The sequence below is a fragment of the Propithecus coquereli genome, unplaced genomic scaffold, assembly GCF_000956105.1.
Source record: "Propithecus coquereli isolate 6110/MARCELLA unplaced genomic scaffold, Pcoq_1.0 Scaffold355, whole genome shotgun sequence".
Lineage (NCBI taxonomy): Eukaryota > Metazoa > Chordata > Mammalia > Primates > Indriidae > Propithecus > Propithecus coquereli.
The window spans coordinates 2,020,655-2,092,743 of NW_012149230.1; positions in this window are offsets into that span (position 1 = coordinate 2,020,655).

The following is a 72,089-nucleotide window of genomic DNA, read 5'->3' on the forward strand; positions in this document are numbered from 1 at the left end:
CATACAACATCGCTTTATACGGTGGCAACCTGCAATTTGTTAAGGGAAAGTCTTGCCGTAAAGGGATCTGACATTCCTTTGAGACTGGAGAAAGAATAAAATCTCATCAATGCTTTTGGGTAGGATATTGATTTTCGTTCCATTTCTCCCTGGCAGATAAAGAGAACCAAGTTAGGAGTGTTAATGGAGTGGAAGGCAGAATGTTAAATACAGGTGGTTCTGCACCATTAACCTGGAGGAACTGTCAAGACTCTTCATTTTCTTACTGGTGTGGTCCGAATATTCACTTAAATAAGAGGGAGCTGGAACTGACAGCCCTACAATTTCATAAGGAAGGAAGACTGCCGTTGCATATTTTTATTTGTAAATGGTTTTATTTCTCTTACATATTCAGACAAAGGAAAGCATGGCTCCTTGTAGAATCAGGGTTCTGCCAGGGACTTCTTAAACTGCTAGGAATATAAGGGTGGTTGATGTATAGCCTTTAAACAAATCAGTGCAAGCTCTTTTATATAGAAAGTTATGTAAAAGAAGGGAATGGGGTAGAGACATTTTTATTCAAATGGAAAAATAACCAAAATCACAAAGAAATATATTTTAAGTAGCTTAGTCTGCCTTTTGTCTCTTCCTGTTGTGATCAAGGAAGGGAAAGGAAGAAGAAAATCCTATGAAAGGGCCCAGGACCTGTCTATTCCATCCCACTCTGCTTCCTTCTCTCCACCACCAGAGAAAAAGAAAAAGCAAGACTTTGTGATCCCCAGAGGATGTGCATTTCACAGTTATGAGTCCATAAGCCGCAGTCTGCAGAATGTAGAGTTTGTTTCTATTATTTTGATCTGTGTCTGCTCTGATCTGCTACCCGCTGCCTACAAATAGTTCAGTCCATTCTGAGCTTCCAATCCAGTGATTCCTAACGCAATCTGTTGAAAGCTCTTCATCCGAGTTTCTTTCCCTCGTCCCTGCTGTTGCTGATTATAAAGCAACAACCTCAGCCAGGTGTCAGAGTCTGGGAGGAGAGATGTCCTGTTAGAAGGCCTCTTCTAAGTCTTCCATCTTGTGGGTTTTCTCCCCACGTGGCACAGGAGGGGCCCATGGGTGGCGCTGGGGGGTGGCCACTCAGCGGCAGCGTAGGGATTTGGTGTGGATGCTCTTTCGCAGATGCAGCTGCCCAGCCTCACAGCTGGCAGACGGCCCGGTATTTCCCTTTGATGTGTTTCCTTTCATTTTACCAGGAGGCTTCTAGGGGCTGGTCAGGGCAACCACTCAGCTGCCTTTTGCTTCTCACTCCCTCTCATAGCATTTCCAGGCCCACGGAAAAGTCTCAGGTCCATTCAGACTCTCTCATACTTTAAGATACCATCTACTTTTTTCATGTATTTATTTATTTTTTTGTCCCCAGGGCTGCCATTTTCAAATGACAGCTGGGAGCCAGCGGCCTCCCCTTCCTCATATAGACGTCCCCAAAACTTGACGTGGGTCTCTCTTCTCCCCCGCCCCGACTTGCATCAAGCTCTGTCTTGCTTACAGCTATTTTCTCTTTGCTTTTCCAGCCTCTAATTTTTTCTTTTTTAAACTTGGTGCTATTTGGTTCTCATCTCTCTGTTCCCTAAAGATTTTAGTATTACAGTCAAGAATAGGTATTTTTTGACCCAGAAATTCACTTTTGACATCTTTGCTGTTGGCAAAGTTTATTTGCCAGGTGGGTTGGGGGGAAGCCAGCAGAGAGGTGGATGGGGGGTTGGGGATTGTTCAGTGAATACTTCCCATGTCCAGGGACTTCCCTGTGACGTTGTAACACATTAATTTTTATAGAAAAGAATAATTGATGGGATTGTGTGGCATCTAGTTTCTGTCTTGACATCTACTTAACAAGATAAGATACATAGTATTTCTGAGGGACACCCACAAATACAGTCCCACTGTAGCTGTCCTGTTGCCCTGTAGGGCGCACAGAGACCAACTGCCACCTTCCTTGCCACTACCCCTTCCAACCCGTTGTGTTCGTGTATTTTTCTCTGCCTCAGGATGAAACCCCAGAAAGTTCCCAGAGGTTTTCTGGTTACTTTCTTTGCGCGGCAGTGATAATACGACCCAGGCCGGCCTGATGTCAGAACTCTGGGCTTTACTCACTTCACAGGTTCTCCCCTCCCCTGCTGGAGCGTGGCCCGGGCGGCTTCTCCCTCGTGTCCTCTCCATCCCTGCTGTCCCAGTCACTGGCTGAGCGGGCAGCGGCAGCTCCGAGCAGAGCGCAGTCTCCAGTGGGTGGTGCTGCTTTGCCCAGCACTGGTGCACTGTGGCTGTGTCACAGTGAGCATTTTGGCATCTTTCTATTGTATGTATTTTCGGGTTTTATGGAGACCCCACCGCCCCCCATGCCGAGCTCTGCTGCTCACAGTTCCACTGACCGGGTGGTCATTTACCAGCCATGCGTGACCCCCTCGTCTCCCGGCTTTTGCTGGTCCTCCCCTCCACTGGGGTCACCCTGTTCCTCTAGGTTTCCTAGGTGGGGTCCATGTCAAAATAACTCACGGCCGAGGCCCTGCCAGAAGGTCCTGCCAGAAGGTTCTTTCCTCACGTGCCGCAGTTGCAGAGCACTCCCGGCGCAGCGCTGCTCGCTGTCCTGGCCGCACCCGGGCCCCTCCCGCTCATTCTTTCTCAGGTGCGAGATCGGTGCCGGTCCCTGCATCCCTAAATTCTATGGGAAAAAGTCAAGTGTCTGAGTTATTCTCCTGCAGAATGTGGATAAAGGGGTAGGAGGAACACTGCACTGCTTTCCCCCGTGGACAGGAGAAAAAACATTGTCTTTTCTAAAGAAATCTTTATACTCTAATTTTTCTCCTTAGCCAATCTCTGAGCCTCCCATTACTAACCTCGAGGAGGGTAGTGGGGTAATTTAGGCATAATGGGGTAATTTGGGGCCACTGCTTGTGTAGATGGTCTAGCACCTCACTGTAAAATGGGGGAGGGTTCCTGCTCTCCTTGCCTTGGGGTCTCTGCTAAAGCTGAGATAACAGGGAAAATCCTACTTGCCCGTTAGACTGTTGTAAGAAGCTGTTGCTTACACAGCCTCCTGCAAGACGGTGGTTCCAAGTCTCACTCCACAGAGCCAAGAGCCCCTCAGTGACACACCCTCATATGGGCCCTTCTTCTGCCCCCGCCACCCTCCCCCTTGTCCTCATGCCTGCTCCCGGTGTCCTGCTTCCTACTTCAGTAGGGTACATGAGCCTTTGCTTTGAGCTATGCTTGCCGGGGAAGCTGGGCAAACACAACCAGTAAGTGCAAAACTCCGCTGGATGCGGTGCAGAAAGGAAACGTGGTTCTTCTCAAACTCACTCTGCCTCTGTACGTACTTAGGTGGTTAACTACGGCCGAGAAAAGGCCCCAGAGTTGGAAAGTGATCTTAGGGCGTCCAGCGTACTTCCTTCTGCAGTGTTTCCTCTACGGGGTCACTGAGCCCCTCTTTGCTCACAATTTGGGTCACAACAAGAAGTTGAGGAAATAAGGGCTCTTCTTGGAAAGAGCCAGAACTCTGGACTTAAAAACATTGTGATCTCAGGGATGGGGTCTCCTTTCTTTAATCTCTCAAGTTAGCTCCCAGCATACAACGGGCTGAGTCCTTCGGGAGACCAGAGAAAGGGCCACGGGAGGCTAATCACTCTTGTCTTTTTCTCTTTGTCTTCCCAGGCCAGTGAGGTCAGCTGTGCGTGCACCTTTTTAAAACTCCTGACTCTTTATTCTATTCTGCAGGTCACTCTTCAACTCTGCACAAAGCAGGAGTCACGAAGGACATAGGAAAGAAGCCTTCCATGTTCGAGGTTACCAAATTTGACGCCGACGCAGGTATGAAAGCACCCACACCTTCTCCCACACGCGCGCGCACACTTATCCGCATTCTTGGGAACATTTTCTCTTATTAAAAGTAGCCGAAACTCCCTGGGGAAATTAACTGTTGTTATAAAGGGAAAAAATGTTATTGGCCTTGGCCTGGAGATAAGAATCGGCGACAGGAGATCTGATAGTGTTGGGAGGAGCGCTTTTCCCTCGGGAGCGGTTAAGCCCGGCCGCCCTGGCATCCTGCCCAGACGCGCTGTCTCCCGGTGCCGCGCGCTGGGATTCTGCTCGGAGCCTGGGTGCTCGCTCTCAGCAGCGGACACGATGTTTTGATTAAGGCCAAACAAGAAGACTGAATGATTATCTAAGGAATTTGGGACTGTCTCCAGTACCACAGTGGGATACTGACCCCCACAAAGGTTCTCTCATTCCTCGATTTGTTTCAAGTCAGCATCTCGTTAGCGATGAGCGCAGAGTCAAGGAGTGTCAGGCCCAGGGAATCGCTCCGACCTGAGGGGCATCGCGCAATAGGGGGCGCTGGCAAGTCTGCGGCTCACACACCCCGTGTGTCTCCTAAGGCGCGGAGGGAGAAGAAACACAAACGGATGAAGGAACATCAGTGGAAGCACCGGGCAGCACACGGGACTGGTGGGGAGAAATGCGGGATGTTCTTGCTCTGCCACTAACTCGTGGAATGACTTCAGGTGCCTGGCCTCAGACCCTCTGGGCCTAAGGTTACTTATCTGAGAAGTGAGCTGAGCACGATCCGGGGACGTATACTCAGTTGTTAGCAGCGCAAGTAGGTAACTCGAAGGAGAAGGTGCCCCGGTGTGGGTAGACGTGAGTGCCTCAGGGCATTGGTGTGGGTGGTTCTGCACAAGCCTGTCCCCTGTGTGCTTCTGAGCCCGCTCCGGCCCCACCCCATGGAGGAAGGGCAGCGGGCAGTCGGCTTCAGCCTGCAGCCACCCGGAGCGAGTGCGGCCTCAGCGAGATCTGGCGTTTCCACTTTCAAATTAGAATCCCAGATTTTTATCTGAAATCTCTCAATTTTAGAAAGCTGGCTTAAATTACTCAAAAACAAACAGAAAATATTACTCAAAAAAAAAAAAAAAACACCAACAACTAAAACCTGTCTGTAGGTTATATCTAATGTTTGGATTCCCACTTTACGGACTCTAACTAGGTTGATCTTTCTAAAGCATCTTCCTACAGAACAAGATGCTAGTAGATGAAATAGGCATAAGTAAGCAAATTAAAATGGAAAAAGGAGTCTGTAGTCAAATAAATTTTGGCCACACTGGGTTAAACAATGTTACAGAAATATCTTCACCGTAAGGCTTCTTGAAACTTTTACTACTGTAATACTGCACTTGCAATGTGGCAGCCAGTAGCGATGTGGCTACGCAGCACTTGAAACGCGGCTAGTCTGCACTGAGATGTGCCGCAGGTGTGACAGTGTACAAGTGCCGTGGTTCGTTTTATGTGTCAGCTTGACCGGATGAGATTAACGTTTGCTTCCGTAGACTGAGCAAGGCAGATCGCCCTCCCTAACGGGGGTGGGTCCCATCTGATCTATTGAAGGCCTGGGTAGAACAAAGGCTGAGTGAGAAAGAATTTTCTTTCTGTGCCCAAGTGCTGTCAAGGTGGGACATTGATCTTCTGCCTTGGGACTTGGACTCAGGCTAGGACAATATGCTAATATTTCTGAAACACTGGGTTTAATAAAATATTTCATTAAACTTAACTTAAAAATGTGGCTCCTCAAAAATTTTAAATTAGTAATGGAACTCACATAATTTTGTTGGACAGTACTGGTCTCATATATCCTGTGATCATCCAAAAGCTGAATAGCATATGAACATTTACAAAATTTATTTGATTTCAGATTCTTTTTATTTAGGAAGAAGCTCATGAAATTGGTGTTCTGTGAATATACTGCAGGAAAGTGACCCAGCTCTAAGACGTGACTTTATGATGTTATGAGAGATGGAGGGACACCCGGCTGGATCTCACCTGGGCCTTTGATTCCCACCAGTGGTCCACATGGCCGACTCCCAGTGAGACAGTGCTCGAGGTACCTCAGTACAGTTCTTTTTTTTTTTTTTTTTTTGAGACAGAGTCTCACTCTTTTGCCCGGGCTAGAGTGCCGTGGCGTCATCCTAGCTCACAGCAACCTCAAACTCCTGGGCTCAAGCGATCCTCCTGCTTCAGCCTCCCAAGTAGCTGGGACTACAGGCATGCGCCACCATGCCCGGCTAATTTTATATATATATATATATATTTAGTTGTCCAGATAATTTCTTTCTATTTTTAGTAGAGACAGGGTCTTGCTCTTGCTCAGGCTGGTTTCGAATTCTTGAGCTCAAACAATCCGCCCTCCTCGGCCTCCCAGAGTGCTAGGATTACAGGCGTGAGTCACCGTGCCCGGCCCTCAGTACAGTTCTTGACCAGTGTTCGGACCTTCTCACCTATTCCAAATTTCTTCGTCTATTTCTCCCTCCCTAATAAAAAAAATTAATCACATTTACTGATGATTAATAGATATACTATAAAATGCATCCAGTTTGATGAGCTTTGACAAATGAATGCATCTGCACAACCATAATCCAGACACAGAATATTTACATTACCCTAAAAAGTTCTCCTGAGCCCCTTCCCAGTCAATCCCCACCCTTCAACACCCAGCTTGTGCAGCCACCCATCTGCTCTCAATCTTCTCTTTCTCAATAACTCTCTCTCCCTCCCTCTCTTTCTCTCCCCCTTGTACTCCCACCATTTGGATCTAATACAGTCATTCTATCTCTCTAGACCCCTCCCTTAGGTCTGTTGATCTCAATCTTGAGTCTGTGTCTAGCCACTCTAAGTAATCATCCCAGTAGCCTTGCTGCCTCAGTTTCCTGCAACTCTACCTAGTATCTGTCTGTCTAATTAGGTTTTCTTTTGAGTCAGGACCAATTCCTTCCAAAGGGAGTCACACAGGTATGGGAAAAACCAACCAGGTAGTGTAAAACCAGGTAATACACCTTATGGCATGTGAGCAAATGGTGTTTCCAGAGCCTACAATCCTACCCACTGTGTAGGATTGAACTCCAATTCAATCTGTAGTTCCATTTCCACTGGATAATTGGGATGGGTGAGCTAGGCTCTGCCATAGAGACTGAGGCAGATGAGAGGTGCTTGGGCCATGAAAAAGTGAGGAAAGGAGCCAGGCAGAAGGAAGTTGAGGGAATGGCACAGAGGCTCTTCATAGGGTATGTGCTAGAATTCCCTTTGGAGCTTTGAAAAAGTAACAGATGCTCAGACTAAGCTTCAGGGTCTAACTCATTCGCTTAACATTTTTAAAAAATTTCCAGAACTGATTTTAATGTACAACCAGTCTTAGGATCCCCAAGGTTAGTGGAATTGACCCAATTCACTATCTTGGTGGTTGTCTGAGTGAATGTGTCCAGGAGAATTGTCCACAGGGATCTGCTTGGATTTAGAAATTGGGCCAGAGCTTGGCTTGTAAGTCCCCAGGCTCCCTGTAGAGACAGCTGGCAGAACGGCAGCCATTGCAGGACAGGTTTGAGCGGTGAGTTCAGGCAGAAATCAGACCAGGACAACGTCTATCCAACGGCATCTAAGCACTGTAGTGCCCCCAAACTGATCCCGACAAAATCACTCAATTTCCTCCCGTCTTGTCCAAGGACTAGTAATGAGAAGACCATGTCTCAGATAGCCCTAGGGTAGAGGGCGAGAATACCCCATGCAACATTGCTGATGCAAAAAGAAGAGCAGGCTCACAAGGAAAGGGCAGGTAGTTCAGAACAGCTCTAGCATACGGTGTGGAGGGGCGGCGGGCGGCCCGGCTAGATGGGGGAGCAGCTGGGGAAGATCTTGCGCGCCAGGTCAGCGGGCTCACATTCTCCCCTGGAGAAGAGGTAAGTCCTTTACCAACTCTGAACCTGCGACGTAAGGGTGTGACTTGACGGTGTGAGAGCCTCTCTGACAGCCCTGTGGGACTGTGCACGGGGCGGCAGGACCAGCATCGGGGGCCAGGAAGGAGGCCATCGGCACAGTCTAGTCCTCTTTCTGGTCGTTGATATCCATTTTCCTGCCCCAAGAGTCTGCTGAGAATAGTCCTCACACCTCAGGACTGTCGGGGCCCCCACCGAGAGGACACGGTGTGCTAGGGTGTGGCAGCCCAGGGTCTTGGGTTTTCTGGATGTGGTGCTGAAGGTGGAATACCTCTCAGCAGGGTGCTCGTTTCAGGATTTTACAAAGACCCTTTAGAATAAAATGCCTGCCTTTCTAGCGAGGCTCATTTCCCGCAGTGCGTCACGTGGGCAGCCGTCCATGCACCCTGATGGCACTGCTGCTGACCCCGGCTGTCTTTCTTGCCTCTGGCCATATTAATTCCAGGGCTAATTTGAATCACATAAGAAAATTATGTGATTTTTTAAAAATTAGCTTTGATTTATCATAAAAGTGATATATCCTCATTACAGAAAAACTTCACCTTCTCGTGACCCCATTTACGGGGCTCGGGCATTGACCTGATTCACCTCCCTTGGCCCCACCTGTCAGTTGCCTGTTTGTAAACCCCAAGTTCCACTCAGGGGTTGAGATCCGCCCTACGTTCTGGGGGAATTTACAAAAGGGCATTTTCTACACTTGCTTCTGTAAGTTATGGAACATTGGTAAATATCCGTTTGTTACCTTATAGTCGCACCTCGTAAAGCTGCCCTGGGATCCAGATCTGGCCTCGGAAAACTTGCAGTGAAAATGATTCGTTCAAGTGAGCTCGGGCTACGAGACAGGCCTCTGGCTCTTCCTTGAGCTGGTTTTGTGTGTAAGAGAGGCAGGTCCTGCACAGAGGTGTCCCTTCCTCTCAAAGATGACCTGCCGTTGGCAATGACACTGCCACTTTCTCCACCTCTCTTCATGAGATGCAAGAAATCCCCTCATTTCTCTGAAGTCAGTCATTTGTTTCCTGGAGGAAGCACCTGCGGGCAGAACTGAGAACTACAAACACGGCTTCATCTGTGCTGCTACACTCTACGGAGGAGGCATACCAGCTATCATTTATTATTCTGATTTACGCGAATGTAGAAACATCTTTGCACATGAACCTGCATTGATGGGATCGATGGATGCGCAGGCTCAGTGGCGAGCTGGGTGCTTTTCCTCAGGTTCAGAGAGCTGCCCCTGCAGACGTGGAGAGACACCTGGCCCATCTCCTTTGCTCTATGGAGGAGGAGCAGAGGGGACACTGGCTTACCTGTTTCCCTTCATGCTGCTGTTCTCAGCTCAGACAGGGCTTTGGCAAAAACCGGGCACGGCTCCTTGAAGGGCAACAGAGGCCCGGCTACGGGTAGAGGCTATTGGCCTTCAGAGGGGACTCCATGACACCCAACGATAGTCTTTGCAGCTCTGTCTGCACCACTCTGTAGAGGCTCTGAACATCCTCTCAACTTTGTACTTGGCTGAAGCCTTTGGACCCTAACCCTGGAGGCTCTCACATACTGACTCTTGGCTCCCTGGACTTAGATTTGGCCACACTTCTATGGACTCCTCATTCCTAACTTCTGCTCACTTCTGCGTCTGTTTTACTTTACTCTCCTAGAGATTTGGTGACTTCTCCGCATGTCTTATCTCATCTCGAACTGCATCCTCATGACCGGTGCTTTAGAGCAATTATTGTCAAACTTTTCCTTTAAGCCGTGACATAATCCATATTTATAATAAAATGTCCACAGATTCCCTCTCTGGGACCAGATACAGATATAAAAGCCTCCTGGACTTTGGTGTGCCACAGAATAAAAATGCCCTCGGATGCTCCTTAGAGTCACCTGTATACTCCCCAGATTCAGAATTAGGAGGCTCAAGAATAGGTCCAAGAATCTGCCTTTTGAGCATCCCTGGTGAATCTGATGCAAGAGTTAAGTATTTTATGAATCAAAAAAAGAAACAAAAAATCCCACGTGATCTAATTCAGCTGGTCCAGGCCACATTTTGAGAAATGTTGTCATATTATCTTGAAAAATTATAGTTTAAAAAAATACTCCTTTAGAGGATGGTTGGTTAAGGAACATTGATCTCCGTCCTAAAAGAATGTAGAATCTAATAAAAGACGTTGTGAGATAGAAATAACCACTTTCTTATTGAGACCCTTATACAGCTACATTCTGCATTTATTCTGCCTTTACTCTATTGCTTGGAATAGTTTTGCTGGGGGGTTGAGAAGGCTCCCGGGAGAGAAGTCACTGAGGACATGGGGAGTTGAGTACACAAGTTTGACCCAATTATTTTGAGATCTGTTGCACAGAATGGTGACTCTAGTTAATATTGATTGTAATGTGTATTTCACAGTTATTAAGACAGCAGATTTTAAATGTTCGTACCACAAAAGATGATAAGTATGTGAAGTGATGGACATGCTAATTAGCTGGATTTAATTATTCCATAATATATACAAGTGTCAATACATCCCCTGGTACCCCATTAATATATGCAATTATTATTTGTCAATTAAAAATAAAATTAAAACAATAAAATTAAAAAACAAAACAAAACAATAAAAACCAAGGGCTCACCAGGAGGGAAGATGCCATACCCCCAGTGTTTGCCACAATGCCTGACATGTAAAGGGCATTCAACAAATATTTATTTTGAATGGATGAAAGAACAAAGAAGTTAATGAATGAGTGAATGAATTCCACAGGCTCCCTACGACAACCCCTCACCCTAACTTGGCTCTATGCTCCCTCTATTGCAGGGAGAAGGTAGAATGCAAATAAAATCTGGAAGGTGTTTTCACTAAAACATCCTAAGACTTGGGGGTACAATGGCATTATTTCGCCATTAATGTAATGAAGGAGGTGAGAAGCGTTTTTCTTTCTTGGGCTGGGAGTGCAGAGCAGCTTTGATGTCCGGAGGGTCTGTGTTTCTTTGAATCATAAATGTGAACCCACCTGTATGAGCAGGTGTGATGCTCAGGTAGGGAGATGCAAGCACATTGCTCAGCAGCAGGTGGCCTACAGTGGGCAAAGGGGCAAGGTGCCTTGGTGACCCTGACAGGCAGGGACAGGCTTAGCTATGTATATCACCAAAGAGTTTCTTCAGGGCAGAAGAAAAGGGATGGCAGTTCCTGAGAAGCAGGTTCACTATGCACTGGTTCCCAACCTGTCTGAGTCTGGTGAGAAAGAATCTTCACGCACAAGTTGTATGAAGTGGGTTTGTCACTCACAGACAGGCAGCAAAGGATCCACGTTGAGCAGGGACCCCAAGGGTCGGGACAGCTGCCTGGGGAGGAGAAGTCTTGTCCTGCCCCACTTGCACCGCAGGAGGGCCTGGAACAGAGCCCAGGCTGCTCCGGCCAGTCCCTCCCTATCCCAGGATGTTGCATTCCCAGCACATTTTACAGTTATTCTGGACAGTGAGAAAATGGAGAGAGCAGGATCAGTCTAGGGCCACATGGAGAACTAGCCACGCTTCTTAAACTTTAGTGTATACCGGAGATTCGTTAAAATGAAGATTTCGATTCATAGGTCTGGGGTGGAGACAGAGATTCTGCATTTCTAAGAAGCTCTCAAGTGATGCGAATGCTGCCAGCCCTTGAACCACACTCTGAGAACCCAGGATCTAGAGAAATTGTAACCAAGGTGATGATAACTACCAATGAAGTAAAGGTTCTCACTGTTAATGAGGCTCCGTGACTGTGCCCATGCTGGTATTATTTTGGGGAAATCTAGATGATATTTATAAATGAAAAATAAATTCAGAGCCAGGAGAATTTATCAAAGCAGGTGTAACATTCTATCAAAGGTCCTGATGGGCAGAATTCATTTGAGAGAGAAGTATCGGGGGTGGGGGGTAGTTTTCTGAAGATCTTAGGAAAACCTCTGAGGGAATGTTCTTTCCTAGAAGGTGGAAATTGTAAAAAGAATAAAGGGAGTGACATTTAGCTATATTTCTCATCCTCAGTCCTTTTATTTGTTAGAATAAGCAATGTTCAGCTGAGAGGACATGTGTTGGTAGTGATAGGAGCTTAGAGTGGTGGATATTTGGTACTAGAGAGAAAAGGTAAGTGTGTATGTGACTGTTCAGATGATCTCCAAGGGCCTTGCCCCATTTTAAACTCTACAATTCATTGATTTGCTAAAGGATAAGTTTACAATTGGAACTCTAAATTGAAAATATTTGATGAAATATTTCATATTGAAAGAGAAAAGGCTTTTTTTTTGGTTTAAAGAATAAATGAGTCAGGTAATGCTTTGTAAATATTTACTGATTTAATCAAAGAAATATAAGTGATTTCTAAACTTAAATGTTGCTATAACAATAATACAAAATCACAGGCCAAATTTGTAAACATGCAATGGCATCATATTCCATTTTAAAAAAAAGGTGAGTACTGAGTACCGGAAGAAAGACCAGGGAAGCGTATATAATGAAAAAAAAAACCAAAACACATATATGTGTATCATATTTTACTTTCAAATTTTCACTAAGTGAAAGACAAGTGCTAGGTATAGACCCTGCCAGTGGGATTTAGGAAAACTCATCGTCTTCTTCCCCTGAAACAGTGAGTTAGAGAATGCATCCACCACATGACTGATTATGTCACATTTCAACAGGGAGGTTTTATTAGCGCTAAAAATTACTGGCAGCTACCTGATGAAAGCTATGGAAAATCAGTTCGAGAGTTTGATACCCTGGGCTTATCATGCATGCCCCGAAGTTAAAGTGATTGTGACAAGATCAGGGCCACAGAAGTTGCAAGGTTTTCCAGTGAGATAAAAAGGGGAGCCAACCCCTTATTTATCAAAGAGAGTATTTAACTTTACCCACTGGCGTATGTCAGTTAGTTATTGAAGATATCTTAAAAGCACGGAGCATTTAAAGTACAGTGAAATGAGGCATGGCACTTGCACCTATTGTACCTAAAAGGTAGGAGAGTATGAGTGATGTGCTAGAAATGTGAAGTGGCTTCTTCTAGAAAGTTTCGATGGGTTTAGATGAAAGAAGTTCAAGAGGGCTTGGTAAGTGACAGAAATCAGGGGTGCTAGACCCCATGAACACCCCTCACCTGGAGGTGGGATCAGGACACGAGGCAGGCAAACACCTCCCTTGGAATCTCTTATGTCTCTGCAGACTGAGCTCCCGGACGACTGTGCTGAGGGTCGTGTCGGCTACTGAGCAGAAAGCATGCTGGGCCGAGGCCCTGGGACAGGAGGAAGGGCAGATCTAGGGGAGGCAGTGTGGGAGATCCAGGGCACAGCTGCCAACACCCTACAAACGCTCAGCAGTGGCTGCCGATACTCCTTTGTTTCAAGTCAATTTCTCCTCTGAGGTTGTCTGTGTGGGAGTCACCCTGTAAATTAACCAGAGGAAATCAGAAGCCATTTTATTTGAGGCCAGGGGTCAAGCTGCTGCCACGTTCTTGAGTGTGGTGACAATGGAGGGTCTTCTCACCATTGTAGCAGGATGTCATCCCAAAACAGTGAAAAGGAAGCCGAGCTACCCGAGGTTTGGCCCCAGCAGAAACCAAGGAGCCACATTGCCACTGCGAGGGAACATCCCAGGTGTTGGATTATTGAAGTGGCTCAAGATTGGAGCTCAGATCCCAGACCCTGACATTAACAGCACCCCAGCAGACAGTGTGAAGAACACCTTGTTTTGTAATATGTACTTCTTGATGTGTCTCCCATCATTTAAGGGAAACTAAATGCAAACCGACATAGGGCCTATGAAGTGATGCTCTAAGATAAAGGAAGAAAAGAGAAGAAAATATCGTTTTAAAAAGATTACTACAATAGACAGAAGACACTATTCGCCAGCACATGCCTGGTACTCTCAAAACTCAAGGAAATATGGGCAAATGAGATGAAAGACGAATAAGAAGAAATTTGAGCTGAGAAGGGAACAGATGGAGGTGAAGCAGAAATTAAAAAGAAATTAGATAAGGAAAGAATTTCAGGTAAGTAAACATGCTCTAATGGAATTTAAAAGTTTATTCAAAGTAGAATTTATTCTACAAAAATCAAATCAGGAACGTGGAAGACATATTTGAAAAGTGCTCCCTGAAAGCAAAGGCATGAGGCTAGAATGTGGTTTTATTTTTGAAATTGGCTATTGGAAAAATATTTGTTCCAATGTGATGACTTTAAAAATACATTTTATTGATTTCCTTTTTATTACAAATGAATACATGTTCATGGTTGAAATATGGAGAAGAAAAATTTCACTTTCTACTAACTTTTTTTGTATACCTATTTAGTCTTTTTCCTATGCATGTAACTAGTTTGACTACAGGATCTTTGCGTAGATACACATAGGCACAGGACAGATTGCATGGAATGTATAAGTATACATGCACACACGTACAGCTGTATAGGTACACATACATATCCACGTGTGTACGTGTTTCTTTCTTTTATAAAATTTGGATAATAACTAGCATAAAATAAAGCCAAGAAGGATAGTTTCCAAATCATTAAAGAAAAAGAAAACCCGTTTCAAGTGGCAAAAGACCCTTGTCAGTCCGTGACCTTCCTACCTCCAGTTTTTCCGGGTCTGGGGTAGTTCTGCCAGACACTGCCCGTCAGCGAGAGGGAACAGACCTGGTTTCTTCGCACTTCTACCCTCCCGTGTGTCGCTCTGAACAACAGAAGGGGAGTTTGTCCCAGTAAGTCCAATAGAGGCTTATTTCTTTTCCTGCTATAACGGAGGTAGAAGAGGAGGCTTTGGAGTTGGGCTTCCTGGGTGGAGGGTGGGCAGAAGCCAGTGGGGCTGAGAGTCTCCTGGGCAACGCTAGTTGTCACCCAGGACTGTCCCCCAGCAGGCAGCCCTGGATCCACCGATTTGCCTTCACTTTTACGCCTGGTGCCTTCACAGCTGTGTGGTTTCCAACCTTAAAATGGCTGTCAGTGCTGACGGAAAATCCGTCTCCAGTCCCAAGTTAACTCTTTCTCCCCAGACTTACTGTGGCTCTTTCAAAGCCTCTCCACTGCCTGATACCTCCAACCCTGCCACTTCCACCTTATTCTCGACAAAAGATCTTGCCACGTACTTCACAGAGGAAATAGAAGCCATCAGGTTTCCACGACTTCCTTCCACCAGGTCTGCAAAGACACATCCACCGCTTTGCTGTAATTAGGGAAGGGGCGTCCCCCTGTCCCTCTCGTACCTGAGTCCAGTTCCTGCATCTGTGTTCTGCACTGCAATTTCCTGCCCTGTGTCTCCATCCAACCCTGTACTGGCCTTATTAAATATGCTTGAGGCTTTTGCATCTCTGTAGAAATTCCTGTCTGTTGTTTGCCTTACTGTCTCCCAAAGATCTTTTCTGAGAGTTCTCTGTAATTGCTATCTTTCCTTTCTCACCTTTTTTCTTGTTCTCCTACTCACTGAAATCTGGCTTTATCTCCTGTAACTCCACAAAATTGCTCTTGCAAAGGTCATCCCCAACCTACTCACAGCTAATGTGAAGGGACACTTCTAAGTCCTTAGGCAAGGCATCCCCTCTGGGCAACGCTGGGCACTGTTGACAAGGTTCTCCCTTTTGAAATTTCATCTTTGCTTCTGTGACACTCTGCTTTTCTGGTTTTTCTCCTACTTATCCAATTGCTTCTTCTCAGTCTCCTTTGTGTTGTGTGTGTTCCTTTCCGACCCTTAGATATTGGTGTTCTTAAGAGGCATCCTTCTTTCTCACTACATACATTTTCTCTCAGATGTTCTTTAACAGTAAGTTATTTGCTGATGACTGACATTCATTTGTTCAACAAATATTTATTGAAATGGAAACAAATAGCTGTAAGGATAAACTAATTCAAATGCTGGGTCACTGAAAAGACCAGCGATATTTGTGGACTTCTTGTGAGCCTGGCTAGCAGAGATAGTGAGAGGAAAGAGATCTGAGATTAAAAATAAGAAAGGAGATATTATCACAGATGCAGAAGAAATTGAAATGTTCCCAGAAGTTCTACATCCAGCTCCTATGGCAGTGCATTTAAAATCCTACCAAAAAGAATGATTTCCTAACACAATAGAATTCATCAAATTTGACTCAAGAGAGTAGGAAATTTGAATAGGTCAGCTTCCAATAAATGAGATTAGAAAAGTATTTGGAGGCACCATAGGAAAAGGCACTCTTGTTCTTATAAGAGAAGAATGTTCTTTTTACTGATTTACTCTTTTGGCAGGGTAAAGAGGAGGATGAAGGCTAGGAGAAAGTGTAGTGTGGTCAGAGGAAGATGGCTGTTCAGCATGTAGACTTTTACTTAGCCCCCCTGGTCTCACCCTAGACTAGGGCTCTATAAACTATGGTCAGTTGGCCAAATCCAGCCCACCATCTGCTTTTATAAATAAAGTTTTATTGGCACACAGCCACACCCATTTGTTTTAGTATAGTCTATGGCTGCTTTTGTGCTACAATTTCAGAACTGAGTAGTTGTGATGGAAGCCATACGACCTAAATGTTTGCTCTCTGGATGTGCTGACTCCTGCTCAGACCTCATCTATACCCTCTTCTATGCCTGGTGATGCCAAGTCCAAAGGTTCTGTAGTATATCTTCATGAGAGAATCTGCTTTCCATTTCCTAAAGGGGAAGAGGAAGGATAGTTGCCTGAATCTGTGGAGAAGTGCTGGATATTTAGGAGTTTAATTACCTCTCGTACAGCTTTTATGCACACTTCCTGGTGATAGCACATGTGGTGCCCTTGGTTTATTAGTTCGTCAAAGGTCCTTCCTGGTGGTGATGAGTGTGCTGTTCTGTGAGGATCTTGGTTTGACTACCCTCAGCTTTTCTGAGTCATTTTTCATTTCTTCATTCAGTCTTTGTCTTCATATATTGTGGTTGGGGTTTAGGGAAGTTCGTTTTACTCAGCTGGGGTTTGTGTTTCTGTTTCTTGTACTGTCTGCTGACTTAAGGTGATATGATTATCTTTAAATTCAAAAGTATAAATTTCTGAGAGCAGCCAAAAAAAAAAACAAAAAGATAAACATCTCAGAGTGTACTATAGATCCACTATGATAAAATCAAGTCATTACTGCCATGAACATATTGATCCATTCAAAATGGATCCAGAAAACAAAAGACTGAATATAATAGAGTATCTCAGTATATGAGATCATTTAATATGCGATTTTCATCAGGGCTTTTGATTGCAGACAACAGAATTCATTCTAGTTAGTTCAAGTGAAAAGAATTTATTAAGATAGGTTAGGTAGCTCTTAGAAACTGTCTAGGAAGATGAAAGAACAATAGTTGGATGTTACGCAGCCACAAAGAAGGTCCATTCATACGTGAGACTTTTCAAGCAAAAGTGCCATTGCTGCTACCCTTATTTCTTGGCATTTATAATGTAAGAACTTGAGGAGACCCCTCGCAGCAATCTCAAGAGAACAAAATATTTATTTCCCTCTGCTTAAGAGTGAATATTCCTTTGTGCAGCTATGTACCATGTCACCCTCTCTGCTCTAAGACTTGCTCGGCTGTGTTGGCTTGCTGGTACGCACATCTCACGTGTAACCACAGCACAACTGGCCCTAGCAGTGGACGATTGTTAGGCTTTCAGATTCTATAAAAAGGCGAACTAGAAGGGAGTGGCTGCTCAGTAAGCCGGGTCGCAATATCCTCCACAACGACGAGGATAACAGGGCAGAACATCTGAAGGAAACAGCGCTGGACTTCCTCCCACACCTAAAAAATCCAGACAAAAAAGAGAGAAAGATGTGTTAAAATTAGAAAAACAATCAACATGGACTAGAGACCGAAATGGAATAATTTCAGCAATGTAATTCTTAGAAATAAATCTTAAACTATCTTCTTAAGCAAGAGAGAAAAGTCCAGACACTATAGAAGGAAATATACTTGACTATGTAAAAGTGAAAAGTTTTTACTGGAAAAAATGATGCCACAAGCCAGTCTGCAGTTTGTACCAACCCATGTTTAGGCAAGAACAGAAACTGAGAATAAGCATTTATAAACTTTTACAGAAATTTGACATTGCTATGACATCCAAGTGTGTGATTTTGTGTTTTATGAAACACTGATTTGCTGTGGATTGGAAAATTTAAAGTACTAGGCCTTCACCAGGGAGAATTTGAGAAACACTTCCATAAACAAAGTACATGCACATGTGTGAATCCTGGAAAAAAGTTATTTGCATTGCAGCTGACAAAGTATTAAAATTCGGTGTACAAGAATTATGCAAATTGTTGTGAAAAAATGAAAAATATGGACCAAAGAATAAGCTGATTCAGAGACGTGAAATCCAAATGTTCAATAATATCATATGTCATTTGAGCTCATGAACGGTCGGTGGCAGTTTCCACTCTTCAGACTTATAAAAATTGAAAAGAGCTATAATGCATATTACTAATGCAGATATAGGCAAATTCTTATACATTGCTAGTGGAGCTATGAATTGTTATAGCACTTTTAGGAAGCAATCTGGCAGTATCCATTAAAATAAAAATAAATGAACATACTCTTTGACTCAGCAATACTCTTCCTGGGAATCTATCCTATCAAAATAAAAACACCCATAAGTAAGCACAGCTCCTCGGAGATGTTTATTGCAGCCCCATTTGCAGTTGTAAAGAAAGCAGAAACAAAGTGAATGCCCGTAATAGGGGAACAGCTGAGTGAATTGTGGTCCATCCACCCCAGGGAGTCTTATGTAGCCATTAAAAAGAATGAATTAGAATTATACCAATTACCTTGGCAGGATTTTTATGAGGTATCCTTAGCAGAGTAAAACAAGATGCAGCAAATGTTTAATATACTCTCATTTGTATAAAATAATAAATGACAAAACCCTGTATATGTATATACTTTATCTGTATAAATTGAAATATAATTACGAAAAAATGGAGAAAAATTTTTAAAATATCGGGTCACTAACAGGGGTCATTGCGGGCGTGCTGGTGAGGATGTGGATGAACTTGAGGAGCTGAGCGAGGCAGGAAAGAACAGAGACGGCATTGTAAATCATGTCATGCCCGATATGGTTCAATTTATGTAAAAGTGTCCATTTTGTACATGTACATAAAACATTTTTAACACAATATTTAAAAAGATGAGTTAGCTTCTTATCTATCAACTTCAGAGATGGTTACAGTAAAATGACAATAAAATAAACTGTCAATAAGGAAATCAATCAGAAAATCAATAAGGAAAAGGTTAATATAATATCTTTGTAGAAAATGTTCAAAGGACATATATTGCAATTCAATAATAAATACATACAAATCACCAATTTTCATATGAAAAATGTTCAACTTGCTTAATAATCAAAGAAATGCAAGTGAAAATACTATGAGATGTTTTTGTCACATATCCGCTTTTGAAATATTATTAAAATTGGTAACCGAAAAGTTGTGAATGGCACTTTCAAATGATAAAACTAAAACAATAATTCTGGGGGAAATAGCTGCAATATGCTTCAAACCATGTGTACGTCATTGACCTTGATTTCTCTTCTAAAACTTGACCTTATCAATGTAAACGCCTGAGTGAGATGAGACTGGTTTTTGTGTGAAAGGATGCCTGTTAGTGGGGGTCAATAAATGAGTGAAATAACAGAATCCCAGTATTACGTACAGTAGTGAAACATTTGGAGTTGCCTAAATGTGCAACAGAGGCGATGGGTTAAAGATTGCGCAACCATACGAAGTATCAGTTGTGATGGTAACATGGTGATTGAAAAATGAAGCTGAAACCATAGTGTTAACATTTTGTTGCTTTTTGAGTAAAATATTATACATTTTCTATGTAGAAAAATTGAAGAGACAAACACAACAAATGTTAAAAATAATTTGGGGAGCATGGTGGGCTTACGGATGATATTAATATTTTTTTACCTTTGTGTCTTTCTGTAGTTTCCAGGTTTTCTGCATTGAGCAATAGTTTTAATTAGAATGAAAAGTACATTATAAAAATGTTAAAAGGCTATAAAGATTACCATCTTCTGGAAGTGCACGCGGAAGGGAGATTAAGCAGGTGGGAGTTATGTGCTCTGCTCAGGAAGGGAGAGGCCACCATGCTCTGTCTGTCCCTCAACATCAGTTTGGCGCGTGAACCCTAACGTTTTGTTTTCAAAGCTGGAGATATAATCAAAGGTAGGTCATTAGTTAATTGCTTCAAGGTTATTTCCGAAGTCCCTAGTGGGCTCTTATAAATGATTAGTAATATCATTATTACTTATACAATTGTGGCCGGGCTATTATTGCTTTCTCAGCACTGAATCAGGGTTTTGTCGGCAAATGGCTCTCATCCTGGGATTCCCTAACCTCAGGAGGTCCGGAATGGTGGTAAGGTCTCTGAACTACTTCATATACATAAAAAGTGTCAGGAAATTATGCCTGTATTCTTATAGTGCTGATACAGACGAAGGAAGCCTTATTTTAATAGCTTTTTTTTCGTATGTGTGCTTTTAATGTTATATATAATTCTCAGTTGATACTTTGTGATGAATTGGTAATTAAAATGTTGTTTTGATAAATATAGACACTGAGAAAGTTGATCTATTACTAAATTAATACAAATTTGAGTTTTAGAAAAGTCTTTCAAACATGGAATTAATTTTTTTCCCTAGCACCAAGATTATTCTTATAGTTAATATTCAGGCTCAACCACACTACTTAAAATTTCATTTCAACCCCACTTACAGAATGAACTTGTTATGATGTTTCTGAAGGAGAAGAGATGATGAGAAAGCCCCCTCCTAACTTAGCAACCATTTTCCACTTTTCAAATGGGCAAACTGAGGCACAGAAAGACCAACACAGGTCCTGATTGCTGAGGGAAGAGCTATTACCAGAATCTATATTATCTGTTCTCTAGTTTTTCATTTCTCCCTAGGTTCTAGTGTTTCCAAGTAACTTATGCACGTACAAGATGACAAACACTCATGCACACACATGGAAAATTAGAAAGAGAGGGAAACAGAAGAAGTTAAAGAGAGAGAGATTTCTTTACACATAGCATTATCACCTATAATTCTTTCAACACTTCAGTGAGGTTGTTGCTATAAGTAGCCCTTTTTTAACAGAAGAGCTGAGGCTGGAGAAGTTAAGCAAGGTGCTTAACGTCAACTTGCTTAAGGATAGCCAGATGCAAAGTAAGGATTTGAACTTGGGTAGTCTGAATCAAGAACTTGGTCTTAACCCCTCTATAACTTTACATTCCCATCCCTGAAAAAAGAAAGTCAACCGGAATCACTGTGAAAAGAGTTCTTTAATAAAATGGCTAATTCTGGCAACCGGCCCAGAGACGAGATGGGAAATCCATTTAGTTTTACTTCCATGACTGATACATATCTTAAAATTAGATTTCTTGCTGGAAGGTTTTTAAAATTTTAATTGTAAAGGCTGAGAAATTTAAAACAAAACTAACAGAAAATTCTGGCCATTGCTGATCATCAGGGATATCTAATTTTTAAGAAAAGATTTTTAGCCAATTTAACACCCAGATTAAATTAATAGTTTCTCAATCCATCCAGTAGGTGTTTTTAAAAAACATTGTCTGCTCTTGATGTATTCTGTAAGTGGCCAGGACAAAAAAGAAAGGTTTTTCAGTGTTTTTTTCTTTACTGTTTTCTGAGGGTTTCTGAGTTACACGAGCATGCTGTGATGGCCAACACTGACCATGCAATTCTGACAGTCCACAGAACTCTTCTAGGTGGAAGCATAGATTTAAAACTGGGACTCCGAGCAAAACTTTCAATAAATAAAAAGGAAAAAAAACACTTTCAAAAGAGAAAATACTGTGGCTGCTGCTGCTGGGTGTGTGTCTGTGTGTGTGTGTGTGTGTGTGTGTGCTGGAGGGATGGGGATGGGAAAAAGAAGGAAGCCCTTTGTTGATTTTTCTAAGTCATCGGTCTGGTTGGTCAGGTACATCAATATTATAAAACATTTTTCTGAACTGAAGAAACTAATGAGTTCCCAAGTGCAGCCAGCCCAAAGCCTGCATGAGCTCAGCAAAACTTTCCCTCCAAGAGGAGCGCAACCTCTGGCCCGTCTCCTGATGGAACAGAAAATGTGTGGAAGGGGCTTCATGCTCGGAGCACTGATCATAAAGCAGATTATTTTATTACAATTTTTTAAAAGTCAAAAATCTAACCATCATGTTGTTAAAAATAGACTCTATGGTGTTCTCTGTAAATGGCCGTTGACTCTTCTTGGGGGCATTTTTATCTTGTCAAGCTCTAATTGTGTGGGTGTTCTTTCCGGCAATGTATGTAAAAGGACTAGATAAATGGGGGCCACATGATGAATTTGGGGACCGATCCTGTTGTGCCAGCCTCTTCTATGCCACCTCCTCAGTGAGCCCACCCTTCTTCATGCCCAGTTGCCTTCCCCTGTCCCACCCCTGCGAGCCCAGCTGAGGCCGTCAGGTGTAGCTGCATCAAAACCTGCCATTGTCTCTGTCAAGTCCACCAGTGTCCAAGCTCCAAGTGCAGTGGCCAGTTCTGACTCCTCATCTTAACCCATCAGCAGCAATTTCCCTCTTGCTTTCAGAACAAACACTACTCTCTTTTCATTTTCCTCCTGAACCACTGGATACTCCTTGCCCAACTGACTTGATCCCTGTCATCTTTCAACCTCTTGCTGAAGTGCGTCAGGGCTCGAACTGGGAGCTCTTCTCATCTCTAACAGCACGTACATCCCGTGTGAACTCATTTGGCCCCGTGGCTTTAAATACCAACTCTGCGCTGATGACTCCTGTGTTTATAGTTCCTGCCTCCCTTAAACTTCATAATCTCCACAGCTCCTACCTGACATCAGTTGGATGTCCAAGAGGCACACAAACTAAACAAATCTAAAACAAAATTCTGATTTGTACTCATCCACAAAACCACTTCTGAACTTTTACCAACTCTATTAAATGAGAAACAAATCAAAAACAAAAACAAAGAGAAACAAATCAACCAACCTGGAACCATCTTTCCAGGTACTGGCCAAAATTTAAGGACTCTTGACACACACTACGTTTTCTCATATACCTCACATTTAGTCCACCAGCAGATTCTGTTAGTTGAACCTTCACCAAATATCGAGAGAAAAATCATTTACTTGTATCACTTTTACCTTATTCTAAGGTTTCTCCACTTAAGCATCGTTGGAATTTTGGGCTGGAAAATTTTTCTTTGTTGTGGGGGCCTGTTCTGTGCATTGTAGGATGTTTAGCAGCATCTCTGGTCTCTACTCACTGAATGACAGCACATCCCCCCACCCCAGGTGTGACAGCCAGCAATGTCTCTAGACATTGCCAAAGGTCCTCTAAGGGCAAAATCCTTCCCATTTGAGAACTACTGTTGTATCCCAAGCTGCCTTCATGTTTTACCTGGATGATCTCCATGATCTTACAACAGGTTTCCTTGCTTTTGCTCTTGGTCTCATACAGTCTGTTCTCTACCCGGTAGCTGGAGTGATCTTTTAAGAGAGTCGGATTATTTCACTCTGTTGGCAGTCACGGTGATGTGCCCCTCAGATCATCCTTCTAGAGAACCTGCTTAGAGGAGGTTGAAGATTGGCATCAGCTGCCACCCTTGTTTGGGTCTGCCCAGCGCTCATGCTGAGACTGTTCTTCCTCAGCTGCTCCCAGCTAGTAACTGAAGGTGGTGAGGACATTAGAGTGGGCTTTTCTTGCCTGATGCATGGGATGCGTTTGAATGTCTCAAAGGGCTGGTCCCCACCTTGCACCCTGAGTTGCTGGGAGGCTCCCACCACCCACAGCCCTGAACTGAAATAAGAGCATCAGAAAATGAATGAATGCAAATTATTGCCAAACAAAAATTCCTAAAGTCTCCGAAAATCATACAGATGCACAGCAATAACCAACACGGGAGGAAAGTGCTCAACGAGTATTTGCAATTGTTTTTGAGAAAACCAGCAAGTCCTCTCATAATGTGGGTGATAGGTTCTTGGAAACTGTGACTTCCAGCAAAACAACTGTATAAGAAAGCCAATTTTGCCTTAGGCTAATTGATATAAGCAAGAGTTAAGCTCCAACAGCATATTTCACACTTCTAATATGAAACATTGAAATAAATGTGAGCTCTACCTACATTTAGGAAAAGTGAATAAAAATAAGTAAGATAATTATTTGCCTAATTTTTGCCTAATCTGTGAATGATGATGGTCATCGCGGTGGTGGGTTAAATCAAGGAATAAACGTTTGCAAAGCAAAAATCCTAAGGAGCAACTCCTACCACCATGCTTCTCAAAAACAATTGCAAATACTGTGGCTCATTGAGCTCTTTCCTCCCGTGTTGGTTATCGTTGTGCGTCTGTATGATTATCGGAGACTTTGGGAATTTTTGTTTGGCAATAATTTGTGTTCCTTCGTTCATTCACTTTCCAATGCTCTTATTTCAGTTCAGGGCTGTGGGTGGTGGAAGCCTCCCAGCAGCTCAGGGTGCAAGGTGGGGACCAGCCCTGGCGAGGACAGCATTTCGTCATGGGCGCACTCACACCCACACCCACACTCAGACTGGAGCCATGCAGACACGGCAGTGAACCGAACCTGCACATCTTTGGAATGTGGGAGGAAACCGGAGCACCCAGAGAAAACCCACACAGACGTGGAGAGCACATACGAACTGCACACCAACAGTGGCGTCGGCTGGCAATTGATTCTTCTTTTCTCATCAACGTTATTACAAAGTAACATATTTTGAGGACCTGCTGTACTCTAGTTTGAGGCTCTTCTTAACCAGTCTCCCCTCCTTCCTTCTTTCCTCTCAGTTTTCAAACTTACACAGTGGTCTCAGGCCTCCCCAGCTTACTTCTATCTCCCTACAAAGCCCCCACGCTTTATCCTCCACAGGTTTATTCCCTAAGAAATTCTCCTGAATGTCACACTCCATCATAACTTCTGCTTCTCAGGGGATCCAAGCTTAACAACTTCTTTGCTCACAACCTTCTAATAGCTTTTTCTTCCTCACTCAGAATGAAATCCAAAGTCTTTATGACGGTCAGAGATAGTGGTCCAGTTTCATTCTTCTGCATGTGGCTATCCAATTTTTCCAGTACCATTTATTGAAGATGGCATCCTTTCCCCAATGTAAGTTCTTGTTGGCTTTGTATAAGATAAACTGGCTGTAAATATGTGGCTTTATTTCTGGCTTCTCTATTCTGTTCCATTAGTCTATGTGTCTACTTCTATTCAAATACCATTTTGGGTCACTATAGCTTTGTAATATATTTTGAAGTCAGATGATGTGATGCCTCCAGCTTTGTTCTTTTTGATTAGGATTGCTTTCAAGATCATTTTTGGTTCCGTATGAATTTTAGAATTTTTTTTTCTAATTCTGTAAGGAATGATGTTGGTATTTTGATAGGGATTGCACTGAATCTGTAGATAGCTTTTGGCAATATGGTCATTTTAATATTAATTCTTCTGATCCATGAGCATGGGATGATTTTCCATTTGTTTGTATCATCTTCAACTTCTTTTATTAGTGTTTTGTAGTTTTCCTTGTAAAGATCTTTCACCTCTTAGGTTAAATTTATTCCTAGATTTTTTTTTTTTTTTTTGCTATTGTAAATAGGATTGCCTTCTTGATTTCTTTCTTAGCTAGATCATTATCGGTGTATAGAAATGCTACTTATTATAATCTTTCCCCCATCAGAATGGCTATAATTAAAAAGAACAAAAAATAATGGATATTGGTGGGGATGTAGAGAAAAGGGAATTCTTACACACTGTTGATGTGGATGTAAACTAGTGTAGCCACTACAGAAAACAGTATGGAGATTTCTCAAAAAACTAAAAGTAGGATTACCATTTGATCCAGCAATCCCATTTCTGGGCATCTACCCAAAGGAAAATAAATCAATATTTCAAAGGGATACTTGCACTCGCATGTTTATTGAGGACTATTCACAATAGCAAAGATATCAACCTAAGTGTCTATCAGTGGATGAATGGATAAAGAAGATGTGGTATATGTACACACTGGAATACTCTTCAGCCGTAAAAAAGAATGAAATCATGTCATTTGCAGCAATGTGGATAGAACTGGAGGTCATTATCTTAAAGTGAAATAAACCAGGCACAAAAAGACAAATATTGTATGTTTTCACTTATATGTGGGGCCTACGCAATTTGATCGCATGGAGGTAGAGAGTGGACAGGTAGGTAACAGAGACTGGGAAGGGTGAGAGGGGCAGGAGGAGGATGAAAGGTAGTGCATTAAAGGGTATAAACATGCAGTTAGACAGAAAGAATACATTCAGTGTTTGATAGCAGAGTAGGGAGATTATAGTTAAACAAAAATGTATTATACTTGGATGATGGATACCCTAAATACCCTGACTTGATCACTATGCATTCTACGCATGTAACGAAATTTCACATGTACCCCATAATTTTATACAATGAAAAATCACCTTCTCAATAAGGCCCACCCCGACCACCCACCTTAAAATTGTAGCCCAGCTCCCACATACCCTAGCACCTCAATGTTCCTTCCAGTGTACTTTTCTTCATTGCATCTGTAACTTTTTTATATTATATGTTATACTATATTATATATTTTTGTCTGTTTTGTTCTTTAATATATTTCAAGTGCCTAGAATAATGCCTAGCACATGATATATAATCAATAAATATCTGTGAAAAAATTGACTTATTCCATCAAACTCTAATTTGTTGTTTATATATGTATCCCCATTAAACAAAGACCTTCATGAGGACAAATTTACCTTACCTTTGCATCCTTGATGTGTTTAGAGAGCATTCTAGGCTCTCCATACATGTTTGTTGAAATAAGTTATTTAAGACCCATTAAAATGGTGCTGGGGAATACCTAACCCAGGGAGGTGTTTTTAGATTCAATGACACACTCTCTGTAAACGGCTAATGCCTGATTCAATATATGGTAGTTATAAAAAAGTGCTAAGTTCCATAGGAAAAGAACTGGCAAGTTATGTGGGAGTTTAGAGAATAGTGAACTCACTTCCAACTTGGGAGTGAAGATGAGTATAAAAGTAACATTTGAACCGAGCTTTAGGGAGGAGGAAGTCTATGTTCCCTTCCACCACTATCTTTTTGCTTATTTGCAGGGGAAGCCATGCAGATGTGATCAAACCCTGGGTCATGGATTGGCTCACATTTCCTAGGGGGTAGGGTCCAAGAACATTAAATTAAGTCAAATGCATGATGCCATGGTCTCTCTCCTTTCCTGTTTCCATATATCTGAATTTCCATTGATCTGGGCATCGTACTCTTCTTCATCTCCAGCAATCCTGCCACCAAGCGATGTGTGTGCTCAATGGATGATGCCCCTCAGAGGCTGGTGTTTGGCTTACTCATCTCCTCCTCTCAGCGCTCCTGCATCTTGCTTACCGTACCCTCATTTCAGACTGATGGTGGTGAGGTATCACTTTGGTCTTAAAGCAGAGAAGAAGTCTTTATTCGTCTGCTAGGACTGCCATGACATAACAAAATACCACAGACTGAGGAGCTTACATTACAGAAATTTATTTTATTGGTTCTAGAGGCTAAAGGTCTGAGATCAAGGTGTTGGCAGGGTCAGTTCCTTCTGAGAGCTGTAGCAAAGGGTCTGTTCCAGGCATCTCTCCTCTGCTTGCAGACGGGCGTCCTGTCCCATGTCTCTTCACATGGTGTTATCCCTGTGTACGTGTCTGTGACTAAATTTTCCCCTTTTATAAGGACACCAGTCATATTTTATTGGGGCCAACCCTAATGACCTAACTTTAACATAATGACCTCTTTAAAGACTCTGTCTCCAAATACAGTCACATTCTGAGGTACTGGGGGTAAGACTTCAGTGTATGCTTTTTGTGGGGGGAAACAATTCAGTCCATGGCCAAGTCCCCTTTAGGGCTCGAACCTGCACCAGTGTCCCATTATGGATGTCTGCAAGGTCAAAATTAAGTGGTACTTTAAGTTCCCATCTGATCTGTCATTGTTCCCTTTGAATAGTTCCCTATTGAGCCCTCTATGAAGAAGGGATTTGAGTACACCTGGTTTCCCCATCCAAGTGCCAACTAGTGGTCTGCACACACCCCTATCCCCAAAACCCTAATGTGGACTTTGAACGGTGCTCTGATTTGAACACGTGGAGAAGGCAGGAAATTCCTGAGCCTGTAGAGTAGTGCCACGTGCATGGCTGAGACGAAGGGAAGACGGATAGGGCACTCACACTACAGGCAAAGTTCAAAGGAGCGCCAAAAAGCTTATCAATAAGATAAATAACATTTTAGTGCAGTATTTAAAAGGTCAAATTAATTGCAAAAATCTCTGATAATCAGCATATCAAACTGTAAAATTACGACAGGATCCATGACAATCCTTCAATTATTTTTAGAGAGGTGTCATTACCTTCTGAGAGCCTCTTTTTTTCGAGTTAAGATCTTGTTATCCTTTCAAATGTCTCTTATACAACATGATATTTAGATCTCTCATTACCCTTCTATTCATTCTTTTGACAAATTATGTTTTTATTGCGTGCCTTTTAAGTACCATACAGAATAGGAATTAAATATTTGTCAAATTAATAAACAAGCAAACATCTAATTGCAGGTTTATATTTTAAGACACCCACGGTGACTTTCTACTCTCTAGTAGAAATAAGAAGCAGTGTCAAACTGGTGGGTGTCAGAGGGGCTGGGATTGCCTGGTGAAGGGCCCTTAAAATAGGATTTTTACTTATTAATTCAATAAATAATTATTTAGTATCAACTAGTGCAGGCCATTACATATATCAGTCAAGCTTTTTAAAATGTTGATAGGCAAAATCATCTAGATACTCAAAGTGTAAATTGTCAGTATTTTTAAGAGATTAATTTCACTGAGGAAGGCTTCTTTGGTGAATTACTCTAAGAGAAAATACTTGCTGGATACATGTCAGCACATTCCTCTAGCTAGACCTCAGCAACAAGTACAGGAGTAGGCAGAGAGAGCAGAGTAGGGCCTTTCTTCTTTATTAGTCATGACAGCGAGAGAAATAAACCAAATTGGCAAAAAGTGGTTACTAAGTGCAGTGATGAATATTTAGCGCAGAAAAGATGCATTTGGATGCAAAAATTTCAAGTCTGCCAGGCCCATAGGAAAACTACAACTTGCTATCAGTTAATCTCTACTGCACGAAGTTTTATGGAGGGAAGTAAGCAAATTGCATTCCTTGTTCATAAAACTGGATGACCCTCAAAGGGGAGTATGTAGCAGATGATGTTTTAAGTAATTTTCTGGAGGGTTGTGGAGTAAATGCTGAAATAAGAGGTAGAGCTTCAAGTTCCCTCTGTGCGGGAAGGGATGGTACAGGAGAGAACACAATTGCCCCCTCTTCTAGGAAAGAAGGATGAAAGAGATGGGATAAGGAAGACAAACAGGCTAAGCCAGACAACGGACAGGAAATTAGGTGCAGTGCAGGGTTTACAAGGAGACCACCCAGAGCAGGGGCGGGAGTGGCCCCATCTCGCTGAAATGACAATTCAGCTAACACTGATGGAACACCTATGACGGGTAGGAAACCGTCCTAGAATACTCTGGGGGGATTCGAAGGTGGGAAGACGTGGTCTCTGCCCCTGAGACACTGATAATAAATAGGGGAGAGAATGACATCCATGAATCATTTTAGTACAAAACAAAACTCTGGAACATACTAAATATACAGCATGTTATATATGTACTCCTATGATAATAAAATATATGTGTATGTATATATATGAAATTTTTAAGTGGTATTAAATATCTGTCTGGGAGCCTTGCACTCATTCTCCTCCTAATCTGGAAACTGTGAGATTGTTTAACGCTGTATCCAGCACAGAAAGAAGCAACGTGAAGAGGTAAACGACGTCCTCAAGAAGCAGCTGCGGACTCGCCCACTGTGCGTTTACGGGGCAGCACTACGTCCAGGCCCGTTTCTCACAGGGACACTGTGCAATAGTCACTAACGATGACAGAAATCGGGGAGAAGGCCCTGGGTCCTTGCACCACTGCAACCCCAAGACGTTGATTCTGCTGGGTCACAGCCTCCCTGGTGGCCGGTCTTGCTCTTTGGATGAACCTCAGAACTGCCGACGGGTGCTGGGCGGAGACCAGCCCCCAGCAGGCGGTCCTATTGCTCTGTGTTTCTGGTTGCAGCCTCTGCTAAGTCAGCCTCAGCAACATGAGCGCTGGGAGTCCTTCCCTTAATCACTGGTGCGGACACGACATCCTGGCCCAGTGCCAAGGTTCTTGCCTCTCTGGCTGCTGTTCCCCAAAACATCTGTCTTCCACAGTGACACTGACAGGGGAAATGAACTGACCTCTGTGTCCTTAAACTCTCTCCTTTGTCAAAACAACAAACACAGCTCAATGCACCGGGGGCTTATCTTTTAACCTCTGCTGGTGTGTTGGGCTTTAACGTTACTGACCCGGGGCTCTGGGCCCGAGGCAAATGGACAGATCTATTCCTGAGATGCTGTTTGCCCTCCGGTGTCAATATTGGCCAGAGGAGGGGATCAGTGGAAGTCTAGCAGGTCAGGTTAGTCTTTGGAGGGATGAGAATCAAAGACCATGTCAACACCAGTTTGACCGCTTTTTAACTCCACGGACGAGTTAATTCAGTTTAAACAGCTGAACCCACTGGACATGGCAACCCAGCCTCAGAGCACCTCACGGGTGGGGAAACACATGTGGGCCTTTGAGGGCCACCCATAGGCTTATGTAAGGCATCTTTTGTGCTGCAGGCACCACGAAAAGGGAGAGCTACACATTGGCCGTCCTGCTTGCAAGTCCTTGTGTCCTGGACAGCCTTAGGTTACTTTTGCATTGTTCCAGGAAACAGCAGAATTCCTAAGAATAGCCAATAAGGCCCTGCATGGTGCCAGATAGTTTCTATTTGCCAGTAGTTATTCCCCAATAAATGCTAATTTGCATAAAGAAGTAACAACCTGAGTTTCTATGGGGTCTTTCTTTTAACTCTATCACAACACCTGATTCAAAAAGCATATTGAATCAGGAACCAAGTTGGCCACTGTGCTTTATAATTACAATATGTGTTGGAATTAATCATACTCGTACAATGTTCACAAAGCCCTCAGGGGTGTGTGACTCCAAGCAGCAATCCTCCCAGGGTTAAGAAAATAGATTGGGCAGATACAGGGAAAAACCTCCCTTGCTTTTTACAGATACTTGCAGTAGTTTCTAAAAGTAAAAGTAATAGTAACATCTGAGAGACTTCAGGGGAGAGTTAGGATGATGAAGAACCATTTGAGCAATGACACAGCAGCAGCATGGATGGAACTGGGGCCATTATCCTAAGTGAAATAAGTCGGAACAGAAACTCAAGTACGGCACATTCTCACTCCTAAGTGGGAGCTACACAGTGGGTACATAAGACATACAGAGTAGAATAATAGACATTGGAGACTCCAAAAGGTGGGAGGGCGGGAGCAGGGGGAGGGATGAAAAATTACCTGTTGATCTGGGTGATGGGTGCATGAAAAGTCCAGACTTCCCCACTATGCAACATTTCCATGCAACAAAACTGCAATTGTACCCCTGAAATCTACAAAAATTTTTAAATAAAGAAAGACAACCAATTTAAGGAACAACAATTGGAGATATTAAAGACATGGCAGCACCCTCTAGATAAAGGATGATTATCTGGAGGAGGAGCTAAGAAGGTTCTATGTTATTCCAGGCAGTAAAACTAGGACCAATATTTGAAAGTTACCAGGAAACAGATTTTGTTTAGCCTCTTGTAAAGAACTTTTCAGCAAACTGGACTGTTTTCGAAAAGATCATGCTCCCATAAAAAAAGCAGAGGTCTCCCCGTCATTGGGAGTATTCAAGTTAAAGCAAGACCAAATGGCAAGAGATGCTGCGTTGGGTAGAAGGTCGCATTTCATGGCCTTGAATGTGCTCCCAGCACTTCCGATCCTTTGACGCTGTGGAGAAAGGGGATCTCTCAAACACCTGCTGTCCTCCAGTAGGCGTTCAGGTTCCTGGGATCTGTCCAGGATCTATGGAATGGCAACAGTCAGATGCAGCTGTCTCCCAGGAATTTCTCCTTTCCCAACAACTCTTTTGGACCAGGAGATGGACACTAATAAACCCAAGCAGGGAATTAAAATGATCCTCTTTTAATGCTATTTGAAGTCAAACCTTCAGAGCATTCTTTCTTCTTCACACTTCTCTCCCTTTCTTTATTTAAAAGAATTGTGTCAGGAGCTGTCTTCCCCTGTAATTACCCCTGTCACTGCTGCTCAGGTTGGTTTTACTAAGTGGCAAGGGAATCTCCCAGAGAAAATGGATGATGGGCAGTTGTAAAGGGGAGCGTGGAGACTTTTCATCTCGGAGCTACACACTCCTCAGACGGGGCTGACATTGCCTGTAATGTTGCCCTGAGATGAGAGGCTACCCACTCAAAGGGAACCCTCTGAACGTGAGCTCCATGGCACCCCCATATCGCTTCAAAGTGCTGATTTGCCTGATAGTGAGAAGTCCCTGCCAGATAAAGGCTCAGTGATTGTTAATTGATGACTTGAAGAGGTACCAGTCGGTTTTGCTAGATCAACAGCCAGGTTGGTTATGGGACAGACTTTCACAGGGCTTCATAATGTGGCATTCTCAGAGGCCAAGATGATGCCCCCTGCAGAGTGTGCGGTTCTTGTAGTGAGTTTAATTCGAGAGGGGGAGTGATTTTCATCATAATTAAATGAAGCAAGGGGGAGTTCAAAAGGCACTTCTGTGCCAGTCTACAAAGACGCACATTGAGGCGCTAAGTCAGATGTCATGCTTTTAGGAGACTGCGTCCTCGTGGCATCGGATCTGAATGAGAAGCAAAGAATCACATCATTCAATGCTCTTCAGCATGACTGATTTTTGCCTTTCATCCTTATCGTTGCAGGCGCAGCTATGAAAATGGACTCAGGATCCTGCAATGAAGTGGTGGGAAACCCAGGACGACTTGATTCTGCACACAAGCAGAACTGCATGTTCTAACCAACACTTTTTCCCTTTAGGGTTATTGTGCATTTCAGTCCATTCAATATCAGATTCCACCCTATCATATATCGTCTGTATAAGACGCCTCTTTGTGTTTCTTCCCATAGTAGACCTCAATAACTAAGGACCCTTTCTAGGAGGCAGAAAAAGCCAGTTACCTACTTATATTCCATTTGTGTTCACTAGGTTACCTGGAAATGACTATTGGCTACTGAACTCTAGAATGTACATGTAAATTGAATAGTGTATGTGGCTCATGTTAACTTGGTATAACAAAATCTGATGACGTTGGAGGGTAGAGTAAACACAAAAGTCCAGAGTCTCCTCCCGACTCCACAGTGCAGGTATGGTTGATGGCAGCAACAGTTCTGTGTGCTTGGGGCCAGCTCTGTCCTCCCAGCTCTCTCCTTCCCTCACTTCTGGAATAGCTCAACATCGCTTTGAAGACATCATCATAGCTGTCTACATAGTTGATTTAATTTCACAAACATTGATTCGGTACCTATTATGTGCCAGACTCTGGCTAGGAATGTAAAGATAAGGAAAACATCTGGGGAAGCTGTATGTATAAATAACTACAATGTGTGAGACATGCCAAGATACAAAGTATAAGCTATGAGGGGTGCAGAGGAGGAAATATTGAATTAGGAACAGTGGGGGTCAGTGAAAGTAATTTAGAGGAAATAAACACTGGTGCATGTGGAAGAACCATTTCTTAGGGTTAAAAAGCATGGAAAGGCAGGTGAAAGCTTATCTTTGGATTTCAGCTTCTCAATCTATCACATTGTATGTATTATTTAGGACTCTGTTGGGGGCTAATGGCAGAAAACTAACTCAGATTGCTATAAGCTAGAAAAAAACGATTAGCATTATAAAAAGTGCCAGATACAGATTTCAGACACGACTGGGTCCATAGGCTCATTCATCAGCTTATTTGTTTCCTTGCTATTGAGTGTTTGATTTGCTTATATATTTCGAATATTAATCCCTTGTCAGACGTGTGGCTTGCAAATATTTTCACCCTTTCCATAGGTTGTCTCTTCATTCTGCTGATTGTTTCTGTTGCTGACAGAAGTGGTTTGGTTTGATGCAATCCCATTTGTCTGTTTTTGCTGTTGTTGCCTGTGCTTTTGGGGTCATATCCAAAAAAATCATTGCCCAGACCAATGTCATAGAGCTTCCCCCTTTGTTTTTAGTAGTGTTACAGTTGCAGTTCTTACATATAAGTCTTTAATTCACTTTGAGTTGATTTTGACCTATGGTGTGAGATAAGGGTCTAATTTCTTTCCTCTGCATGTGTATATCCACTTTTCCTTCATGGGCTCATTAGGACTTGGCTCCTTCTCACTTCTCAGCTCTGCTATCTTTCTTTTGGCTTTATGCAGAAAGGCCCTTCACTTATGACAGTAAGGAGACCACCAGTAGCTCCTGGTTTATAGCCTATCTTTTGGGAGAAGAGTACCTCTTCCTCCAAAGTCAAACAAAAGTGCTGGAATGGTGTCTCTGGTTTTTCTGGTTTAAGTGTCCACCATGCCTTCGCTGATTACTGTGCCCCGGGAGATGGACGACTCTGCTCGGCAGGTCTCGGTCGTGTGTCCACCCAAATGACACAGAGCGAGAATGGGGAACGGTGGTTTCTTATGGAAACTTATAGTGGCATGGTTGGCAGGCAAAACCAATAGATATCCACAGTTCTTTTCCTTTCCTGATTCTGCCAGAAATTTCCTTCCATTCTTTCTGAGGCTCTTAGGATAGGGTTGTCCAATATAGTAAATAAAAATACAAAGCATCCAGATAAATTTGGATTTATGATAGAGTAATTTTTTGGTGTATGTTCTATAATTGTTATTTATCAGAAATTTAAATTTAACCAGGCATCTTATATTTTATCTGGCAATCCTACAGTACCTCTCAGATGAAACCACTGGACATACTAATAGAATCTGTTAATAGCTTCAAATATTCTCTCAATGTGAATTTTCTCTTAAACAGGGTTTGGAACTTCCATTGAAGCTGTCCTTATCAACTTTGTCTATATACTGAATCTCCCAAGGAGCTTTAAAAATACCAATGACTGGGTCCCAATCTGTCTGTACTGAATCAGAATATCTGAGGCTGGAGTTTAGACTGTTTCAAGGATCCCTAGGAGATTTCAGTGTTGAAACAGCCAGGATGGAAAAGCAGGGCACAAAAGTGTGAACTCTTTGAAGGTAATTTCTGCATTCAAAAACAGGAAAAGAGGTCGGGAAAGTCTTTCCTCATTTTTCTGACAATACACCAGCAGCTAGTCATCATCTACTCTGCCTTCTACCAGACGGTTTCTGGTTCACGAAACACACTAATAAATTTGATAAAAAGAAGTCACTTCTGGTATGATTCTTCCAATGGGGGGAGGCAAACGTAGCCTGAGTGTAATTTTTACAAATGAATGCCAATAGAGAGTCTTTCCTGAAAGGGCGAAATGTGGGAATGATGGTTAAATTGTTATCTAGCCTAAATTTACTAAATTTCAGTGATTTAATTATTTTCTGCACGTGTTAGCTATGCAATTTCAACACTTTCTGCTAAGCCTTTTAACCATGAGAGATTTCAAGTTATCTATAGATTGTGCTTAGAAGGGCTTTAGCACATGACATCTTCAGTTGACATGAAAATTGAGCGGTTTTGAGATGGTCACTATGTGTTAACTCTGTGTCTCTTTCCTTCTGCTCCTCTGCTCTCCTCATTTTCTTAGATCATGTTGGGTCTGTGACTATGGCTGCTGCAGCTTTGGCTTTAACCACATTTACATATATAAATTGCCTCCAACTTTACACACCGGGTCCTGAATTCTAGTCCAGACATGAGTTGTATCAGAATCACCTGGAAAGCTTAATACACACACATATAAACAGACACACAGACACACAGACGCAAACACACCCTAGTACCATTCTCAGTAATTTGGGTAACTTGAGGCAGTTGGTTGGGTGTAGGTCATTGAAAATACCTCCCCAGGTGCTCCTACTGCACCTTCAGCTTCGAAGACCACTAGGCTCATTTATAATGCTCAGCAATCTGTGTTGGGTAAGGTTGATGTTAATGAAAGTTAACATTGGTTGATCATACATGATGTATGAAGAAGACCTTTATAACATACATCATCTCCAATCCTCCATGTGCCCAATGAGATTTTATTTCCATTCGACAAATGGAAAAACTGAGTAATTGATGTTAGCTTTAAAATCACATAGCTTATAAATTTGGAAAGGAGAGTTTTATTTCCTATAAAGAGGTACAGCCTACAAGGTGGTCATCCTGACAGGCTCAGAGGCTCATTCTCTGGTAGAGCCCAGAAACAGACACTTGGAGGAGGGGAGTGTGGAACAGGGATTTATGCTGAATGGGTTGGCCAAGTATACATATTCAACAGATTATGGTAGGAGCTATGAATATTCATGAAAGGGGGTTACACACATGCATGATAAGTAAACATGCATGTTACATCTGTCCCATGTTCACCTTGGGGTGCTGACCTAACATTTAAATGTATTACAGTTAGGCCCTGTAAGTCACAACGTGAAGCAGAGACACGAAGGCATTCAGTGCGCAGCCTCCATAAACCAGCCAGAACCAGTCCACGGTCCATGGTCTCTTCCCAGGAGCTACTGAAATGAGTTTCTTGTCCAATCAAAGCTATAGTTATAGCTTGTGGAACAAGGTTACAGCATCTGGCAGTGGATGAGCTGCAGTTGTTTTAATATTGCTTATCTGGAGGCCAGTGCTTGTTTAGGTACTAAAGAAGAAGAAAAACCTTGTGGCAGTTAGAACATGGTTTATTCTTTAAGTATAAGATGTATGACTCAACTCTTGCCTGGCATGGCCTCAGGCCTTATTTATAATTTGATACCTTATTACAACAAAGAGTCCATTCTATCAGTCTTATGATCTCTATTTTAACATTAATTGTAGTCAGTTTTTGTATATAAATCACCTAAAGGGAAGGGATATAATGGAGCGTGTCTCACCTGCCATCCTATCATGGCCAGGAACTCAGTTTTCTAAGGTTTCTCTGGGGTCTCCCTTGGCCAAGAGGAGGTCCATTCAGTTGGGTGGAGGACTTAGGATTTTTAGTTTACACTGAGTACCATCAAGATTACCTAACTTATACATGGTAGAGCTGGGATTCACATCCATATCCTGATATATGTCCAGTGTCTGTGCTGCCATGCATGGCACTTTATTGTCCTTACGGCCACAGAGATAGCACAGGGGCCTGAGTGCAGTGGGTCACATATATGAAGGCTTTATTCCTGGACAGGATATTCAGCTCCTTTTTTTCTTAGGTTCTGTCATTTGATGTATACATCTTACCAGGCAGAACCACGTGAAAGAATATTCAGTGTCTTACTGTGACTCCCAGAACCAATCACAGTGACCTGTCCTCTGAAGATAGCAAAAAATGTTCCTTGATAATGAAGTCAGGAGGGCCTGACTTCTGAAGAGATAATGAAGATGGGCGTCTTCCCTTCCACCCTTCCCACCTTCCCTCGCATGGCTCTTTGGAGAGGTGAACTCTTCTGGGTAAAGACAGCATTTATAATATCCATCTGAGCCTCTCCAAAGGCTCATTTCCCTCTGAGATAGTGGAGTTTTTTCTTATCCACAACTATCTCAGTCCATTCAGGCTGCTACATAACACATGGTGGAAAGGGCCAGTGAGCTCCCTAGGCTCCTTTATAAGAGCACTGATGCCATCGTGAGGCTCCACCCTCATGGCCTAATCCCCTCCCAGAGACCCCACCTCTTAATACCATCACTTAGAGCTTAGGATTTAAACATACGAATTGTAGGGGAGTGGGGGCGGGGCACAAACATTCAGACCATAGAAATAATTTACCCAGAAGAGTAAGGCATGGTCACACAGGAAGAACAAATTAAGATAACTCAATAAACAGGAGTATTTTGCAAAAAGGGGACTTTTGATCTGCTGACTGAGCATCTTTTGTCCTTCTAGATAAACACCAGTCCCACAAGAGGCTTAACAACCAGACTGATGTGAGGTCGGGATATTTCGCTAATGGAAAAAAATTATTCTGAACTCTCCAAAGAGTTAATGATTTCTGCAACTGGGGTTTTCTGCACTGTTGTGTACAGTATCAGCATAGCTGTGTTTAAATATTGCAATAGTTTATAACGTGCTCCCAACTGCTTGCTACCCCAAGTGACTGGGTATTCCAAACAAATCTTTGGTAAATATGATATTTTTTCTCACATTCCTCATCTCTTCTTGCTGGTTGCTCATGCCTGTTTTTTTTCTCCTTTTCCTTTCCCATGTTACACAAAGGATGAAGACATATTAACGTGCACGAGGGAGATGGCCCACAGAGATGTCCTCGGTAGTCCAAAAGCAGAGGCATTCCATATGTTTGAGGATCCAGTGGCTCAGGGGTCGCCCGTCAGCCCTTCAGCTGTTAACATTGAGGTCAATGTTTCCAATTCTGTCTCTGGTGGCCGTAACCTAGAAGTCAGTCCCTCTCATCAGTAGTCAATGAGAATGATTTACTGGTGTGATTGCAGTTCCCCGGGGAGCAATTCTCATGGCTCAGCTGGCTGTCAAGATTTATCCTGCAAACATCGTCTAGCTAGAGTCTCTGAGCTGAGTCAACCAGTGGAAACTCAACTAATTTTTCTGTCATTCAAAGCACAAAATTGCAGCTTCGAAGGAGCTTATAGATCTTCTCTTCCTGTGGTTTTTACCCTGGGCTTCAGAGATATGTTGGGTCAGCAGAAGTACTCCGGGGGGTAATGCAGAGTGAGGGGGTCACAGAGTGGATCTGGACCCTGGCAGCCTACTACCACGCCTGACAGAGTAGCTGGGCTTTCCCATGTCTTTTGTATTTAGGGTCCATATAAGATTTTGCTTAATCCAATAGGGGACATTTATTTTGATTTTTGGTCTGGGAAGTGTGGATTATCCTTTCCTAGTGGCAGCCCAATTTTTGTTCAGGGAATTAGCTTTTCCCCTGCTATGTATTTTCTTGGTGGAACTACAGATCCAGGTGTCTATTCAGCAATGAAAGATAAAAGGGATCTCTGGGGCTCCTCTTCCCAGATCTGCCAGCTTTCTGACCTAGTACAAGTAGTGAAAAGGTCACCTGTGCTAAGTTTGGCCAACCATATGCTGGAATTTGGAACAGTGAACAAACAAGGAATGCAAAAGCAAAAGAAATGGTCGGGTTTCATCTCTTGCAGCATCATTGCTCAGTTTTGCTCTGTGATGGGTCTCTTTCTGTAGCTGCTGCTGCCACGCTCCTTGCAGTGTCTTGCTGGGCTCCTTATTATTTCTTAAAGCTAGTTTCTTAGCTCTTAACTCAATTCTATGACATTTTATATCCATATGAAATTAACTTCTTTTTTCTTACACACAAAACACTCTAACTTATACAAACATCCATATTTTTATAGGGGAAGAAATTGAATCTGAAACAGGGAGTTTACCTCGCTAAGAAGTCCCCTTGCACTGAATTAGAACTAAGCCTAGAACTCAAATCCAGCTTCCTGGCTATGCTCTTTCTCCTGTACCAGGGAAATACTCAAATGCCTGCAGGGGTCAGACAGGCAGCAAAATGAGCTGCCTGCTCCCATTTTTTCTGAAATTATGTGGCCTTCTCAATTCTTTATTTTTCTACTTTTGATTGAGAAAAGGCACAGAAAAATATTTCTTTACTATAAAAAAGTTAACAGTGCACAGACAATAATAATGGGCAGTGATAATTTGCTTCAGTGTTAGGCACACAATGTGGGGTAGTGGAGATGTCTCCATCTACAAGTAGCTGGCTCTGCTCAGCTCCGGCTTGTTATTGCCCTGAAATAGTTTGGTCCCAGTGCTGCCAGAAACAGCTAATATCTATTGTTTTTTTTTTTAAAAGATAAGCTGGACATGTGAATTTTTATGTAAAATATTCTAATTTTCTTTCATGGTGGCTTAAATTGTTTAAAATTACTTTGAAGGCCAAGCAACATGTCTCTGTGTTGGATTCAGCCCATGGATCACTGGTTTGTATCATAACTTCTCTCTTACCTCATTCTCAGCCTTCCTTTTTCTCGTAACTATGTATTCCTACCTACTATATGACACTGGATGTCTCATTCCTATCCCAGAAAACTTCTGGAAATTATGTTTTGAGTCCCGAAATACTCTGAAACAAAAAGAAAAATGCAAGCTTGATTTATTTCCAATTTGGCTGTCCTTATATTCTTAGCTAAAGTTCAGGGTGAAGGAAAAGGTTTAATTAGAAGAATCATTAATTAGAGTGTTTAGTTTTCCTATAGGGATAAAATGGGTATCGGTGGAGCAATTCTGTCACATAGATCATTATCTAGAAAGGTCAGACATGAAGAAATATTGATTTCAGGTGTTTAGGATAATTACCCTGCAGCACTGTATGGAAAAAGTCACTGCAATGTGTGTTTTCAGATCTATGACCAAATGAAATAACATATTTGAAAATGGTATATAATACAGAGTTGTGTACCAAAAAAGTGGTTTTGTTTATCATGAATAAAAATGAAGATGGAAGATTTATTTTTAAAGAATATGAAACATGCTGCAGAGACCACCCACAATAAGAGTCTAGACCAGGAGTTGGCAAACTAAAGCCAGGCCAAATCCTGCCCACTGCTGGATTTTGTAAATAAAGTTTTATTAGAACACAGTTATGACCGTTTGTTTTCGTATTGTCTATGACTGCTTTTGTGCTACAGTGGCAGAGTTGAGTAGTTGTAGAGAACACATGGCTTGCAAAGTCTAAAATCTTTGTTACCAGTCCTTTATGACAAAGTTTGCCAAACCCTGGTGCAGACCTGTGAGAATGTTAAGTCTTGTTTTAGACATGAAGAATAAAAATGTATCTGGGTGCGGTGGCTCACACCTGTAATCCCAGCTACTAGGGAGGCTGAGGTGGGAAAAATCCCTTGAGCCCAGGAGTTTGAGACTAGCCTGGGCAACATAGGGTAGACCATGTCTCAACAACAACAACAACAACAAAAAAAAAGGAAAGAAAGAAAGAAAGAAAAGAAAAAAAGAATAAAGATGTGTCAAGAGTCTGAATGGGGATAGCTTGGACAAAGGTGTAGGATAGAGAAGGGAGAAGTGGCAGGATTCAGAATCTATTTTGAACATTCCCACTAAAGAAATTGTTGGTGGGTTGGATGAGGGTATGAGGGAAAGAGAAGGCATGAGATAAAGAGAGGCGTGAGAAGTCAGGGAAGAGTCACAGTGCGGGACAGAGCACCTCAGCTACTTGGACTCTTGAAGGATCCTTGACATCCCCATTTTGAACTTCATCCAGGTGGCTACTGTGCTGCTTTCAGATCAGAATTACATTTGAATTGGTGTGTCCCTGGGAGTGGGAGAGATTAGTGTTAGTGGATGGGGCTGGTTTTGGGTGAGTAAGGAGGCCTCATTTTACGGGGGGGAAATGCAAGGTTTTAGTAGTTGAACAGATGTCTCCTGTCCACAGGCACTTAGTCCACAGTGGGATTTTGAGTTGAAGGTAGAGGTTCTCACGTGGTCCCACAGGGCACACTGTTTTTTCTTGGCAGAAGGAACTGCAGTTTCTGAATGAGGTACGAACTGTTGTGAAAACATCTAGAAGAACTTTCATAGTACCTGTGACAAATATAGCTGATTGTACCATATCCCTTATTTGTTTCTTCCTGTATTATTTTTACTGGGAACATAGGCATCTGAGTCAAAGATCATATTTCCCAGCCTCCCTTGCAGTTAGATGCGGCTGGGTGCATGACTGTGTTCTAGCCAATGGGATACAGTGGAAATCGTGTTTGCAGTTTCTGGAGAGGGTCTCTCAAGCTATGGTCTCTACTTCTCTTTCTAGCTTCCTCCTTCCTGCTGGATGGAAAGGCTGTTTGGAGATTTGCTCCAGCAGCCATCTTGCACCATGAGGTAATCTTGAGAACAGAAGCCATAAATGGTGGAGCTGGGCAAATTAAGAAGCCAGTGACCCTGACATGCTAGAGCGCCATGCCAGCTCTGGGCACACTGATTCCACGGTTTCATTGTCCTCAAACCAATGTTGCATTAGGTTTTTATATTTCCCACAGCTGAGCTAATTTTACTTAATATAGCATATACTCTGAAAAGGGATTAATCCTAATTATTTTGATCTAGTGCTGCAGCTGAGGGTTTAAGTGATTTTTCCCAAGTTACCCAACTTGGGGACCTGTGGCCCTTGGAAGATCCTTCTTTCATTCCTAATATTGGTAATGTCCCTATTCTCTCTCTCTCTCTCTTTTTTCCCACCCCTCTGCTTTCTAAGTCTTGCTACAAGTACCGATCTTTTTAAAGAAACAGATTTTGGTTTATTGATTTTCTCTATTTTTTTTTCTGTTTTCAATTCCTTCCTTCAATGTAAGTTGTTCCTGTTTTATTTTTTTTCCCCTTATTTCTTAAGGAGAAGGCTTTGATGATAGATTTGAGACTTCCCTTCTTTTTTAGCATACACATTTAATTCTAAATATTTTCCTCTAAAGACTGCATTAGCTATATGCTGTAAACTTTGTTCTTTTGTATTTTCATATTGTTTAGTTCAAAATATTTTCTGATTTTCCTTGAAGCTTCCTCTATGATGCATTGATTATTTGGTAATGTGTTGCTTAAGTTCCAAGTATTTGGAGATTTTCCTTTTACATTCCTGTCATTCGTTTCTAGATTAATTCCATTATGATCACAGAACATACTTTGTATGGTTCAGTTCCTTTACATTTCTTAAGGTTTGTTTTATGAATCCGAGTGTGGTCTGTATTGGACAATGTTCCACGTGCACTTGAAAAAAAATGTGTATTCAGCTGTTGTTGAGTGGAGTGCTTTATAAATGTCAATTAAATACAGTTAGTTGATGGTGTTGTTCAGTTCTTCTACAGCTCGGTGATTTTTTTATCTACCAGTTTTATCAATTACTTAAGGGAGAAGTATTGCAGTCCCAAGCTATAGTGTGCAGTTGTCTATTTTTCCTCTCAGTTCTATCAGGTTTTGCTTCATGTATTTTGAATCTCTGTTGTTACATGTATTAATATATGTATTTATGATTGCATGTCTTTTGGTGAATTGGCCCTTTTATCATTATATAATATTCTTTATTCCTAGTAATTTTCTTTGCTCTGAAGTATACATAGCCTGATAACAGCCACTGCAACTTTGTTTTGTTCAGTGTTTGCATGTATTCCTTTTTCTGCATTTTCTTTTAACTTGCCTATATCATTGTATTTGGATTGAGCACATTTAGACAGCATAAAGTTGGATCATGTTTTTAGTCTCTTTTAGTTGGTGTATTTAATGCATTTATATTTAAAGAAAATATTGTTATATTTGGATTTCAGTCTGTCATTTAATTCATTTTGTTCTTTTTATTTTTATTCCTTTGTTCCACTTTTCTGCATTATTTTGGGTTACTTGAATTTTTTAGTATTCTATTTGAATTTATCTACTGTATTTTTGACTATGTATCTTTTGGTATAATTTTTTAATTGTGGCTATAGTGATTTCAATATGCATATAAATATTTTTCTCAGTTTACTTAGAATATATCTAGGTTCCATCATTCTTTCCTTTATATCTTGTAGATGTCATATGTATTAAATATAAATACATTGAAAACCAATCAGACAATGTTTTAATTTTTAGTTTCAGTCATCAATTACACTTTAAAGAATTCAAGAGAAGAATAATCTATTATATTTATGCACATATTTATCATTTCTGTTGCTCTTCCTTTATTTCTAAAATTCTAAGTGTCCTTCTGGTATCATTTCCTAAAAGAAGCAGATCCACTGAAAATAAAATCTCTTAGATATCTAAGAATATCTTCATTTTACTTTCAGTACTAAAGGATGTTTTCACTGAATGTAGAACTCTGGGTTGACAGTTCTTAGCCTTCAGGACTTTAAAAATATAGTTTAACTCTATCACGCTCTTCATTGTTTCTGATGAGAAATCTAGTCGGCTGAGTCATTGCTAACATGCATGTTGCACTTTGTTTCATTTTGCTTGGGTTGCTTTCAATAATTTTTGTTTTGTATTTAGTTTTCAGCAGTTTTAAAGTGATGTGTCTGGGCATGAATTTTTGGATTTATTCTGTTTTGGACTTTTTGAGCTTCTTGAATCTATAGGATTATACCTTTTGCCAAATTTGAGAAGTTTTAGCCATTATTTCTTTAAGTAATTTTTTCTGCAATGTATTCTTTCCCTTTCTTTCTGGAATTCTGATGGCACAAATGTGAGACCTTTTAGCACTATCCTACAGCGTCATAATATCATTCACTATTCATTTTTGAACTGCTTTTCCTTCTCTGCTGTTCAGACTGGACACTTCCTACTGATTTATCTTCAAGGTCACTGACTCTTTCCACTGTTGTTTCTGCTCTGCTATCCCATTCAGTGAGTTTTAAAATTTTGCTTATTGCATTTTTCAGTTTCAAACTTACATTTGGTTCTTCTGTGTATCTCCTATTATTTGGCTAATACTTTCTGTCTTTCCATTTATTCCAAGAGTGTTTATCCTTACTTTTTGGAGCATTTTTATAATGGCTGCCTCGACAAGACTACACTCTGAGCCTTCCGCTCCCATCACTTGGAATTGCAGTTCTTAGGAACTTAATGTGACTCCATTTTCACCTGGAACTATGTAACAGGCTTCCAGTCTCTCTTGTGAGAGGTCATCTTTATCTGTTCTGCACAGAGAGACACACCATATATGACGAGGTACTCTGATGGGATAAACAGAAACTTCTAAAAAGAAGCCATCCACGTAGCAATTTCCAACAACAGTAACATCTTATGAGTCCAGCACAATAAGCTTATAATTTTCTTCCTCTTACAGTTATTGCATTGAATCCTAATAACAGCCTCTGAAAAAGGCATTACTACCATTTTACAGGTGATGTAATGGGCAGTGACCAAGAGTAAGTGCCTGGTAGACACGCCTGTCTGGGTTCAGACCCGGGTGTACCAGTGTCTCTGAGGTGTCACGGGGACAGACTGTGATCTTGGAAAGAGAGAGCACCTCCTCACACTCTGCCCGCCAGCCTCCTCTCTGGCACAGCCGCCTCATTAGCACCCCTGATCTCTGACTGCTCCTGTCTTCTTTCCTTCAAGTCCTTCTGGAATCCCCTTCCTCAGATAAAAGTGGTGGTGGAAGTGAAATCACCTGAAAGGAGTTAATTGCCTTTACTTCTAATTACTTTCCTTTTTCTCAGGGCGATGGTTAATTATCGAGACATGAACCACATGTTAGAGTCCCTGGATGAAAGATACTTTCTCTTTAACATGATCACACTGTGGTAATGACACTGACACTCCCAGAACACTGCTGAAATAATTGTCTGTGAGCAGATTGCTCTACAGAAATATTCATGGAGTTTAGAGCATCAACCTCCTCCCCCCATTGTGTATTAAAGACATTTTTTCAAAATGTAAAATTACTTAGCCAAAAAAATTCAGAATTAAAAATCTACCTGTAACCAGCTCAAAACTACACTTAAAATGCTCCAGAAGTGGCAATTTAAAGAGTTAGAAAATACCACACTTCTCTATGTGCCTCCAGTACCAGATAAAACTGTTCATATTTACTCCGCAGGGTGGACCACTGCTTTGTAAAGGTTGGTTTCTTAACAGCAGTAAAGGGAGTTCTAATTTGGCTTCAGGTCAACACGCACAAGATTCTTGCCCAAAGATTCAGTTTGCCAGAAGCAGCTAAATCTATGAGGATCTGAGACTCCTACATTCAAAGTTTGGGGTAAAGACAGCAGGTTCCAAGCTCTGACTTCGAGTGCTAATCTTTAATAATGAGAACCATTCCGGCACATTCACTTTCCCCAGTACAGTGAAGGAAGTGCTTCTCACACTTGAGCTTGCCTCAGAATCCCCTGGAGGACTTATTAAAGCACAGATGGCCAGTCCCACCCTAGAGTCACAGATTCAAAGGGTTGCGGTGGGGCCCAGCTATTTGCATTTCTAGCAAGTTCCAAGGTGTTGCTGATGCTGCTGGTGTCAGAACACCATGTTGAAAACTACTGATTTAAGTTTAATGAAGAGAGTTGATGCCAAAGACACAGTCATGGTTATTTACCCCAAAGAGGTCTCTCCTCCATCTGGAGGTATCCTACCCACCCCCCACACCTCCCGGGGCCAGATTTCCATCTTCATTTCTTGCCCAATTTCAGCCTTGTTGTTTCATCATATTGTCCATATTCAATGTGGGTGTTTTGGACTGTAACAACAGAAAAGAGAACTTAAGCTGGTTTAGGAAGTTATTAAATAGATTTGTGTTTAATAAACACAGTTTACTGGCTCATAAAGAGGAAGTCCGGTGTAGGGCAGCCTGCAGTGATGCTTGATGATGTTTCCAAGGACTCATGTGATTAACTTTTGTTTCTGTTTTTCAAGCCACAGTTTTGGCTTCATGCTAAGACTAGTTCCTCTTGTGGTTTCAGGATAGCTGCCGATAGCAATCAAGTTTACAAGTTGTTTGCACATAACCCCTGGGAAAGAAAGTAACTTCCTAGGGCTTTCTTCAGAATAAAGAGAAGTTTCCCAAAAGCCACTGGCGGGCCTCTTGTGATGTCTTCTTGTCCAGAATTAAATCACGTTCTCAAGCCTGAAGCAACCACAGACCAGGAGAATGGTTTTACCCTTAACCCCATCAGACCCACCCTCTGGAGCTGAGGGTGGCATCACATTCTCCTGCGACCTGTGGTAGTCACAATACCAAATGGAACTGGAATTCTCTTGGGAAGAAAGAGAGGACAGTGGGGGCTGGGTAGCAGCCAACCGTGTCCACTGCACTTTCTAGGCGGTTATAAAAACAGATGGTTTTAGAAAAGTAGAAAGCCATGGGAAAAATATTTTGGATATTTATAAGATACGATGTTTTCTAGGATAAGATTTAGTAGAGTTCATAGAATGATGGGAATAGGTAAGGCCGTGTGGTAGACCTGGATTTGAAACTCAGATCTTCACTGAGTGAAGACTTACCCTACCTATTTGAGCATCAGTTGCCTCACCTTTAAAGTAAGCATAATACATAGTTTTTGGGATTGTCAGGACTGGAAAGAATGGGTGCAGAGGAACTGGCTTGAAACAGGGGCTAAATCGGTTGTAACTATCACCATTTGTAATAATACAAATGTGTGTTTGTGCGCGTGTGTGTATGTGTGTGCTCGCTGAGAACTAGTATAGCAATTGGTACAGTTTGGGTGATCTCCATTTAGGGGAACAGCAAAGATCTGGGAAATTTTAAACTGTTAAGCTTGATATTGATTTTTGGCGATATTCTGTATTTAACTATGTAACATGTAAAAATTAAGAATTCAGTGATGAACAGATAGCAATAGGCTTCCCCTAAGAAAGGGTCAAGCAAATGGACTTTGTTTCCTTTTGGGATATAATTACCAAGTTGTCCATTGGAAGGCCATGCTCCCCTGGGTATGGTGCGTATACCATTGGTGGCACATGGGTTGCTCATTGACATCACTCACTGGAGACTGCCAGACACTGTGTGTTCACTATCAAGGCAACTTCCTCATCCCTGTATGGTGGTAGGTGCACCCTCCGCCCATTCCTCCCTGCTGTTGGCCCCACCTCTGGTCCTTCTGACACTGCAGCTCACCCTCTGGGGCTCCCCACCTGCCAGTTCACCTCTGCCTTTAGCCTTCCTATTCTTTTCTGTTCTCTCTCTCTCTCTCTTTTTTTTTTTTTGAACAGACAGGGTTTTTCTGTGTTGCCCAGGCTGGAGTCAAACTCCTGGGCTCAAGTGATCCTCCTGCCTTGGCCTCCCAGGTAGCCTGGACTACAGATGTGCAGCACTGTGCCAGCTCTCCTTCCTACTCTTCACTTTCCAAGTACCCCTCCTAGGCCTCCGTCCCTGCCATGTCCTCCCCTCAGCTCTATTTCCCTTGAACTACCGCCTGGCACAATCTCAGCTCCTAGGTCAGTTTCTTCTCCAGCCTCTGCAACTGCTCAGTTACCCACCCACCCCCAGGGTCTATCCTTCTCTCAGTGCCCAGGGCTTTGTTCTCAAAGTAGCGTCACTGACCTGCATGATATTCTCAGATTCCTTCTCCCCAGACTACACACCCAGCTGGCCCACCCGCTTCCTCCCTTCTCTCCAGGCTGGCTGCCCTGCAGCCTGTCCCACCAAGTAGTAGCTGGAGGACAAAACTGTTGGGTAAAGTCTCGGCCTGTTAAAGGCTCTGCATTAGCCTCGAAGGAGGCACTTAGTGTTGTGTCTGAAAGACTCAGTTTTTAATCCCATTATCTGTGGTAAAAAATGTTTAACAACTGGCTCTCAAAAAAAAAAAAGCCCAGTTTCTAGCGTTTGCTACCTTTTGCAGCGTGAACACTCTCACGTTGGCTGACACAAGCTAAAAACTCTGTAGCACTGCGTGTGCATTTGGGAAGAGAGGTGTCTGCCCACCTCTCACCAGCTGGTACAAGCCAGTTAAAACACACCATTGCCTGTCCTGGTCACTGTTGCATTTCTGGGGTCCTCAATTTCCTTCTTTAAGGAAAGGCAATAATCATATTTATTTCATAAAATTGTTAGAGGGATTGAACCACACAACAGGAGTACAATGCCTCACTCTGTCTTATTAAAGGAATTCTCTGGGAGCCAAGCTGGGTCATTTGCAGGCTGTGAAGACATTTTGCATGACCTGGCAAACATCAGACAAACTTTCCCTCTCCATGAAAAGAGGTTAGGAAAAATGGCCTGCACTGAAGCATGCTCCACCAGTGCCGGGAGGGAGGAGCACAGAGAGCCAGCTCCAAACCCTTGGTTTACAGACATAACACTGATTAGCGATTGGCTAGCCACTGCTGAGCTAAGAGCCGTGGGTCTGAGTGTGCAGTGCCGCATTATTAAGTCAATCTACAGCTACCTGTGGCAACAGCAAGCAGTTTCAAGAGATGAATATATGGCTCAAAAGGTGGGGGAGGAGGGCGCGATTGTTGTCTCGTTTTAATGTCTCTCTGGACCCAAAGAGAGGACTCATATTCCTCAGATAAAAGTTCTTTTCTCACTTTCTTTCTTTGACAAATAAAAATTATACGTATTTATCATGTGTAATATGTTGTTTTGAAATACGTATACATTGTGGAATGGCTAAATTGAGCTAATTAGCATATGCATTACCTCCTATAGTTGTTTTTTGGTGGTGAAAACACTTAAAATCTACTCTTTTAGCAATTTTTATGAATATAATACATTGTTATTAATTATAGTCGCCACATTGTATAACAGATCTCTTGAACTTATTTCTCCTTTATATCTGCCAACATCTCCCCAAACTCCCTTTTTTTTCAGTAAAGAAATTTTAGTAAGGAAAAAACTATCCTTTTTTAGTAAAGAAAATCTTTAATAGTTTTATTGAGATATAATTCAGATACCATAAAATTCACCTTTGTAAAATACATTATTCAATGGTTTTTTAGGATATTCACAGAATTATGCAACCATCTAATTTAAAATCTAATTTTAGAGCATTTTCATCACCCCAGAAAGGAACCTTTTACCCTTTAGCAGTCATTACCTATTTCCCGCCAATCTCCCAGGCCCAGGCAAACACTAATCTATTTTCTGTCTCTATAAATTTTTCTATTCTGGATATTTCATACAAGTAGAATTATACAATGTGTAGACTTTTGTGACCAGCTTCTTTCACTTAACATACTGTCTTCAGGCTTGTCTATGTTGCACCATTCCTTTTTATCAATAAATCAAAAATTCCACTGTATGTATATACCACATTTATTTACCAGTTGATGGGCATTTGAATTGTCTCCACTTACTGATTATTATGTGTGATGTTACTATAAACATTTTTGTATAAGTTTTTGTGTGGACATATGTTTCCATTTCTCTTGGGTGCATACTCAGGAGTAGAATTGCTGAATCATGTCATAAGTCTATATTTAACTTTTTGAGGAACTGCCAATTTTTTCTCCAAAGCACCTGCACCATTTCGCAATTTTACCAGGGGTGAATGAAGTACCCGATATGTTCACATCCTTGTCAGCACTTATTACTGATTGTCTTTTTGATTCAGTCTTCCAAGTGGGTGTGAAGTGGAATCTCATTATGGTTTTGCTTTGCGTTTCCCTAGTGACTAAAGATGTTGAGCATCTTTTCTTTTTGCTTATTGGCCATTTTATTTCTCCATCTTCTTTGGAGAAATTTCTATTTGAAGACTTTGCCTATTTTTTAATTGAGTTGTCTTTTTATTGTTGAGTTGTGTTTTTTTATATATTCTGGTTACAAGTCCCTTATCAGATACATGATTTGCGAATATTATCTCTTATTTGGTGAGCTTTTTCCTTTCTTGCTAGCGCCATTTGCAGCACAAAAGTTTTAAATTTCGATGTAGACCAATGTATCTAGTTTTTCTTTTGTCATTTGTACTTTTGCTGTTGTATCTAAGAGTGAAGAAATTAGGTTACAAAGAAAACTTTGAAAACAATCCAACTGCTACAATCACAGTGAATAAAAAGTAATGATAAAGATAAATGCGATGCAAGTGTTTATGAAAATACGTAGCTAGCTAGTACTTTTAGAGTTCTGTTGTTTTATGGCGTAACTGCTGAGTCACGGGAGACAACCCTGCGGAAAGAGCAGACCCACTGCAATGTGTAAAGCAGCCCAGGCCACCTACACATTCCTAGGGACAGTCGGGAGCTGGCCCCAGCCAACCTGTGGTGAGAGTGTGGCCATTTGATCACTGCCCTCTCCCAGCCCCCAACCTGATAGCAAAAGCTCTCTTAGCTGCTCACGGTGATGCATTCTTTTCCTGAGAGGGGGTCCTATGGTGTCATGGAATTTCTAAATCAGCCATGTCTTCATTACCAAAGTGCACAGCTTTTGAGTAGCCCCCTCTGTTCCTTTTCTTTTCTCCTCACCTTCGATAGCAGCATCCCATTTGGGCCCGCATTTCTCAAGAACAAAAGCATGTCCCAAAGTGTATTTATTAGCTCACATTCTCTCCCTAAAAGATTGAAAACATATGTCTTTGATGCCTTTTGTTCACTTGAAATATCAAAATTGTTCAACAGAATCCTGAATTAGGTTCAAAGTTCTGGGGCAGATGAGAAAGAGGGAGACACATGAAATCATCGCTTTCTTGTTTTCTGATAAGAGGTAACAGACAGGGTCACGTGCAAAGACCAGCACTAGCTGGAGATGGAAGCAAAATTGATTTCTCTGCAGGGTCCTGAACAGGAGGTTTTCCTCCACGAACCTGCTTTTCCGCCAGGCAGTCGGCCCTGTTTCAGTTAAAGGTGTCTCCAACCTTCCAATTGCTCGGGTAAAAGTCTTGGAGTTATCCCTGTCTCCTTTCTTGCTCTCGTATCCCATGTCCAATCCATCAAGAATCCTGCTGGGTTTCTCCTCTAAATCTCCCCAGAAGCTGACCTCCTCCCCTCACCTCCAGCGCCTAGGCTGGCATCATCTCTTGCTCGACGATGGCGGCGGGACTTCCCGCTTCTCCTTGCGGCTACAGCAGCAGCCAGAGTGGCCTTTACAGTGGAAGTCAGAACGTCTCGCCTCTTCCCCAAATCCTCCAATGGCTTCCCATCTCAGAGTAAAAATGCTCCTGAATGCAGGTGACGTGCCCTCCCCCACGACTGTCCTTGCGCACTCTGGCGGACGCCTCTCCCTGTCACTTGCTCTGCTCCTTTACTCCTGCCCTCTTGGTGTGTTTTGAACGATTCAAAAGTGCTCCCATCTCAGGGCCATTGGCTTTGCTGCTTCCTCTGCCTGAAATACTCTTCCCTACACTTACCCTTCCTTCTACTCAAATTCCGCCTTAAATCAGAGGGGCCTTCCCTGATCACCCTATACAAAAATAACACCCCCTCCCCGGACTCTAATACCATATATACCACTTTATTTTTCTTCCTATCACTTATCTCCACCAAGCCTATGCTTATTTACTTCATGCCTGTTCCTCTCATTAGAGTATAAGCTCCTTGAGGGCAAGCACTTCTGTGTATTTATTGCTGTATCTCTGGGGTCTGTAGCATGACCTGGTGCTCAGTAAATATTTATTGAATGAATGAATAAATTATAGTGGTGGGATAGAGAACACTGACTCTGCAGCCAGGCCACCCTGGCTTGAATCTCAGTTTAGCATTATAAGCCGGTGAACTTTAGTAAGTTGCTTAGCTATTTTGTGCCTCAGTAGCCTCCTCTGTAAAATGGGGTTAAGAATTGTGCCTATATCATACAACTGTTGTGACCATTAAAAGAGACAATGTAGGCAAAGTGTTTACAACAGTGACAAGTGGATGGCAAATCTCAATAAAGATTAGTTATTGCCATTATTGAATAATAGTAATAAGGTACATAATTGTATGCCAATCACTCTGTGAAGTAGAAGCAGAACTAGAGATGCAGGTAAGTTAAGCAATTTTTAAAGAATCCAACACCTAGTAAATAGGGGTGAGAAACAAGGGAGAAGGTCCAGGATTCAAAACCAGCTCATGTGGCTTCACTGTGCCACGAATGGGGCTACATTTGGGGCTTTGGATTTGTGAAGACACAAACAGTTTTTAAAGGTATGGTGTTGTTCTTGCTGATGTCATTATTGCAAGAAGTCAAGGTTAATGTGTGGCTGGAACCTGGTACCTGAAGGATGTGACTTAGCATTTCCCAAAGTCCCTCCGCGGAACATGAAGTCCAATGACATGCTCCAAGTAAAACATGGTCGAGGAGGCTTTGAGGACACTGAGCACTCTATCCCTCCTTCCGTATCATCAGTGCATGCTATCACGTTAAAGGCTTTGTGAAACCCTGCCATGAAGAATCCTGGTTAACTCTCTGCATCTTCTCCTCAAAACATATTTATCTGTAGAACACTTTGTGTATCTGTGTCTATAGACAAATAGGTTCTGCAGAATATATTGGGAAAAATACCAATGTAACTAAACCTGTCTAAACAACGCTCTGCTCCTGATGCGGTTGGTCAGGCCATGAAAGCTGATACCTGCAGGATGAAACAATCCACCCTGTTGGGGCAGCCAATTGGAAACCAACCCAAGAGCAGCAGGCCAGAGCCTATCCAGTGCTGAATGAGTGTAGAACATGATGGCTTGAGGCCAAGGCAGGTGGCAGCACACAGCAGACAGCATCCAGGAGCAACCACAGGTAGCACATGAGTGGCCCAACACCCCTGCAGAGCTCAGCAACTGGGAAATCCGGCAGGAGGCCACATGCTGAGGTTCAAGGATGGGGTGAGAATCCCAGGGGCCTGGTACCTGGCAAGGGAACTTCAAATTTAAGCTTGGGATTCAAGGACAGAAGCATTAAAGCAAACAGTGACTTCATCTCTAGGATCTGAGAATACCATTCAGAAGTTCAGAAAGATGCAAAAAATTATAATGTAAAAGAAAATAAAAATCTAAGGACTGCCCCCAACTCCTTATGCAAAAGGGAAGGTAAACGCCTCAGGCACCTGTGAAGGACTGGCCCCACAGGTGATTCATTAAGGGAATTCCTTGCGGCTTCCCATAAGCAAGGACATGCAAACTGTAACTTTAGATTTGCAGGTTAGTCTAGCTCCTAAACTAAAGTCTATTCAATTCCACACTAACAGTGAATTACACGTTTGTCTTCCCAGGTGAAGAACAGAGACAAGACAGGATCAGACATTCTTCCACCTACCCACGGACATCTACATAATTGATGCTTCGTTCACCCCCTTTTTCTCTTCTAACATTTGCCTTAGCTTATGTAAAATGTAGAATTTCCTGAGTCCCACGAGAATGTAACCATTTTGTCTCACTACCCAGCCCTGGGTTTTTGTTTTCTCCTTTCTGTATGCCCTATTCCCCTTAAATACCAAAACTTCCAAAATCATCTTCGGAGAAACAGCCACAGATTTGTCTACAGTTTGTGCTTTTCCCAGGTGCGTCCTCAACCTGGGCTTAATAAATCTCCATTGATGGAGATCTTTGCTTCAGTCCCTTATTGGGTTGTCAATAAAGATCAGCCTAGAAGAAGTGGGGGTGGAGTAGGAGGTGTCCCAAGCTTGGTGTCAAAAAGCAAAGTCACAGTGTAGTCATGCCATGAAGGGGAGAGGATCAAATGTGATTCCCTAAGTCCTCCAGGACTTGGACTTCATGGTCACAGACACCAAGCTGCTCACAGGTGAGGGCTAAGGGGCCCTGGCCTGGGGACATAAGGGCCCAGGAGGCAGGGCAGTCATCACAGAGTGGAAAGTGAACACTTAGACACATCCAAAGAGCAGGTGGCTAAAGCCCCACACTGATTCCTCCTTATTGCATCCTAGGGCTTCTGATCCCCAGCTGGGAGCTGTCTGTGCCATGCCAGATTGCATCTTACACTGGCTGCTGTCCCGGGATGCACTTTGCGGCCTCAGGGCTGGATTTTTAGGCTCTGACACTCCGGAGGGGTAATCAACCTCCCATTTGGGCTGTTCCGCACCGTTTCCTAAGGACAGACGCCCCCCCTCCCTCCCCCCAGAGTGGCTGAGGAATTCTGGCAGTGTGAGAATGCTACCATATAGATTTGGTTGATGTCCAAGTTAAGTTTTTAAGTAAGAGAACTTGTCATAAAATTAGCCTGGATGACTGTTAGTACTCCGAAGCCAACAAAAGTTACTCTGCCCAATAAAGTTTGAAAGATGATGTTTGCCAGCCTCTGGGCATATTTATGATTTTCTCCTCTCAATTTATGACTATTAAGCCAGAACTCTGCACCCCCACCCTCCTCCCCTCAGTCTCTGCTGGGCCTAGATAGAGCTGTTTCATCCTGATGTACTCTAAGATATCTAGTTAAGAGATGTGGCAGGTATTTTTAAAAAACTTTACATTCAATACACTTATCTAGGATACAAAGCAGAACACAGCACAAGGCAGAGACCTGGCGAATTGCTGTGAAAACGGGAAGGAAAGAACAACTCTAATCAAAATACTCATCAGGGAAGTCTTTGTGGAGGAGGAGACGTTTGAACTCGGCCTTGGAAAGTAAAGAAAAGAAGAGCATGTTGTTGATTTGCTTGTTGACCTCCAAAGGGTTTCAATCTGGGGAATCTCAGGGTTAAAAAAGAGGTTTTCTTGCTTTCAGCTTTAATATTTTGACCCCAAGTTGGTGATCACTTAAAGAAGAATGAGATGTATTGAGAAATTGATATTTAATCTCTCCCCTGACCTCCCCATGTTCTCATTAGGGGGAAAAACAAAAGAAAGTGGTAATAGTTCACTTTCTCTTCTTAGTTTGGGCTTCCTTGACCAACGACAATAACAGGTATTGTGTTTTGTTTTTGTTTATTATGTGGGGGAAGAGCCGGAAGCCCCTTGGTCAACTCTAAAAAGACTCGGTTTATAAATGTTGATGGAAATTGGCAGAGTTGAGCCTGATTGGGGGAAGAGTCTGGAGGCTGGTACATTGAAGAGGAAGAATTATCTGACCCAGAGGAGTAGCAGAAACTGGGATCCCACTTGAATATAGCAGCCCAAGGGTAGCAAGACCTCTCGTGACAATGGCTTAGGGGTGCACTGGGCGCCTGGGTGAAGGTAGAAGCCAGGGCAGCGACTGGGAGACGCAGGGACGCATAGATGGTGAGGGAGCGCTGACCCTCAGGCACCCACGACCAGAACACTCTAAGGATGAGATTCCCGGTCACTTTCGTGGACCTATGTAAGCCCAGCAGAGGGGCCGGGTGGAGAAAAAGCCTCGATTATTACTGATACTGAACTCCAAGTTGGGGTGTGAGGGCTTTGAGCCAGATTTTCGTTTGATTTATAAAAATTAAGAAAGGACTTTTTAAACCTTGAATATCATGGAAAAAATCATGACTATCATATTACAAAATCTGCAGTGGTACATTAGAATCCTATATCTAACTTCCAAGCTATTGGCTGCAAGCAGCTTCGGTTTTTATATCCATCTTGCAGTCCTTAAGAGTAATGTCTTTTGAATCAGAAAGGCCTGAGTTTGATGAATGTATTCCTTGTATTTCTTGTAAGGTATGTAAACAAAAGTCCCTTAATACTTTAAGTTTCAGGTGCCTCATCTGGCATAGGGTTATGGTGAGGTTAATTGGATAATACAATTCTATAAAGCACTGAGCTCATTATCTGGCACTTAGAATGCTTTCACCAAATGGTAAATCCTATTATGATTATTTTTGTGGCGCTGAGGCTGGGATTGTGAGTGTGGTCACCTGGGCTGTACCAGCACTCAGGTGGGAATTAGGGGAAATCTCCTCTTGTCGGAGCCATTCCTCATCCTGACTTTTCTACCCATTACCCTTTAAAATGACAAATGGCTGGACCCCATGCTCAGGAGGGAAGCAGAGGTCTTGTTTATGGGTATAAATGGCTGTAAAAGAAAGCAATGAAGTAAGAATTCTCTTTTATTGGTAAGTTTATGGAAATTACACATGACATATTATGTATAATCTCCTAAGTTCTCCTCTGACTGAGGGTATTACACAAAAATGTGAAATATAATTTGGAGCCAGAATAGTGACCAGAGGAGGGAAGATTTCTGAAAAACTATTTTAGAACCAATGAGTATAACTTTTGAGAAGAGAGAAAGGGGTAAGGAAATTCCATGGAGAAACAGAGAAAAAGGAGTTCCCAAATGGAGCAAGAAGGTCAGAAGCTGGGAGAGAGAATTCATGTGTCTAGCAATCATTTCATACATCATCTCCACAACTGAGTGGAAGAAACCTGGAGCAAGACACTCAGATGGGGCAGCCACATGGGCCGTTTTCACTTTGGAATTCTTTGAGGAGGCCTTGTCTCTGCTTATGTCTCTATAAACCCAGAAAGCTGCTCATCTGACTTATCACTGGGGGGCCAGAATTGGGTGGTGGGTGGGGCTCGCGGAGGCGCAAAGCTGCCGCCATCACTCGAGGAGAGATGCAGAGCCTTGGTCTCAGGTCAAAGGTAGTTCCTTTTCTGATAGGATGTATTCCCTGTTCTGGGAGGAAGATGAATTCAGGACTCGACTCTGTTCTAGGTAGCTCTGCTGCAAACATTAGGAAAGTATACCTAAAGCACTGCTTCTCAAACTTTAATGTGCATACGAATCTCCTGGTGTTTGAAAATGCAGTGCATTAATAGAAAGTCTAAAGTATAGAAAGGCCAGCAGATTAGGAGACAACAGTCATTGAAAAGAGTTCATAAGTCACAGTTCCCAGGAGGAGGGGGCATGCTAGGCTGTGGGGGGCCACCCAGGGATGCACTGGGGCCAGTTGTGGGGCAGAGGGAGGAAGGGTAGTGGTGGGCAAAAGCTTTTACTGTGGTTTTTGCAGAAAGGAACTGGTGAGGCAGATAAGCAGGCTTGGGATTGGCTAATGTGAATGATTTCAGTGGGCTCTGGGGCAGAGGGGCTCTGATACCTGGCCCTGGGGTGATTAGGGCAAGGAGATATTGGCCCTGAGTGTGAGAGCCCCACCCATAAAGGAGGATTGGTTGGTTTGTATTTGCAAAACGCACTCTGGGCGAGATGTTTACTATCTCTAGCAATTGGCTAACCCTGGGAAGGGCAATTCCTTTAGCAAGATTCGGGATGTCAAAGCATCAGAACACAGAAAATAAAATTTGTGGTTAATACACCTGGGACTCTCATTAAAACACAGACTCCTGGGCCCCACCACCATTTGACTTACTGGGCCTGAGATAAAGCTCATGCTTTGCATTTCTAACCAGCTCGGTGACAGATGCTGCTGGTTTGTGGGCCACACTTTAAGTGGTACTGCTCCGAGGAAGGAGATGAGCAGGGAAGAGCATTGCTGGAAACCCAGAAAATGCACCCGACGTGGAAGAGTCTGTTCCCAAACAGCTCCCGGCATAACCCAGGGGAGCAGAGGAAAGTGGACCCGCTAGCTGCCCGCTACTCACAGGCCCAGATCGAATTGTCTGGTCTCTACACATCTCAGTTTCGGTACTTTATTATTTTTTTCCAAGCCAAGCCAAACTGCATCCAGCTTTATCAAAGACACTTTTCATAATTAATCATGGTATTTCAGGCAGGATATGGATAAACAATCCTTAACAGTATACAACAACTTTCAAAATCCCCTTTTCAATGGTCCACCAAAACCAGAAAGCCACTAGAAAACCCAATGAAGTCTGATGCTCTGAACAGAGAAAGTTTAGAGTGAGGGTCGACATTTCACATTTAGCATCTTGTTTAATAACTTTTCACAAGCTAACCCTGACTTTCAGGAAATGAGATGAAATCAAAGTGGCAGAATTTATCTGAGGATCCACAATCTGGAAATGGAACCGCTGCTCTTTTGAGGGATGGCTCTTTTTGGAAAGTCCAGATTCCTTGACATACTGGTCACCGATTACTGGGGGTCAGGTCCCAAGAGGTGTCTGGGTTTAGGGGCATTAAGGCTATGCTGAAGGCAGAGAGGGAGAATGGGAAATAGAAACAAATCAGCTTCTCCGTACCACAAGGCATCTGGGGCAAGTGGCGGTGTGTCAACATCCGGGCGTCCCCACTCCAGGAGCCCAGAGCAAGTCTCTCAGAACGAGAAGGGAAAGGTGTTTTCCTGGCGTCAATCTAGCTTTGGAGACATCTTATTAGTGACATGTGCCCCTTCCCTCAAAACAGCAATGAAGTGTTCTGTGTGCCAACAACATAGCTTAGAAGAGAAGTAAAACAAAATTCTGCATTTTGGTAAAGCTTGATAAAGATAATATTTCAAGCTCTGTAGTCACCAGAAGCGCACAGTTATCAAAAACGCACGCACTTCCTCCGCAGCTCCAGCGCCTGGTCTGCTTTGGCGTCTCCACCTCTGCAGGGCCACCCGGCCCTGGCGGGCGCCAGCTTTCCCCTGCTCCCCGGGCACCTTCCCTCCCTTCTTGGCAGGGGCCGTTTCAGACTTGGGCTCTGGCGTAGAAGGAGCAGGCTGAGCAGCCAGCCTTGCGGAGCTTCTCTGTGGTTCGTCCACGCCGCGGCCCCCCAGCCCTTCTCTTGGCACGGTGGCGACAGCGGCGGGACGTAGGTGCTGGACGCCCGGATGCAGCCGCGCGGGCTTCGGTGGTCTGGGGGCTGTTCTGGCCTCTTCCTCACACTGCTCCCGTTTCAGTGCTTTAAATATAGGAAAGGGTGAACTGATGGTCTTAATATAATTTAAAACCATTAAACTCAGGCACCTAAAGGGAAGTATTAATAGAATTCCATCAGTTTATTGACCAACAACTATTTAAGAGAACTTCGCCTATGTGAAGGCATAGGCTAGGTGCCATGGAGATTTTTTTTTTATTTTATTCAAGTATAACACAAACCCTAACAGTATGGTATGACTAGTCTTAGAAACACGAGGCAGTCACACAACGCAGAGCAAGACAATTTCCTTACAGTTTCCATCACTGTAGCTTAGCTTTGCCTGGTTTTGAACTTTATGTAAATTTAATCTTTTGTCTTTTAGGTCTCTTCTTTCACTCCCCATTGTGAGATGGCACCACACTGTTTTGTAGAACAATGGTTTATTCTCATTGCTCTGTAGTATTCCATTGTGTAAATAAACTGCAATTTATCCTCCCACTAAGGATGGGCATTTGAGTTGTTTCCAGTTTGGTGCATTGTTGTGAACATTCTCTTACTTGTTATATATCTACTGTTGGGTATATACCTAGGAGTAGGATTTGTGGGTCCCAGGAATTTATACTTTGCTGAGAGCAGATCTCCAAAGTGATTGTGACAATTTACATCCACACCAGCAATGAATGGCTTTTTCAGCTTAACCATTCTGGTTGGTGTTAGTGGTATCACATCCCGATTTTAACATGTATGGGTAGAGAACACGGGCAAGGAGAATAGGGTAAACAGGAGTCTGGAAGTGGGAAAGTATAAGATGTATTTAGGGCAGCTTAACTAGGTTAAAAATGTGTCTGTTCATGAGAAACGGGACCAGGCATTTCAGCAGTAATTAGAGTATGACAGGTCATAAATGCTGTCCCCCTGGCACGGACAGGGCACACGCGACGTTTGAACCAGGAGGCAGCAAATTGGAGAGCTAGGAAGAATGTGAGGGTTGGATTAGATATTGAGAATCTGCAAACAGAGAATCTGTGTATTCATTAGATATAGTTATTGAGCTTTTCCTATGTGCTAGAAGCTGTGTTACCCAGGCACCGTGGGTATAAAGATGAGTAAATCACATTCTCCCCTCCTATGGAGACCACACATATTGAGGAGAGATGGATAAGATGTGTAATGAGGCACTGTGATAAATTCTGCAGCAGAGACTCACACAAACTGTGCCTTTGCTCTGGAATCAAGGAGAAGGTATTTAGCAATTTGGTCTGGTAGGGCTGGGGAATCTTCATCAGGAGGTGACACTGGACCCAAGTCTTGATAAATTAGTGGTGGTTCATTAAGAAGGTAATGAAGAGAGAAGCATGAGCAATGGTGTGAAGGCATAGAAGACTACCGTGTGGTTGGGGAAAGTCCAGTAGTTTGTGTATGTGCATGGGAGTGGGCCAGCGCCAGCTGAAATGGTGTTTTGAGAGGAGATCGCCAGAGGCCTAGTGAACACCACTGAGTGTGAACTTTCTGCTATGGGTAGCGAGCAGCCATTGAAGGTCTTCAAAGAGGAGGTTGCTGCAATCCCTTGGAAGGATATTACTGTAAACCAGGCATTGTGATCTAAGGTAGGCAGCAGAAGAAATAAAAAGAAAGCGACAGATGTGACTTCAAATAAAATATGGCTCACTTCTCCTCTTGCAGGGCAAGAATCCTCATTTATTGGGAACTGGAAAAGTACTTAAGGTGAAGATTTTGTTCTGCTAGGGTGGCCCAGCCTGAAGGTAATTTTTCAAAAGCAGCTGCTCTAAGTGTTAGTTAAATGGCGCCAGGGGATTCACTGGACACAGGTGTCATGTTCAATTTTATTCATCTATCAATAAAGCCAGACTCCCAGAGCCGGCTGGATGGCAGCACGACACCTCTGAGACAGAAATTCTATTAACAGATGCATCTCGCTGCTTCATTTTGGGGCTGTGACTTCAGAATGTTCGAAGATGCTCTGAAGTCCTTGGCGTCTAACTTTGCTTCTCCATCAAGTCAGCTGTGGCCTCTGCCTGGATAACTCGAATACGTATGTCGCATACATTCCTCCTGTTGTTTTGAATGTGTTCCTACAAAACATACTTTTTTTGTGTCTTTAATATATGAAAGGAATATCTGAGTAGTCAATTAATCTTTTTAATAGTTAATAGGTGGCGCTGGTATAACATTTTAAAAGGTACAAAAGGGGTTGTGGTGAGAAATGGTCTCTTTCCCACTCCTTTCTCCCAGCTACCTAGTTTCTCTTCCCAGTGGCAAACACTATTACCCATTTCTGGTACAGTCAGCCCTCTGTATCCTGTGGGTTCCATACCCCTTGGTTCCATATCTGTGGATTCAATCAACAGTGGGTGGAAAATATTTGGAAAAAAGATTGCACAAAGTTCCAAAAAGCAAAACTTGAATTTGCTACACACCAAGTACTACATTGAATACACACAAATGAAGTGATGTGTAGGCTTTAAGTTAAGTATTATAAGTAATTTAGAGATGATTTAAAGTACGTAGGAGGATGTGCATAGGTTACATGCAAATACTATGCCCTTTTATATAAAGGACTTGAGCATCCCTGGATTTTGGTACCCCGGGGAGTGGGGTGTTCTGGAACCAATCCTGCAAGGATACCAAGGGATGACTGTGTGTCATTTTAAAGATGTTCTATATAATTACCACAATTACAAGCACAAGGCTGTTTTTTCTTTTTTTAAGGACAAATGTTAGCACATTATATATCTTGTGCTCTACCTTATTTACATGGGATATAGTTTCAAAGGTGCATGGTATTCCACTGTGTGAATATGCCTTCATTTATTTAGTCAGACTCCTACTTATGGATGTTTAAACAATTCCCAACTTTTTGCTATTATAAGCAATGCTTCAATGAGTATCCTTACTTTTATTTAGACATATTTATAATAAAGTTCTAGAAATAGAACTGCTGGGTCACAAGGTAGATATGTTTATAAGTTGGATAGATTTTACCAAATTATCCTCCACACGGTTATATATCAAACAACATCATACTATATAGGATACTGACCACCAAATTCCCTTGTGCTGCCTCTCCATAACTGACTTCTCACCCAACCTCCACCTTGGGCCATCACCGATGGGTTTCCCATCTCTATATTCTACTTAGAGATTTCTTTGGACCTACGGATTCCCTTCTACTTTGTCTTTTTGTGAATGTCATATAAATGGAACCAATCAGTTTATAGCCTTTGATTCTGACTTCTTTAATTAGCAACACACATTTAAGATTATGCTGTGTTGGTGAGTGGATCAGTAACGTATCCTTTTTCAAAAATAATGTATCTTTTGATTTATAATTGACATGGAGTAAACTGCATGTATTTACTGTCCAATTTGATAAGTTTTGACACAAATATACACCCACAAAACCTTCACCACAATCAAGATGATAAACATATTCATCACTGCCAAAAGTTTCTTTGTCCACTTTTGTAATTACTCTCATGCAATTTTCCACTTTTCTCATCCCTAACCAACTACTGATTTGCTTTCTGTCACTATGGATAAGGTTACATTTGCTAGAATTTTATGTGAATGGATATATACTTTGTTTTTGGTCTAGCTTTTTTTACTCTGAAAAATTATTTTGAGATTCATCCATGATGTAGTGACTGAGCAGCACTCGTTAATTGCTTTTTGTGGCAGAGTAGTATTCCACCGTATGGATATAACTCTGTTTGTCCATTCACTTGCTGATGGACATTTGGATTGTTTCCAGTTTTTGGCTATTATAAACAAAGTGACTATGATCATTCATACACTGTCTTTTTTTTTTTGCATGCTTTCATTTCTATTGGGCAAATACCTAGAAGTAGAATGGTTGGATCATGTGGTTGGGATATGCCGACCATTTTAAGTAACTTCCAGACTCTTGCTGTGGTTGCACTGTTTTAGGTTCCAATCAGCAATGCATGAGAGTTCTAGTTTCTCCATATTGTTGCCAACACTTGGTATGGTCAATATTTTTCAATTTTAGCCATTCTAATGGTATGCGGCAGTATTTTATTGTGTGAAATTTGCATTTCCCTAATGACTTATGGTGAGCATCTTTTCATGAGTTTATTTGCCCACTGGAATCTTTAGTCTATTTTTTTTAAATTTGTTTTCCTCTTACTAAGTTTTGAGATGTGTAATATATTTCGAATATGTCTGTTATCAGATATATGACTTGCAATATTTTCTCCTCGTCTGTGGCTTGTCTTTTTATTTTCTTAACAGTATCTTCTGAAAAGTAGAAGTTTTAAATTGTGTTAAAATCCAATTTGTCCATTTCGTTTTTATATCAATCATGCTTTTGGTGTCGTTTGGAAGAAATCTTTGTCTAACTCAAGATCTCAAAGGTTTTCTCCTGTTTTCTTTTGAATGTTTTATAGTTTTAGGCTTTACTTTGAGGTCTCTGAGTTAATTTTTGAAGTATTTTGACTTAATTTTTTTTATGGTGCAAGATATGGATTGAAGTTATTTTTTTTGCTGAAAACCCTATCTTACTCCACTGAATTGAATTTGTACTTTTGTCAAAAATCAGTTGTCCATCCGTGTGTGGGTTTATTTCTGGATTCTGTATGTGTTAAACTGGCCTACTTGTTAGTCTTTATACCAATAGCACACTGTCTTGATTACTGTGGTTTTATAGTCATTCTTGAAACCAGGCAGTGTTAGTTCTCCATGGTTGTTCTTTTGCAAAATTGCTTTGCCTATTCTAGATCTTTTACATTTCCTTATGAACTTTAGAGTCAGTTTATTAGTTTCTACAAAAATACCTTTTGGGATTTTTACTGGGATTTCTTTAGATTTGGGCAAAATTTGCATCTTAACAATGTTGATTCTTCAACCAATGAATGAACATGTGCATCTCCCATTCATTTAGGTTTTCTTTATATTCTTTCAGAAAAATTTTCTAGTCTTCATTAGTCTTTCACATCTTTGTTAGATTAATCTCTAAGTATTTCATATTTTTGATGGTGTTATAAGTTATATTTTTCATTAAAATTTCTCTTTCTGATTGCTTGCTGCTGGTATATAGAAATACAACAATGGATTTTTTTTTTTACATTGGTATAAGGCTACATGGTAGCCTTACTAAATTCACTTATTGTTCTAATAAGGATTTTGTGATTCCATCAAATTATCTACATTGACAATCGTGTCATCTGTAAACAGAGGCAGCTTTATGTCTTCTTTTCCAAACTAGATGCCTTTAATTTCATGTACTTGCTTTATTGTCCTCTTTAGAGTCTTGAGGACAATGTTGAGTAGAGATGATAAGAACACACATCCTTGTTCCTGATTTCAAAGGGCTAACCATTCAGTTTTCTACCAGTAAGTACATTAGCTGTAGGTTTTGGGCTATTTTAAATATCTTTTATAAAGTTGAGAATGTTTCCTTCTATTTCTAGTTTGCTGAGAGTTTTTATTTTTTTGAAATCAGGAAATTTTATCAAATGCTTTTTCATTTTTTAGTTTATTAATATGCAAGTGAGAAGACAAATAAGCAAAAAAGGTCAACTTAAAATTCTACACCCAGCAAAAATATCCTTGAAAAATTATGATGAAATAAAAATGTTTTCAGGCATAAAAATGTTGGAATAATTCATTTTCAGCAGATCTGCATTATAAGAAAAATGGGTGTAAGTCCTTCAGGCAGAAGAAAAATGATACCAGATGGATATATGGACCCACACAAAGGAATGAAGAGCACAGGAAATGGTAACTAGACTGGTGACTATGTGAGGTATTTTCTTACAATTTGAGTCTGTTTAAAAGATAATTATTTAAAGAAAAATAATAACCATGTAGCATGGAGTTAATAACATACATAAAAGTAAATTGTATGACACCAATAGCACAAAGGTTGGAGGGAAGAAATGGAAGTATATTATTGGAAGGTTCTTATGCTATACATAAAGTGGTGCAACGTAGCACCTTTTTTACAGCTAGACTCTGGTAAAGTAAAATAGTATAATATAACTTTAAAGCAGCCATTAAAATTAACACAACAAAGATTTAGAGCCGATAAACCACCAAAGTTGTTAAAATGGATTCAGGCTATTAATAAAAGGCTATTATTAAAAAGACAAAAAATAACAGATGTTGGCAAGGATGCACAGAAAAGGGATTCTTACACACTGTCAGTGGGAGTGGCAACTAGTAGAGTCACTACGGAAAAGTATGGAGATTTCTCAAAAAACAAAAAATAAAATTAACATTCAATCCAGTAATATCACTACTGGGTATCTACCCAAAGGAAAAGAAGTTAATATATCAAAGGAATACTTGTTTATTGCAGCACTATTCATAATAGGCAAGATATGGACTCAACCTAAGTGTCCATTAATGGGTGAATGGATGAGCAAATGTGGTGTACATACACAATGGAATACTATTCAGTCATAAAAAGAATAAAATCATGTCACTTATAGCAGTGGTCCCCAACATTTTTGGCACCAGGACTGTCTTCATGGAAGGTAATTTTTGCATAGACTGGGTATGGGGAGGGAGACAGAGCTTAGGCGGCGATGCGAGTGATGGGGAGCGACTGTAGATACAGATGAAGCTTCACTCATTCACCCACAGCTCTCCTCTTGCTGTGTGGCCCGGTTCCTAACATGCTATGGACTGGTATCGGTCCGTGGCCCGGGAGTTGGGGACCACAGTTTGACAGCAACATGAATGGAACTGGAGGTCATTATCTTAAGTGAAATAAACCAGGCACAAAAAGACATGTACTGCATGTTCTCACTTGTATGTGGCACCTACAAAATTTAATCACATGGAGGTAGAGACTGGGAAAGGTGAGTCCAGGAGGAGGAGGAAGAGAAGTGGGTTGAGGGGTACAAACATATAGTAAGATTGAAGGAATAAATTGAATGTTTGATAGGAGAGTAGGATGACTTTACTTAACAAAATTCACTGTGCTGGGGTGGTGGACGCCCTGAATACCTGACTTGATCACTGCATTACATGCATGCAACAAAACTTCTCATGTACCCTGTAAATCTGCACAAATTTTAAAAAATAGACATTCAACTAATCCAAAACAAGGTAGGAAAAGAGTTTTTCTGCAGGAAAAGAAAATATTGACAAATAGAAAACAAACAGCAAGATGATAGATTCAAACCTAACAATATCAATAACAATTAAATGCAAGTGGTCCTGTATGAGCACCGGCCACTGTTCCTTCTAATCCTTTCCGGTGGTTCTTTCCCCAGCCTCAGGGAGCTTCTTCACAGGTATTTACTGATCAGTGCTCACCTGAATACTGCATGAGAGTCCCTGCCATCTCTGTCTCTTTGTAGCTCTCTCTTCTACTCTACCCTGTCTTGGGAACTCTGTCTTAGTTTTCCTGAATTCTCTGCCCTGTCTCTTCAACTGAGGGAGTCTGCTGGACTCTATCTGAGTTTATTCTCCTTGTGCTGTGGCCAGGAAACTCTCTCAAGGAAGCAAGTTGAGATAATCACAGGGATTGCCTCATTTGTATCCTGATTTTTAGGGATCAGTGTTCTTCATTACTTGGTGTCCATTGTCTTGCAAACTGTTGTTTCATATATTTTATCATTTTTATTTGTTTGTTTGTCTCAGATGGGAGGGCAAATCCAGTCTCTGTTACTCCATTGATCAGAAGTGGAAATCAGTTTATTCCTTTTTGTTGCTGGGAGTATTGCACTGTGCGGACGCACCACAGTTTCTCATGCATTCACTCGCTGAAGGCCTAGGTTGTCTCCAGTTTGGGGCAATTATGAATAAAGCTTCTATAAACGTTTGTGCATAGCTTATTGTGGGAACATTAGTTTTCAAAACCTAGGAATGGTATTTGGTCATTTGTTAAGGGTATATTTAATTAAAAAAAACAAAAACCTGCCACATTGTTTACCAGAGTGGTTGTACCATTTGGCATTCCCACCAGAAATCCAAGAAGGTTCCAGGTGCTCTGCATCCTTGCCACCTATTGGTGCTGTAATTTATTTGTTTGTTTACTTACTTACTTATTTTTAGTCATTCTAATAGATGGATAGTGGTGTCTCACTGAGTTTTAATATGAACTTCCCTAATAACTAATGATGTTGAACATCTTTTAGTATGCTTGTCACCTGTGTGTCTTCTTTAGTGAAATGTCTATTCAGAATTTTTGTCCATTAAAAAAAAATTATATGATCTGTTTTCCTTTTCTTGAGTTTGGACTGTTCTTTGTACATGATGAATACAAGTCCTTCATCAGATTTTCTTTGCAATATTTCCTCCTGGTTTATTTCTTATCTTATGTTTCATTTTTAAAGCTCTTTTAAAAGAAAGATTGGGTTTGTTGAAAACATTGAGTTTTTTTATAACTTTATCAATGTCCAACACCATTTATTGACTAAGAAAAAATTTAAGTGCAATAATTTCTACCCCCATTTGAAGTCATTTGTGTTAATGAGTAAAAATTTTAGAGTGAATTTATTATAGAAACAAGCATTTCTGTTCTTATTCTGGGTTGTCCACTAGTTATGTAACCTTACATTTGTCATTAACGTCACCGGGCTCAATTTCCTCAGCAGCAAATGTTCAACTTTGAATATAAACTTGTCAAAGTTACTATACAGAATGCAATAATATTTTCTGTTAATAACTTTGCTCAGAAGTTGTAGTTTTGTCTTCTCCTGTTTTTATACTTTATAACATAATAGTACCTGTTGTTCACAGTAATATTCATGTATTTTTTCTATGATATTACCCATATAGCTTTAGGACTAGAAAATGCATGTATGAATAAAAAAAGGAAGAGGATACAAAGAGGAAGAGATTTCACATTTTATCAGTAATAAACAACATAATTTATTATTAAAAATTCCACTTAAAATATGTTAATTGATAGACATAGATAGTAAGTTACCTCAAACATAGCCCACACAATATTTAGGGGGCACTGGAGTTACAGTAATCGGTCATTTAAACTAATCATTATATTAAGTTGAATAGAGATAAAATATGTTTTGATGCAAAATTCAATGCTACTATCTTTTATCTCATCATTTTATTATGAAAAATTTCCAATGTGCAAATTGTTGCAAGAATTTTATAACGAATACCAATGTACCTTCTACCCAGATTCTACTGTTAAGATTCTACTAGGTTTTTCTTTATCATTCATCCACTCCATCTATCCATCCTGTTACCCATCCATCAATCCACTTTATTTTCTGATGCATTTCAAAGGTAGTAAATTTTTAAAATTTAGTTTTCATCATGAAGAAATCTTTGAGTTGTATGGCAAGATAACCAATTCTAACATATATTGGCCCATCAAAAAAAAAAAAAAAATCAGCCTGCTAAATCCTGCTAAGGTTCCCAAACTTCGGCCATTCTCCAAACAAACAAAAAGATTCATTGGCCCCACCTCTGGATACGTTGAATCTGGTCTGGGGTACCGTCCTCATATCCGCATCACCACACGCCCCTCCTCCCTTCAGCTCCACCAGTGTTGAATGATCGGCTAAGACATTAGCTCAGATGCAGCTTGAGAGAGTCCGGCAGAAGCAGCAGACGTGGAGAAGGGCCGTAACATGCCTCTACTCCAGAAGTCTGAGAAGGCCAAGAGAGAGCAACATTCTAAAAGCAGTAGAATTTGGTGAGGGTGAGGTGTGCTCGGACAGGGCTGAAACTAGACTGGTGCTCTGAAATAGCCCTTTGCAAACCTAGTCATCTGAAAGAATCATTGGAAAGAACTTAGAAAAAGATGCTTGGGTCCTAGCAGAGAGATTCAGTTTGCAAGCTCTGGCTGAGGGGCTGGCATCTGTATTTTTACCAAGCAATGCAGGTACTTTGAATGCCGCTGGTTTAAACCCAGTATTTAGGATTTTCTCCAGAAACAAAGAAGGGCGAGGGTACAAAAGAGTTAGCTGAAACATGACGGCTTTTAGTATGAGCTAAGTAATTCTGGTGTTTGTGGGGCAGACAGTGGGATGCCCCAGCTCCAGCCTCAGCTGCATTCACCGCTGGAACTTACACACATCTGGGTAACTGGCAGGACGGGCCGACAGAAGTTGATTGGCATAAAGTGCCACAAAGACAGGTGTGGCCCAGTGGCAAGCCCCTGTGCAGGGGCAGGGAGACAGAGAGTCTGAGTTCCAGGCAGCATCTTGGTTTCAAACTTATGTCCTGATCCTGCATGCCACCTTGGAACCCGCAAGGAAGATGTGTTTGAACAAAAACTGAATTCTTTGGCCAAAAATTAAAAGATCTTGAAATACAAGAAGCATTTCTTTGTTGTTCTTAAGACAGAGTGAGGTACCAAAGGAGGGGAGGATTTTACAGGGAGCTTTGGTGCGCTGAGGACCTGGCAGCACAGCAGTCCTCGGCCTCCTGCATTAGCTGCACCACAGAGAGGGAGGTGGCAGGTCCCGGCAGAAGCCTGTGGCAAGGCTCGGAAGGGACCTTGATACATCAGGATATCATTGGCACCAAAGTAGCAGAGAAATTAAAGGTGACGACCATCAGTGGCGAAGACAGAGTCGTTGTTATTCTCCACGGGAACAGGCCGAAATAATCAATGGTTGCGTGTGATTTTTCAGGTGGCGAATGTCTCCAGTCACTGGCAAAGTTTGGGCAAGAGTGAGCAAGCTGTGATTTCTGTAGGTGCTGGCTATAAATACCAATTGCTGGTAGGGCAGCTAAGCACTTGTAAAGAAGGCCAACAAAAATACAAGCCCGAGGAAACGAACGAAGAGGCATCTTGAGGGCAGGAAGAACAGACGCTCTGTAAGCTCATCTTTGTCCTAATAGATATGGCTTGGCTTATCTTCCTCTAATTAAAAGTTACCTTATTAATTTAAACGTAATAGGAAATCGTTATTTACACTGCAGGCAGGCAGCCTGCACTCCCGACTCTTCCCTCTTTCTTTGACCTTGCTTTCCTGGTTCCTTTTGGGGAGCCTTTCCCAGCTCCTTCTGCTTGGACACCTTACAAAAACGTACTTCTTTATGTTTCTCTCACACAATAGAAGTGAATTGTTTGCAGCGGGATTCCAGGGTTGAATGGAGCGTTATCGTGGGTGTCTGTCCTTCTACTGAGCCACCTCCCAGTCCCATGCTTGAAAACCCTCCATGGAGGTGGCTGCTGGTCCGTCTGGGTCCGGGGGCGGTGACACCGATCGTAACATTGTTCTTCCCAGCAAAGGCCCCGCCCCTCACTCTCACAACAAACATTAACGGTAGCCTTGGAAAAGTGTCTGGCATGCTTCCGTTTCCTCCAGGGATGCCGAACCTTGGTATCGGAATACTGAAGAGCAGACTAACTCTAGAGTGCTGGTCACCAGGAGGCTCCGATTTGGAATCTGGTACAATTGGAACTTGGCTAAAAAACATTTTCTCTCTGATGTGTGTGCTTAGGAAGAGATTTGTATCCTTATCATATCTTAGTCCAACAGGTGATCTCTCTGAGAAGCTACACAATCATGATATAAAGTGGGGGGTGAGGAAAACACCCCTAGGAAGATGTCTGAGGCTCAACTGAAAGCTTAATGTAGGGAGAGCTCTTGCAACGTCAGAATGTAAATAATTTACTTTACTCGTTCGTTCAGCAGGGTGAGAGACGGGAAGATTGATGGGCAGTTTAGAAAAAGTCCAGTTAAAACCTTTGCCTCCCTAATGTCATGGATGCAAGAGCCGGTGTAATCTAAACAAAAGGGGCAACTCGCCCATTTGGCCAGGGCAGGGAGACCACACAGTGGCTGAGAATTGCCTATCAGCCGGGTCCTGCTCTTTACAGACCATTTGTTTCCATTTGTAGTGAAAAAGAAGATGCTCTTGTGGAGGTTAAGTCACCCAGTTATTTGTTATAAACTTTCAGAAAGGAATGGGTTTGAAACAAGTCTTAAGTGTTCCAGTGACAAATATTTAACGTCGCCTCTGAGATTTATGGCTCTTCTGTTCACCCTTTGAAAGCTTTTAGTTCAGTGGCAAAGGTTACTGGGGGCTTGCCCAGCAGAGAGGAGGCTCTTTCCGTTGTTGTTTTATCATTTCAGCGCTGGCCAGAGAGTATGCCAAAGTTTCAGTGATGAATAATCACCCTTTCTGCTCACATCATCCTTTGTCCTACAGCTGTGATTGTCCTCGGAGACTCATCTAAGGCGTGTAAGCGCTCCTGGCATCTGGCCCCTCAGCGTTCACAGCCCTGCAGCTGTGATGCAGGGCAGCAGGGCGGACCCCAGGCCATGGCCAGCCCAGCACCGCAGAGCAGGAGGCCCAGGTGCCGTGTACCTGCTGTTCACACTGGTAGCCTGTCCGGAGCACCTGTTGTGCTGGGATGCCTATGCTAGAATAGCCCAAATGGTGAGGACTCATCACTTTGGGGCTGAGGGAGGATTCATTTCCTTTTAATATTTAAATTTTGCAGACCCCGCTGGCTTGATTACAGGATAACAGGCCTTCTGAAAGTGTGCCCTACCTGTTTGTGACAGGTGTGCCCTACCTGTTTCTGGGTACCTCATCATGCTGCCACCTCTGTGGGGCTACTGCAAGGTGAGGTCATAACTATCAGCTGCTAGTGACCATGCTGTTGCTACCCGGCCCTGGGCTGGTGGGGGTGGGGGTGCTGGCAGAGTGAGAAGCCTTCCCTCCTAATGATATAGACAGGATCATAGCTCTGAGTGAGGCTTTACCAAAAGACTATCATTTGTAATATATCTCTTAATAACCAGGCTCTCTTCTTGCCCCATGTAGTAAAAGCAAAAGCTAACATTTATTGTGTACCAGGCACTATTCTAAGATTTTGTGTGTAGTATTCCATGAATCTTTACAAAAACTCTGAAATATGTGCTATTATGATCCCCATTTCACAGATGACGAAACTAAGGCACTGAGAGGTTGAGTGACCTGTCAGAGGTCACACAGCTCACAAGCACAGAGTGGCATCCAAACCCAGCTACCAGACTCCAGGGTCTCTGAACCACTGCATCCCACTCTTTCCTTCCCCACTGGGAAGCTCTGTGCAATTCTCTGCCTTCAAGTTCAGGCCCAGCTGCTGGGAGGCCCCCAAAGGGAGAAGGAACTTTCTCTTTAAGCCAGTCTAAGGTCCATCCCCCAAGTCTTCCTTTCCTATCCCAGGACTGATCTCTTCTGTAAGATGACCAGTAGCCATTTCCTTCGGGAGAAACTCCACCTCTACTGACAGAGTGGTGGCCTTGCCTTTTGCTTT